This window comes from Macaca thibetana, chromosome 5, assembly GCF_024542745.1.
Source record: "Macaca thibetana thibetana isolate TM-01 chromosome 5, ASM2454274v1, whole genome shotgun sequence".
Taxonomy (NCBI): domain Eukaryota; kingdom Metazoa; phylum Chordata; class Mammalia; order Primates; family Cercopithecidae; genus Macaca; species Macaca thibetana.
The window spans coordinates 51237899-51306008 of NC_065582.1; the positions used below are offsets into that span (position 1 = coordinate 51237899).

The 68110-nt window shown below is 36.1% G+C and overlaps 1 long non-coding RNA gene across 1 annotated transcript; it reads left to right on the forward strand.

Moving 5' to 3' along the window:
* Positions 1–19509: 19509 nt before the first annotated feature.
* On the forward strand, positions 19510–55769 carry LOC126954627 (uncharacterized). Its single transcript, XR_007725665.1, has 5 exons — positions 19510–22756; positions 24502–24613; positions 37574–37688; positions 38265–38349; positions 54641–55769. It is a non-coding gene; the product is annotated as an uncharacterized LOC126954627 (long non-coding RNA).
* Positions 55770–68110: the final 12341 nt, after the last annotated feature.

Consider the following 68110-nt stretch of genomic DNA (forward strand, 5'->3'; position numbering starts at 1 on the left):
ATGTATATCTTCCCTTTTAGCCTCTTCCACTTATCATCTCTTTGTTTTTTTCTATTAGTTTCTTTCATTCTTTTGTCATTTTTCCCCTTTTTATAATTCAAGGCAGTGCTTAAGAGATGTCCCCTCTATGTGTTTATTTCTTGTTTTCAATTTTAAAACACTTGATAATGTTATTTCATATCAGAAATGGGTAGAGACATTCATACCATCCAGGTGTGAAGAAAGTGAGAGAATGTTATATGGATCAGATACAAAGATATTGCTGTGAACCCTGTGATTCAGGTGAAGTAGAAAATATTTGTATTTCAGAAGTTTTACCAAGATTCGAAGGAAGAATACAATTAATAAAAATGAAAACTTTTTATGTCCTGGCCAGATCTTTCATAAGTATTTGTAATATTTATTTGTAAAGTACTTTGAGTATTTGGGGCAATGCTTTGGATTGGGGTCACTGATTTAAATTCTGTCCATTCCCTCTCTTTCCTACCAGTTGCCTTTGTCTCCCCTCTCCCTCTATTTAATTGGAGCTTTTCTCAAACTTGAGCTGATCTGAATGGAGTTACAAAGTGAAATTAACTAATTCCCTTGAAAGAAGTAGGGGTAGCAATACTTCAGAAAGCTTATTAATTCCTCTTTTCACTCTGCCTCCCTGCTCTGCTCTCAGACCTCACTTGGAACCCTTGGAGAAGGAAAATTAACAAGCCTCCTGAAGCTGAACCACTACAGCCTTTCAAGGGAATTGGCTAATTTCACTTTGCTGCTCCATTTGGAGCAGCTGGGGGTACTGATCTTGAGGGAAATAATAGGACCTAGTGCTTGACATCCTTTATATTTTTAAATAAAATTCTACTAAGTTTTCTCATCAAACTAAAAAATGGTGTTCACCATATGCCTACATCACTGGTTTATATACTGACCCAAGCTATTCATACATCTTCCTCTATTTTCATTTCTTAAGCCCGTTCGAACCTTCCAAATTCTTTTTGATCCCTGATACTGAATAACTTCTTTTCTAAATGTCCAATAATTTTGTTTATCAGTAAGCAACAAATAGTTAAGACATTTCTTTTTCTAGTGGAGTTCTGACTACAATGCCCTCTGCCCCTACTTCCTTTTCAGAATCCAAGATACTTTCTTTGGTCCTTGTTTAGGATATTCGGTCTTGGTCTCTTAAAGCAGAAGTATTCTACATCATGCCTATTTCTATGCTTTACTTAGAGAGCATCACAGAAAGAAATCAGATGGCCCTTGGTGAGGGCTCTCACAATGCTCTCATTCCTGAATTCTCTCAACGCTTCTGTAACATGACCACACTTTCAGATTCACAACCCATTCTTTTTCTAGGTTAACAAATTCATAGGACATTAACAGTTTCACACTGTACTCTGGGGGCATTTTAGCATTAACCTCTTTACATTCTGAGCCTTACCCATGTGAGTCTTTTCAGTTCCTCTCAAAGATATTTTAATGATGGAGCTTCATCTTTTGCCTTATGGTGACTACATTTCTTCAGTTCCCACTTGTGTGGAAGTTTCATAAAAATCCTGCTTAGAGTCTGAAATGAATTGCTTTTTGTAGAATGGCCCTTCAAGTAGTTCCAGACTAATGAGAGCAAACAAGATGGACTTGCAAAAGTTAACATTCAAAAATATATAATGTTTAAAGTAACTATCATATCACCCACACACACTCTGGACAATCAGAGGTAGATGCTTCTTTTTGATATTAACCACATATATTTCTGTGTATCATCAATTGCTGTTGCATGCTTTCGTGTTGTGAATGTATTAAAAAGTATTCTTTTTGAAAATAATGGAAGACTCCAGTTTTGACATCAGAGCCTCTGACAAGTGAATCTGTTCTCATTATCTCAACATCTATCTTGGCTTGTAAAAATCCTGCAGGTTTATGATGCATCACGGTATCCTTCACTGCCTCCTCTTGTTCTTAAACATAAAGTTGCCACTTGTGCTAGGACAAGCTTGATAAGATTGTCTTATAGATCCAATTCATTTAAAGGGAACATTGCTGCCGACACTAACATCCCTTTGCCACAGCTCTTCTCTGCCTGAGTTAGAATATTATGCTCGAGAGTTAGAAGGATGAAGTGCAGATATACTATATGCACAAAATTACCACTCACTCCTAAAGGGTTAGAGCCTTAAATATCAAGATATTCATTCTAATATGAACAGAGGAAAAGTGCTGTTTTTGCACTTTCTTAAATGAGGCCATAGGCTTCAACCATCTACTATACTATCCTTAGTAAGTGGACAATAAGAAGAATAATAAACCGTGGTTCATTTTAGATGTTAACCCACATCCAAATACCTGAATGACCTTCTCTCAAAGCTGTTTTAAATAAATGGTGTATAAAATACACACCAAGAGAGTCATAAACGGCCAAGGTGATATTTGAGGCCTTATGGGAGGTACTCATTTCAAAAATTCCATGCTCTGTCACCTCTAATGATCTTTGGCTCTTCATTCAGCTGAGAGTTGGCTTTTTAATGAACAAATGCCCTAAGCAGTCTAGATGGCATTCTTATTATGGTCATATATTTTGGAAGTGTGATGGGGAAGAAACTGATATAAGAAGAAGGTGTAAGAGAAGGAAAAGAATACCCGAGAAATGGAGGGCATACATGTCCCCGTCAAAGTGATAATAAATGTGGTGGGGTGGCAATGCCTGTGGTTGTGAATGCCAGTTGATGAATGAAGCCTCATATTTTGCACCCCCAGACTTTAAGGATTCTGGATGTATCCAAGTGTCTGTTGTATATAAGTCTGATAGGCACACAGTCTAGCCCATAATCAGTGTACATGTATTTTTTTCATATTATAGAAATGTGGATGTTCCCTGGGGTTATAAAAGAATCCTGGGGTCCTCTGAGGTATTCCAGGAAGTGTGGGACCAAGTAAACTGCTCCTAAACCTCTTGGAATGTCTTGAATTCTTGTAGTTAAGAAAGGAAGAGGAAAAACTCTATAAATAATTTGCCAGGTTTCCACTAGTTATCTTGGCCTGAGAATTGTCCTCTTGGAGGTAGTCCTAATGGAGTTTAGAGCACTCTTTTTTTTTTTTTCCCAACTTCAACAGTCTCAGAAGCTTCTGGACCACACTGGAATCCTGTTAAGAGTTAAATATAAATATCTCAGCAGCATCATGGGCTTCTAAATCAGGCAACAAGGCTCAGGCTAACATGACTCAGTTAGCCCAGGTCATGAAGCTCAGGGACATTTGATTATCTTCAGTGATTGATTGTGGCTCCTAAATGGCTCTATTCCATATGGAAGCATCTTTTCCTTACATTTGAAACAAAATATTGGAAACTAAGGTTTATGTTAGCTCCTTTAAGCACACTTTCAAAATTATATTTGGTTTATGTTAGCTCCTGTAAGCACACTTGCAAAATTATATTTGATAAACTTTTGGGTTTTGAAGGAAGCCAGATACCATTTTAAAGCATATTGTGTCAAATGACATGTTTCCAGTTATACCTGGAGGAATTATTCGCTTTTTATCATCAAACAAAGACATTTGCTTTTGTACTATATAGGGACTCTGGACTAATCAAGAAGCACAAATGACATGTAATAATTGCTTTAATATAATTCTATGTGACTTACTTGTCACCCATGTATAGAGTAGACCTGCATGTATATTTTCAGCATATTAAACTTGCTTCCGGTATCTTTTCGATTTTTTTTTTAACTGCAAAATGTTTTCATTAATTTAGATGACTGGGAGCTAAAGAAAGGTAGCTTCTGAAAATTCCTTTCCACGTGTAAGTCTCCAGATTCAAATAGTATTTATCAAGTTAATGTTATGTATCAACTTCAGAACCCTGCCATTTCATTTATTTATAGTGAGACATGAGTAGATAGAAATAGCCATATACTTTGTTTTTTATTCTGATATGTTAAAACGAGGTGAAATCAGTATCTGACAAGGGCATTGACCAGGGTATCTGTAATTCACAAGTGATGAGAAGGGAAGAGTTAATGGGATTTTTAATACGCTGAATAGGGCTTTTCTGCTGAACAGCACTACATTGTCTGAGAGCAACAGCTCTTGAATATTAAAAGAGAACTGTTTGTCTTGTCCTGTTGCCATGGAAGGAGAGAAAGTGATTTTAGAAAAACAAACAGGAGAAGTCTTGAAGAAATTAGATAGATTTGAAAACAATTTGCCTGGTGGTATTCCTCTTGCCCAAACTGTATATATGTATAGGAGGAGAGCAGGGCAAATAATCCATCCTTCCATTGTTTTGAAGACAGATTAAAGCTCTATTGCTGTCCTTGAGACAACGCAGGATGGGAGTGCTAAGGCACGATGAAACTAGAATGTAGCTAGTATACACATTGGGACTGTCCTTTCATTAGGCATTCGTGGGTGCACTTACTGCACCACCTTAGAGGCAGCACAAGCTACTTTTTGCTTTTATGTGGCCATATATTTGTCATAGGAAAGAAAATTTTAAAAACTATTTTATCTCCATGGATTGGAAATCTTTCTTTATGTTATGCTCCATTAAAAAAGAAAAACAAGTTCAAGGTCTCAGTGCTTTACAACAATAACAGTTTATTTCCTACTCTGTCAATGTAGGTTCTAGGAGAGCTGTGGGTCTGCCTCACATATCTTCCTTATTTGGTGACTGAGACTAAAGGAAAGAGCCTTATCTTGGTCTTGTGGCAAAGGGAAAGAACAGTGACAGAGCCATGGGATGGCTCTTGAAGCATCTACCCAGAGGTGGCAGATAGCACTTTTACTTACACTGCATTGGCCATAGTAAGTTACATGGCCAAGTGTGATATAAATGACCTCCTCAGACCATGGAGTATTCACAAAGACAAGTATTTCAAGTCACATGCTAACAGATAGATGCATATAATTTTCTTTTAGGAAGGAGAATGAAAATACATAATTGAGATAAATAATGCCATCTTCATCACCCTTGATCAGTTTTGAAGGCTTATGGAAATAAAATGTGATACATCGGAGGCTATAGATCTTGCTCCTTAGGTGTATACGGAGTTAGGCTAGCAGTGATTCCCACGGTTTAGAGTTCCTGAGGATCACCTAAATAAGTTGTTAAAAATGTAAGTTCTTTCAGCCCAATGCCCATCATTCAAAGAGTAAATAAAGAAGTTATGATATATATATATATATATACACACACACTCCATGACATACTATTCAGCCATAAAAATAAATTAAATAATGGCATTTGAAGCAACCTGGTTGGAACTGAAAACCATTATTCTAAGTGAAGTAACTCAGGAATGGAAAACCAAACATCATATGTTCTCACTTACAAGTGGGAGCTAAGCTATGGGGGTATGCAAAGGCATAAGAATGATACAATGGACTTTGGGGACTTGGGGGAAAGGGTGGGAGGGGGTGAGAGATAAAAGACTACATATTGGGTACAGTGTACACTGCCTGAGTGATGGTTGTACCATAATCTTACAATTCACCACTAAAGAACCTAGTCATGTAACCAAATACCACGTGTTCCCAAAAACACATTGAAAAAAAAAAAAAAGAAATAAACAAAAGGAGGAACAATTAAAAACAAAACACTCCTGTTCTAGAAAAAGGAGTATGAAGCATAACTAAATTAGTGCTTAGGCATGAACATTTGGGTGATAAAATTACAAAGAAAATAAAGACGTGATTACCATAAAGATCAGGACTGTGATTACTGTTGAAAAGAGGGAAGGGACTGTGGTTAGGATAGATGGATGGAAAAAATATATTTTTTAAACCTAGCTGTGGTTACAAGGGTATTTGGTTTGTTTTATATAGTCTTCTATATCTGTTAGATTTTACAATAAAAAGTTTTTTTAAACACTGAATAAAAAACAGCAGGTTCTCTGATGCAAGACAAGGATGCCCTCTCTCACCACTTCTATTCAACATCGTATGGGAAGTCTTAACTAGAGCAATTAGGTAAGAGAAAGAAATAAAGTGCATCCAAATAAGAGAGGAAGTCAAACTATCCCTGTTAGTAGATGACATGATGCTATATCTAGAAAACTCCATAATCTTCAGCTGATAAACCATTTCACCAAAGTTTCATGACACAAAATCAATGTACTAAAATCACTAGCATTCTTATACACCAACAACAGCCAAGCTGAGAACTAATTCAGGAAGGCAATCTCATTCACAACTGACAACTGCCACAAAAAGAATAAAATACCTAGGACTACAGATAACCATGGAAGTAAAAGATCTCTACAATTAGAATTACAAAACACTGTCAAATAAATCAGAGAAGACACAAACAAATGGAAAAACATCCCGTGCTCATGGATAGGAAGAATCAATATCCTTAAAATGGCCATACTGCCCAAAGCAATTTATAGATTCAATACTATTCTTATCAAACTACCAACAACATTCTTCAGAGAACTAGAAAAAAAATTTTAATTCATATGGAACCAAAAAAGAACCCAAATAACCAATGCAATCCTAAGGAAGAAGAACAAAGCTGGATGCATCACACCACCTGACTTCAAAGTATACTACAGGGCTACAGTAACCAGAACAGCATGATACTGGTACAAAAACAGGCACATAAACCAATGGAACAGAATAGAGAGCCCCAAAACAAAGCCACAGATCTACAGACATCTGATCTTCAACAAAGCTGACAAAAACAAGCAATGGAGAAAAGACTCTATATTCAATAAATGGTGCTGGGATAACTGGCTAGCCATATGCAGAAAATTGAAACTGGATCCCATCCTTAAACCATATGCAAAAATTCACTCAAGATGGATTAAAGACTTAAATGTAAAACCCAAAACTCTAAAAACCCTAGTGTCTTCTAGGGGTTTCTTATAGTTTCTTCTAGATGTTCTTATCTAAGCAATACCAATCAGGACACAAGCATGGGCAAAAATTTCATGACAAAGGCACCAAAAGCAATCCCAACAAAAGCAAAAATTAAAAAATGGGATTTAATTGAATTTAAGAGCTTCTGCACAGGAAGAGAAACTGTTAATAAACAGACAGCCTACAGAATGGGAAGAAAATACTTGCAAACTATGCATCTGACAAAGGTCTAATATCCAGCATCTATAAGGAACTAAGACAAATTTACCAAAGGAAAACAAACAACCCCGTTAAAAAGCGGGCAAAGGGGCTGGGCATAGTGGCTCACGCTTGTAATCCCAGCACTTTGGGAGGCCGAGGCAGGCGGATCATGAGGTCAGGAGATTGAGACCATCCTAGCTAACATGGTGAAACCCCGTCCCTATTAAAAAAAAAAAAAAAAGTTAGCTGGGCTCGGTGGCGGGCACCTGTAGTCCCAGCTACTCAGGAGGCTGAGGCAGGAGAATGGCATGAACCCGGGAAGTGGAGGTTGCAGTGAGCAGAGATCAGGCCACTGCACTCCAGCCTGGGTGACAGAGTGAGACTCCGTCTCCAAAAAAAAAAAAAAAAAAAAGTGGGCAAAGGACATGAACAGACACTTTTTTTTTTTTTTTTTTTTTAAGATATACGTGTGGTCAACAAGCTTTGAAAAAAGGCTCAATATCACTGATCATTAGAGAAATGCAAATCAAAACCACTTCACACAGGTCAAAATGGCTGTTGAGAAAAAGTCAAAGTAACTGTTGCTGACAAGGTTACAGAGAAAAGGAAACACTTTTATACTGCTGGTAGGAATGTAAGTTAGTGTAACCATTGTGGAAAGCAGTATGATGATTCCTCAAAGAGCTAAAATCATTCTACCATAAAGACACATACACACAAATGTTTTTGTTTGCTTTTTTTTTCTTTTTGAGACATAGTCTTGCTTCATCACCAGGCTGGAGTGCAATGGCACGATCTTGGCTCACTGCAACCTCCACTTCCTGGATTCAAGCAATTCACCTGCCTCAGCCTCCCGAGTAGCTGGGACTACAGGCATGCATCACCATGCCAAGCTAACTTTTGTATTTTTAGTAGAGACGGGATTTCACCATGTTGGCCAGGATGGTCTAGATTTCTCGACCTCGTGATCCACCCACCTTGGCCTCCCAAAGTGCTGGAATTACAGGCGTGAGCCACTGCACCTGGCCACGAATGTTTAAGCACGATTCACAATAGCAAAAATATAGAATCAACCTAAATGCTCATCAGTGACAGATTGGATAAAGAAAATGTGGTAGATATACACCATGGAATATGATGCAGTCATAAAAACAAACAAACAAACAAAAAAACGAGATAATGTTTTTCGTGGGAACATGGATAGAGCTGGAGGCTATTTGCCTTAGCAAACTAACAGAGGAACAGAAAACCAAATATACATGTTCTCACTTATAAGTGATAGATAAATGATGAGAACTCATGAACATAAAGAAGGGAACAACAGACACTGAGGTCTGCTTGAGCATGGAGGATAGGAGGAGGGAGAGGAGCAGAAAAAGTAACTATTGGGTACTAGGCTTAATATGTGGGTGATGAAATAATCTATACAACAAAACCCTGTAACATGAGCTTACCCATATAACAAACCCTCACATGTACCCCTGAAACTAAAATAAAAGTTTAAAAAAATGCAGGTTATCAATATCACCTCTCCTCCATCTCACCCCAACTGTCACTTCTAACATGGTAGTTTGCACTGAGGTCCAGGAATCTGCATTTGAAGAAGTAACTTGGCAACATTTTCTGAAACATTGACCCAGATGAGCTCTGTCTTCAGTCATGTAGTTGTGCTGTAAGAAAAATAGTATCCAGAGAAATAGTCTCTATGAATTCCCAATCCTCAGCTTTCAGTATTTCACAGTCCATATATTTTGGAATCCCTTTTATTCTTCTCTCTTCTCACTCATGGTAAAAGGAGAATAGAAAAGTAACACATGTCCAGATATGTTATAAAAGAGGATTAATATTATCAAGAGGGGAGTTTATTTGTCCTCCTCTAAACATTCTACCCTAGAGAATTAGAAACACACTGGGGAGTAGATTCCTTCAAAAGACCAAAAGATCAGTTATTTATGCATTCGTTTGTACCATTTCAGGATGCAAAGTTATCAGAAGAGACAACCTCTCTGGTCTCAAGCCAGCTGGGACACCACCAGGATGCAGCTGGAATTCTTTAAGGAGTCTTTGAGGACACTACATCTATCCTGGGCAAATTTCTCGAGACTTGCAGACTGGCTTACAAGGTGTCACAGGCTTCTGTTGTCCCTTGCTGTCTATCTGTAAGTAGTAAAAAGTCTCTTCATGCAGTTTGTTGTATGCACAGGTGTTTTGTCTCACTGGACTCAGACAAGTTGGTGACCAGTACACAGTGAACTTACTTCACAACAAGAGGAGAAGGAATTCCAGGTAAATTGACCTTTTATTCCTCTGGGTATAACTATGATCCACTATTAGGAATATTATTATATTCTTTTTGGCAGTGGGCCACACTGATACACAATTTGGGATGTGGTTGGGGTTAGGCTTAGAAATTCAGAGTGGAGCATACTATTAAACTTAAGTTAAACATCAGGATGGGTTTTGTCTACTATTTTGATTCTATTAATGCCTGGAACCTGAAGATAACAGGACCTTGCCATGCCAGTTACTATTTCTCCTTGAAGTGTTTCTTCTGAGTAGTAACTCTAAGGAATTGGCCGAGCATCACCTTGTTGCTTGTGCTGGGAGGGAGAGAGCAATGGCATTCCTGCTCTGAGGAAAGGGGCAGAAGCATCAACTCCCTTGCATTGTTGTCTTACAGAGAAAGTATTCTGTTTCCTACTTTTTTCACTTCACATTCTATCTTTTGCATTTTTCCTTCTTGCTACAATGTATTTAAAACTGACAATTACAGTCACTAAATTTATGTAATATTCCACCTAGTTAGTATATTTTTCTGCCATTTCCCTATTATTTAGTATTTAGAATATTTGCAATACTTGATATTAAAAAATAAATCTAAACATTTTCATGAAAGCTTTTGTCTCCCAAAACCTCGTTCTCTATCATAAATTCTTATTTAATTCCTGTGTTTAATGGGAAAATCCTTTTAAAATATGTGATTATTTTATTTTTGACATTTTAATTTACATGGGGCTATATTTCTGTTCTTTCTCACTCACATTGTCTCCCCTTATGTTTATTCTTAATTTTGTTTCTTGAGATGGAAAGAGGGAAAAGGGGTGCCGTGAGATCTAGGGGCACAGCCTGAAAAGTCAAAGGTAATTTAAATTTCTCTCAGAGCCATTTCTTTACAATGAAATGAGCAAATGGAAATGAAATAAGCAAAAACAAAATAAGAAGAAATAACTAAAAGCAAAGACACAAAAATTCTAAATTAAGAACTTTCTTAATAATTTTTTTTTTTAAGTAGAAAAATTCAAAGCTAGAGTGACTAAACTTTCAATTATGTGGAGCTTTAGAGCAGTGGTTCTCAGCCTGGGTGTGTGCCACACTGATATGTTTGGAATGGTGTGGGAAGGAGGATCACGTAGAGAGTGGGGTTAGGAACTAAGCCTACTTCTGAACCTCTTACTCAAATGGCAGCTTAGCCATCAAAATCTTGGGATCCTCATCACAATGGTGTGCATAAAAACATAAGTCTTGCTGATTAAAAAGAAATTAAGAACATTTAAAGGATGAAATTTAAAATACTGGCAGCTCTCGATTTGCTAATTCATATGTATCAATTTCAGTTACCATGGTTTAGTTAAATAACACCAGTCCCTCAATAACATGGTTCACGTTTCATTAACCATGGTATATTAACTGCAATTTCATGAAGTTCTAACCTCACTGATAGCACTTCAGTTCAGAAATCACTACATAAATAGCAGATGCACACCATGATCAGTGACGGATCACCTCAGTATGGCTACTGCACATCTGTTACTCAGTTACCACCCAGCAAAGCATGTAATTGTGTTGCCTCCATATCTTCCAATCATAAACTCACGTGACATTTTACAAAACAGATGATTAAAAGAAGAAATTGTGCAAGAGACCAAAGTGCAGTAAAGAAATGAAAAGCAATAATGCTGGATGTGAAATTAGATCCTATAAGAAGACAGCTGACAATGGAATATTGACATTGCTGTCATTTGAGTTTCTGGGTATGAGGCCACGAAAATTTACTGAAAGAGAACTTAACATAAATGAGAAAGGTAGTTGTGATGAACAGAATGAAGATGTCCTAGAGGAAGTAATGCTGGCAGAACATTTTCACATTAGAAAAAACTCTTAGAGGTGTTTCAAGACACTGAAAGAACAAAGAATACAATGCCGGAAGGCATTCTGAACTTGGAAAAGCGTACGACAGTTCACCAGTGCGTAAAGAAAGATGGTGCTCCACATTGCCAGTTACATGACAAGGGGGCAAACATGGTTTAAACTACTTTTGATAAGTTTTTATGAAAAGTAAAACACGTTAGTTTTAAACATTTCTCATGTTTTAAGTTATATTGTACTAGGTATTAGTTTTATTATTTTTATTTACTTGTACCTTTGTCAATGACAGCAAGAAAGATTTTGATGTTTTGGCAAAACTTTTTAAAGGCCAAGGCCCAATCATTAGTTTTCTCATTGATTATTAAGATTGCTTTGCACAGTCATCTTGGCAGTCCCACATTATTGTGCTTGTACTGAGGATTATCTGTATCTTATTTTCTGTTACATAGTAATTTCAAATACTGTCTCCTTTAGTCCTCACAATAACTTGCTGAATGAAGCATGCATTATTATTTGCATTTAACAGAAAAGAGAGACTTTAGAGAGATCAAGAAATTTACACTTACTCTTGGCTGAGCTGTGGTTCTACAGTCGTCCTGTATCCTCTCTTCACTACAACGCTGCAGAGACTCATTCCCCTAAACTGCCCTGTCTGTCAGATGAGCACACCATGCATGTTACATTCCCAGAGTTTCAACTATATCCTCTCCCACCCAGGGGCTCCTCTATTTTGCAGGTTCGCTGTGGTCTCAATCTGAGTCTTGCCTTTGTAGATCAATCGCTCTTCTGTTTCTCTACTATTCAGGGCATATTGTTGTTGTTGTTTTAAAAACATCTGACTCTCTCTTTTCTAATGAAACTGACTGTGTGTTTTTCCACAAAGCCAGACTCTCCTTTCTTATGATCAAATAATTAAAAGTAATGAGTTAATGGAAGAAACTTGCCGACCCCTCCTAGTGACTATTAGAATCCCAAGACTTAATCCCAGTCCTTTTTCTTCCTCAATCATTAAGCCCATCACTTTTTTCTTCTTACATCTTGTGGATTTGTCTCTGCTCTCAATCCCTGTTTCTAGATATAAATGTAAACATTCATCTCTGCTGTAGTATATTCATTTATTTTATGAACACTGATAACACTATGTTCCAGACATTCTTTTAAGTGCTTTATAGCTTTACAAATATTAGTTTATTTAAAACCTCTTAACAGCTACCTGAGGCAGATACTATAATTATCATTCTCATTTATAATTGAGAAACTGAGAGGCTTAAAGTAACTTTCCTAAATTCACACATCTGGTAAGTGATAGAGAAAGGATTTGAAACCAGGCAGTCTAACTGCAGAATCCATGCTTTAAGCACTGTTTTAGAATGTATCTCATTCATACATTCATGCATTTATCCATTTAGCAAACATTTATTAAGTGCTTATTGTATCAAACACTGTAATAGAGAAGAAAGAAATGTGTAAAAAATAAGTGGAGAAATGTTTTATAGATTACATCACAGGTCAGGGTTAAAGTAAAGACACTAAGGAGTGAGTGGTCAAGTCTAAACAAGAAAGGCAGAGAAGAAATTTAAAATAGATGAGTCTTGAAATATGTGTGGGCAGTTACCTGGGGAACAGAACACTGCATTTTAAGGGCAAAAGCATTTTAAGATAGAGGGAGGGCTGATAACAGAGGCATAGAGGCATGAATAAACTGCTATGTTTGAGCCACTTCCACGTGGTTGAAGCAAGGATTGAGGTAGGGTTTAAAGTGAGACGAAAGGTTGAAAACACAGGAAAGATACAACGTGAGGGGCAAGAACTTGGTTCTGGCAATGAAACTTGAGTGTATATCTGACTCATGTGCTTCTGCCTGGGGCAACACAATTAGATTGTAGGAAGCTAAAAGAAGGAAACTTGTATTCTAAACAAATCACCAAGTTTATTTTGTGGTAAAATAGTTTAAGAGCCACTGCTACAAGTCCGTCAGGCCTCCGTGATCTGGCTTCTGGTTTGAGTACTCCGCAGAGCACTTCACAGAGAGCTTCATTTTGCACCAAGGAAGACTGAGCTTTCCTCTTAGCAGAACGAGTCCATTCTTATTCAGTTCTCCAATGGAAAAACCAGTACTTGTGGAGTGACTCCACGTTAAACTCCTTTTGCCTAGAGAAGCATATCTTGGTTCAATTTTACATAAATTCACCATGCTAGGCACTGTGAATTATTGCAAAGATGAGAAAGAAAGAGATTTGGTTTTTAGCAACTCAACATCTAGTCATCCCCAATCTGTTTTTCATATCTCATTATAAGAGTGTCATCATTTGAAAAATTTGCATAAGAGATCTTAAATAATATATGAACACTAAAGCTGCCTCGCATTCTGAGCGTTACACAGTGCATCCTGCATTCATGGATGGGAAAGGGGCATCGCTACTTAACGGCTACAGAAGGTCTTCTGACTCTGGACTCATGCAGTTTTTCCACCACGTCGTGTTCCTTCTCACCCCGGGTTAATTCCTTCTTTGATGCATATTTTTTCTTGAACATTCACGTATACTTTTATATTTTCCAGAGCACTCTTTCCTCCCCTTTTTACCTGTGAAATCCTACTAACCATTATAGTCTAAGCTTAGAAACACTTCTTCTGCCAAGCCCTTCCTGACCATCAAAGTTGTGGCTAAGTGCTCATTTTAGTAACTGCTATACCAGTACACTTTTACACTGCTATAAAGAACTATCTGAGACTGGGTAATTTATGAAGAAAAGAGGCTTAATCAACTCACAGTTCCACAGGCTTAACAGGAAGCATGACTAAGAGACCTCAGGAAACTTAAAATCATGGTAGAAGGCAAAGAGGAAGTAAGTCCGTCTTACCACGGCAGGGCAGGAGAGAGAGAGAGAAAGCAAAGGGGGAAGTGCCACACACTTTCAAACAACCATATCTCACGAGAACTCACTTACTAACATGAGAACAGCAAGGGGGAAGTCTGCCTTCATGAGCCAATCACCTCCTACCAGGTCCTTCCTCCAACACATGGGGATTACAATTTGAGATGAGACTTGGGTGGGGACACAGCCAAACCGTATCACCTGCAGTAACACTGTCATAAACCAATGTCTACCTGGATGTTTTCTCCACTAAACTGAAAGCTCCTGCAAGATGGCACTTTCCCTGATGTATACCCTGCTGTGTGCCCTGAGACTGCTAAGCATTTGTATTCCCAAAGCCTAGCAGTCTCAGGACACACAACAGGACACACAATTCCTTGATGACTTAGGAATTAATGAATGAATGGATGATGGATCCTCTATATTTCCTTTTATGAGGAAGAGATTAATTTGTACTTATTCCAATAAACCCACAGCAGACTTGTATTTAGGAGCATTCATTCAGTTTCAAGGAGCTGCAACAGTTGAATATTCAGTGCTGCATTTTGTGATAATATTTGACATTGAAGATTACATTAAAATTGATGTTGGTGTTTGTACAGGCATTTTTAAACATTAATCAAACAATGACAGGGGAAATATTGCTACAAGTTATGAAATTAAGTAGTTGAGGAATGATACAACCAAAGTAAGCAATAGAAACTCTTGTTTTGTCTAGTGGGGGTGGGGGTTTGAGGAAGATATAAAACCTAGGCTACTCAATCTACTTTCAGCTTCTCCTAGAACCATAAAATATTAATGTATAAGTCACTTTTAAAAATCCTTTATTTGACCTCCAAACAATATAAGAATTGCTGTAATATCGTGAAAAGTGGCCCTCTACCCAGTATTTTAATTCTTCGAAATAGTCTCTTTACTTTAGAATAATTAGAAAACTCAAAATAGTAATAGTAATATTATTAATCATCTTCTCTAAGGTTGTACTCTGGGCTGAACACAGTGCTAGATGTCAAATATACATAATCTCATATAGCTTTCACAGCAATCATATGAAATAGGTGTCATTACCCCTGTTTTACTAAGAGGGAATAGCTAAGACTGAGAGAAGGCAAAAATGTAAGTCCTCATCCGCTAGCAATTATTGGTGATGTGATTTTGTATCATTGTCTCAATGACTGCAAAATCCAAAGCCTTTCTTATGAAATACACGAGTTCTCAAATAATGTATTGTTTATGTTTAATGACAATTTTTACTTCCCTGGTTTTATATATTCATTTTAGTTTTGTCTTTCAGAGCAGCCCAGAAAAATCTTATCCCTCTTTTTCAGCACAGTCTTCCGAAATTTGAAAATAGTTATTATATACCCTCTAAAACATTTGTACATGAATGGAATTAGTGCCTTTATAAAAGAGACCCCAGAGAAGTCTCTTGTTTCTTCTGCCATGTGAGGACACAGTGAAAAGACAGCCATCTATGAAGAGGACCCTCGCCAGACACCAGATCTAGTGGCACTTTGGTCTTGGTCTTCTAAGACTCCAGGGGTGTGAGGAATAAAGCGCCCAGTCTGTGATATTTTGTTATGTTAGACTGAATGGAATAAGACAATGTTATGGACTGAATTGTTTCCCCTAAACATTTGTGTGTTGAAGACTTCACACCCGAGTACCTTAGAATGTGACCTTACTTGGTGATAGGGTGTTTACAGAGGTAATCAAGCTCAAGTAAGGTTAAAAGGTGGAACTTAATCCTGCATCACAAATTTCCTTATAAAAAGGGGGAATTTGGACACAGAAACATGCATAGAGGGAAGGTGATACGAAATTGCAGGAAGACACCGTCTACAAGCCTAAGAGACAGGCCTGGAACAGACAAAGGGCCCTCCCTCACAGCCTTCGGAAGGAACTAATCTTGTCAGCATCTTGATTTCAGATAGCTAGCCTCCAGAACTGTGAGACAAAACAGGTCTGTTAAGTGAGCCGGTTCGTGATGGAACTTAGTTATGGCAGCCCTAGCAAACGAATACATCTACAGATTCTTCAGCTATCTTTTACAACACTTTGTTTCCTGTCGAGTTTTGACCACAGGCATTTTAATATGTCAATACCCCATTTGAAATTTGAGGTCAAGGCTAAACAGATGTAGTCTGACAAGTGAAAAGAAGAGAGAAATGGTTAACTTAATTTCTCTTTCTTTCTGGTTACTGTTCCTCAATACACTATGAGTTGCACTGAGTTCAAACAGCTGAAACTTTGGACTCAGAGTGAGCTTCTGCTTTTCGGATTCACAAGCAATGTTTTGAAACCCTTGTGGAGAGGGGAATCCTTCTCCACAAAGTCAGCAGCTCAATCACAGACACAAAATTTGGAGGAAAAAAAATGAACTTTGTATCTTTCTCCATTTTCTCTTTGATGACACAGAAATGGAAATACGTTTTTGTAATACATCTTATCTCAGATCACTAAACTGGAAGCAATCTACATAGCCATAAAATTTGGAAATAACAAGTACAAAACATTTTAGAGTGATGAAAAATTGTTTTTACAAAAGAAGAATTCACTGGCGAGTAAAAGTATCTGTCACAACTGTAACAGGACTCTTAGCAAACATATTAAAAGTAGCGTTTCTAATCAAATTCATATTCACAAATATCAGAATAAAAGTAGAATGAGTATTCTCAGATAACCACTTTCTGTGCAAACAAATGATGACTGTTGAGGAGGAATATATAAATCATGATGTTGACCCTCTTTTTGGAGGTAATGTAACTTGAGTTGTTTTCATAAGGGTGGTGATAAATTCTCCCCATCTATCCACAACCTTTATATGCCCAAAAATATACATGTTACACAAATATGTACATGTTTAGGTATATATACATATGTGTCTGTGTGTGTGTATATATGTGTGTGTGTATATAAGTATTTAAAACCAACCTAGAGGAGGATAAGACTTTTAGCAACAATGTTTTCTATTGCAAAACTAGAAAACTTACCTGAATATCAAGCATATGACTTTGAATTAACACCATGGTCCAAATGAGCTAATGGATTAAATTTCAAAAACATTTCACACAGTGACATATATGGAATACAAGCCTTATTTTTTTAAGCATTCACATAGTCACTATTTACATAGTCACAGAGACATAGAATGTGGTCATATTTTGCATAAACTTGAAATAATGTAACATAGCACATTAGTAAAAATCTCACTTTATGGGCATGAACTAATGCTTTAAAAGAAATCTAAGCTTTCTTCCCCCAATTTTTAAGAATTGCATTACGTGAGAACCATTGAATCGGTCTGAAGGAATTATAAAACAAGTTGTTGCTCTTATCACAGGGTAATGCTTCCTTATCCTTTACCCAGACCTCCTAGACTGTTAGTGACACATCCCTGAATGATTTGCTTAACTGTTGGGAACAAGTCCCCCAAAATCTGGCCAAAAACTCCCTCCAAAACTGGCCATAAACAAAATCTCTGCAGCACTGTGACATGTTCGTGATCGCCATAACACCCACGGTGGAAGGTTTACCGGAATGAGGGCAAGGAACACCCGGCCCGCCCAGGGCAGAAAACCGCTTAAAGGCATTCTTAATCATGAGCAATCTGTGCCTTAAGGACATGCTCCTGCTGCAGTTAACTAACCCAACCTATTCCTTTAATTTGGCCCATCCCTTCATTTTCCATAAGGGATACTTTTAGTTAATCTAATATCTATAGAAACAATGCTAATGACTGACTTGCTGTTAATAAATAAGGGGGTAAATCTCTGTTTGGGGCTCTCAGTTCTGAAGGCTGTGAGACCCCTGATTTCCCACTTCACACCTCTATATTTCTGTGTGTGTGTGTTTTTAATTCCTCTAGTGCCGCTGGGTTAGGGTCTCCCCGACTGAGCTGGTCTCGGCACTTAACTATTGTCCTGTTTTTTTTTTTTTTTTTTCTAAAACATATACTGTTATCTGTAAGAGTTTTTAAATATCTTATAGCAATGTCATACAAGTATTTACTGGGAAGTAAAGCTTATGCTAATACTAAAAAAACACTCTTGACTCTCAGGAATGTTGGAAAGGAAGTTAGGTGTAGTACACAGTATGCGGAAGTCAGCCGTAGGTAGTCTTTTAAGATGGCCTCCAATGATCACCTCTGCCTTCTGGTATTTATAGCCTTGTGTAATCTCCTTCCCTTGAGTGTGAGCTGGAGCTAGCAACTCACTTCTATCAATAGACTATGGCAAAAGGGATGGGATGTCACGTCTGATATTAAGTTACAAAAGACTGACTTCAGCCTTGTTGGCATATTCCATCTCTCTCTCTCTCTCTCTCTCCCCCTCTCTCTCTCTCTCCAGCACTCTTTGCTTGTGTGTTTTGATATGATGAGTTGCTATGTTATGAGCTGCCCTATGGAAAGACCCATGTGGCAAGGAGCTGAGAGAGGCCTCAGGCCAATAGCTGGCGAGGAACTGAGGCCTTCGGTCCAACAGCCTATGAAGAAGTATATCCTGCCAGCAACCAAGTTCCAAGTGAGCAGGGAAGCTGACCCCCAGTTGAGGCTTGAGATGATTGCAACTTCTTTAACACCTTGATTGCATCATGACTGTGTAAGACGCTGAGCCAGAGGACCTAATTATGCCATGCCCAGATTCCTGACCAACAGATACTGTGAGACAGTAAATATTCTTGTTTTAAGCCACTAAGTTCTGGGGTAGTTTGTTACACAGAATAGATACTAATTCAAAAACAAATACTGACGATGTTCTATTTTATTGTTAATTTAGGACAGATTGGGGTTTTTTTGTTGCCCTGGCTGTAGTGCAGTGGCGTGATCTCAGCTCACTGGAACCTCCGCCTCCTGGGTTCAGGCAATTCTCCTGCCTCAGCCTCCCAAGTAGCTGGGACTACAGGCGCACACCACCACGCCCAGCTAATTTTTTTGTATTTTAGTAGAGACGGGATTTCACCATGTTGCCCATGTTGCCAGGCTGGTCTCAAATTCCTGACTCAGGCAATCTGCCCACCTTGGCCTCCCAAAGTGCTAGGATTACAGGCGTATGCCACCACACCCAGCTGACTCTATGTTTTATGAGAGAGAGATAATGCTAAGAAAAGAAAATGCAGCAGGAATGTAAGGATATATTCTGTTGGTTTTGGAGTCAACCTTTTCAAGGATGCATTTTTCCTTTCACATTTTTTTCCTTCAGAAATATTAATCTTAATCTGCATGAATTTGGAATTATATATGATGTTCTAGAACACCTTCCTCACTTACTCTAAAAGTAACTTTATTCTATGTATATTTAATTGTATTGCTAAAATAACAGAATCTTACTTTGCTCTCTCTCTCTCTCTCTCTCTCTATATATATATATATATATTTTTTTTTTTTTTGAAACAGAGTCTTGCTTTCAACCCAGGCTGGAGTGCCATGGTGCGATCATGGCTCACTGTGGCCTCCCCAGGCTTAAGATATCCTCCCACTTCAGCCTCCTGAGTAGCTGGTATTATAGGTGCATGTCACCATACCTGGCTAATTTTTTTTTTTTTTTTTTTTTTTAGAGACACAGTCTCATTATGTTGCCCAGGCTGGTCTCGAATTCCTGGGCTCAAGTCATCTGCCCACCTAGGCCTTTCAAAGTGCTAGGAATACATGCACACACAACAACCATGCCTAGGTAATTTTTGTATAAAATATTACTTTTGATAGAACTTCCAGGTGTCAAAAAGTCTTGTCCTTGAACTGTTGGTGATCATAGTTTGAATCTTTCTCCAACTAAATGTATCTTCAAACTATTGAAATAAACAACAGAAATATACTGATAAGTCTTACCTTGGGAGAGCAGTGCTCAGGAAAGCTAACTACTGTCCCAATGCTCAGGAAGGCCAAACTCAAAAGCGTCTTGTTACAGCAAAAGAACCAACCAAGCATGGTGGTTTGGGGTAAAATCAATATTTTGTTAATGTTTTGTTTTCAGCCTCAAGTTTTTTCATTTATGAGGGTGATTTCCTTTTGAGGCTGCATCAACAATTTCAGGCTGGTGAGATACCAGAATCAGCCACCTTTTGTTTCTTTAGCAGAAATAGTTCTTGTTAAATTGAGTTGAAAGAGTTATTATATCTGCAAGAACGAGATGTTTCATTTGCCTGTCGTTAAGATCAAGCCTTGCAGATATTTAATTCATATGCTAGCCTTCTGAGGTCAGGATTATTATCCCTATTTAGGGGATCTGGAAACCAAGGCAAAAAGGTTGAGTAATTTATCCTAGGTCACAGGAGGGATCAGTGTCTGAGCTAGGATTACAGTTCAGAAAGCCCCAAATTCCAAGACCTATGATCAGACTGCACTTATTTCAAGCTGAGCTGGCCTACTTAAAATAATTCCTCCTTCCCTTACTCCTGCCCCCGGGGCACTCTGTTGAGTATTTGAACTGCTGTCAGCAAATGTGAAAGAGGTCTGGAGACACAGCCTAGAAAATATATCCGACATTGGCTAGTTACAGTTGGGCTTCATTATAGCTTGACAGAGAGTTTCTCCTCCAAAACTGGTTTTCATATAGGAATTTTCAAAAGGTTTTTTTCAAATGTAGGAATATTAAAGCAATTTATTCAGCCTTCATTAGTCTTTATCTTGTTCATAGGAACGTAAACTATTTAGGAGTAGGAAATAATAGCAAAGGAAGCTGCCTAATCATGGTAAATACTACTACAGAAGTTTGCATAACTTTGGGAATATATGCTGGTACCTGGTTTTCCATTCAGAATTTTCTCTAATAAGGGTCTCTGCATTTACCAACTACATTTTTTTTGTTTCCAGAGTTTTATGAGACATGTATTTGAAAAGAAGATACAAAGAAAAATATATGCGTATGTATGTGTGTATTTGTATATTAGTAAAAGTAAGAAAATTCTTAAGCCAGTGTGGAAGAGAAAGAGATGTTCAGAAGAAATAGTTTTAGAGTACTGGATTTGGAGGCAAAATACCTGGGTTTGCCTGCATGCCTTTTTTTTGCCAGTTTTACGGTCTTAAGCAAATTATTTAATCTCTTTGAAGGTACAAATGGCTCTTGGTCATTAAAGAAAGGGTTCAGTGTGACAGGAAACATAGATAGATCACCAGCCAGGATGCAATGTAATCTGTGCCAAATTAGCGTTATGATCAAAATGCTCAGGGAACGTAGAGGCAGCAACATTTAAGCCTAACCTCGATTTTCACTGCATACAAAACAGAAAACATTTTAACTAGAATGACCAGGACAGACTTGTGGTGTAAGACTACAAGGCTTAAGTGAGAAAGAGTAAGTCCTGGATGACTGGACTACTTGAATAACCAGGCAACTTGAGAAAAGTTACAGGAGATGAAGATGAAAAGGAAGGGGGCAAATCTGGTGACCAGGCTAAGGAGCCTAGACTGTGAGACAAAGGGAGATAGCTATTCATGAATACGGCTATTCATTCATGCCTTCCTTCAAATTTTCATTCATTCATTCATTCATTCATTCATTCATTCATTCAAAGTTATATTATCAGGCACCCTGATGCTTTGTAGCAGAGACACAGATGTTAAAGGCATCTCTAAGTACACACTTAGAGAGAACTCTCAATGTGGGTGACAGAATGCTTTGAAAGATAGACAAGTAAACAGGCAATTACCGAGGTAGTGAGTACCATGATGGATGCACAGGACACAGAGGCAGAGAGACAGAAGAGCAAGACTAGCCTGGGAGGTCAGCAAAGACTTTCTGCTAAAGAAGGTGTCTCAGGGAAGTCTTAACAGAGAAACAGGAGGAAGCAAAGGAGCAAGAAGGGACGTGATTGGGGGCACAGAAAACAACATGCATAGAATCAAGAGACACGGATGTGATACTCCCCCTTTTGATTATTCATAAAGCTTTGTGGAAATGTCATTGACTTTTGCAACTTAATTTACTGTTGTGGAAAACATAATGCACCACAGGCCTAGGAGGCACTGGAAGGGGTGCCAGTACAGAACAGATTCAACTAGAGCAACAAGAAGCAGTGATGACTGTGAGTCACAGAGAGACACCATCAGAATTCACACAGCATGTTATTATGCCCAGGACTCTTCGCTGCTTAGGGTCAACACAGTTGAACACTAATTTGTTAAATTAAGCTCTAATGATGTTTGCCTCATTCAGTTGCTTTACTGGTCAGGAAATAATTTATTATTCTCATCAAATTAATTGTAAATTGAGAAACTAAGAGATAAAGAGTTGAAGGAGGCCGTAAGAGAGCTGATGCTGAAGGGTAGAGGAGACTCTTACAAAGGAAAGGGGATTGGGCTGGCAACCGAAGAGCATGCCTGTTATAACACAGTTTCTCTCTCTCTCTCCCTCTCTCTCCCTCTCTCTCTCTCTCTCTCCCCCACACCCCTTCTCCAAGTCACTGAGTCCCAGCCTCTCAGGAGGCTGAAGTGAGAAGATCACTTGAGCCCAAGAGGTCAAGCCTGCAGTGACCTATGATCTTGACACTGTACTCCAGCCTGGGTGACAGAGTGAGACCTTGTCTCTAAGAAAAAGAAAATAAATAAATAAATAAATAAACAAACCCAAAGAAGCCTTCAAGTCATATTTTGTACAGTTAATTATGAAATATATATTTGTTTTCAACATTTATTCTTTTTAATATTATCTTCTTCAAAATTCTCTGTTTCTTCTCCAAGTTTTTAAAGGTAATTTTACAATCTCTTCTTTTAGAGTTACAATGGCTTTGATGAAAGCATATATTATTTACAAAGCAAGTACCTTACAATGGAGAGAAGTTCATAAATCTACAAATCACTGATACGGATAGTAAGAGAACTCATTTTTAAAACCAATAAAGCAATTGAAAGAACTGTTTGTTTATAATCAGATCTTAATTTAACAAATTAAAAGTTCAGTAGTCTCCATTAAGCACCTGATAATTACATATACACCCCCACACATACATCATCCAAAATTTCTTATTGAAAATCCTAAACTATCAAATAGTGATATTTCTATGCCAGATGGTGGTAAAAGTGTAAAATACATCCCAATAAAATTCATATCCACTAACATTTATAAACACTCTATTTTTTCTTCCTTTGCTTTAAAAATGAATATTACATATTTTTGACTATTGTACTTTTTAGAGACCTCTTTAAGATAAGACAAACATAACAAAACATTTAGTTATCTCAATTTTAATAATTTTAAGTGGTTTAAAATGGTCTATGCTTTTCTCCATATGCACACACTTAATTCAACCCGAAAAACACATTTTCTGTAATAATATATGTCTTGGAGATATATTATATTGGAGAAATAAAATGTGTGATAGGTGATTCACGCCTGTAATCCCAGTACTTTGGGAAGCTGAGGCAGGCAAATCACATGAGGTCAGGAGTTCAAGACCAGCTTTGACAACATGGTGATACCCTGTCTCTAATAAAAATACAAAAATTAGCCCGGTGTGGTGGCAAGTGCCTGCAATCCAGGCTACTCTGGAGGCTGAGGCAGGAGAATCGCTTGAACCTGGGGGGCAGATGTTGCAGTGAGCCAGGATTGCGCCACTGCACTCCAACCTGGACAACAGAGCGAGACTCTTCTCAAAAAAAAAAAAATTGTGGTAGAAAACACTGAAGAATAGTGTGAGGCAATGATGTTTAAGAACATGCTAGCATCATTGAAATCATGACTGTGGGAGGGGAAAGCACTACACACAGGTGTATCACAGAGCCTTCCTGGAAGAAGCTGGATTTAAGGATGGATTTTAATGAAATGTTGCTTTTGGATTGATCAAGAAGAAAGGAAAGAGCATTTGCATATGAGGTTCAGAAATATAAATCAGAACATAAAGTAAAAGGAAATAAAACACTCTAAGAGAATAACAAATAATGAAACATGCTCCAAGTGGAACACACAATGACATCAGATGATTATTTAATATTCACCCAGTAGTTAGTTGATGGGCATTTATTGAGTATAATACATGTGCCTAGCTCATTGCTAGTTGCAGTGAGGAAATATAGGAAGGAGACATTTCTGCATTCAAAAGGCTCAGCTTCTTGGGCAAGAGATGAGAATGACCCATGAAATTATCTGCCTTACAATGTAAAATAAGTTTGTGTTACATGTTTATTTCTGTGGTACAATCCTATATAGAAAATAGCTCAAAATGGAGAAAGGAACAGAGTAAGAACCAATGGCTTCAGGAGGAAAATGCAATGATACAAGCTTTGAAAGACGACTAGAATTCAGATAAGTACCAAAGAGCAGGGAGGCCATTTCCTGAAATTAGCTGACTGTGATATTTTGCAGCTGTTATTATGAGAGACTACATATATGGGGGATCCTAATTTAATTCTGTTTGGATAGATGAATTCTTTTTGACAAGTTTATACCAAGTTCATATTTCCCATGGCAATTTTGTTTCTCTTTCATTTTCCTTTAGGTCATAGTGGATGAGGCTACCTGCCTGTCTGACCTTTGAGGAAGGGGAATTTCTGAAACCTTAAGGCTTCTTTGTATTGTTCAATTCAGTGAGAAAGAAATCACTAATGATAGTAAGCATTCTGTCATTTTTCTAACACTTATTAATTGTTAAAACTTGTTAAGTAAGAAACTATTTTATGACAGCAGTTGCTCTATTTTTATCATAATTATTATCATCATTACCTTAAAGGTGTGTTTTTTAGTCAGATTTGGTTGTAAAATTTAAAGAATGTCAATAGAATTGAGGAGTATTTTGAACAGAATCTGAAATACAAACATAAACTCAGGCATTCAATTTTAAAAGTATGGAACAACTAACTGTTCACAGCATGCTGGAAAACACTTGGTAGAGAAAGTAAGATTGGGGTCACTGGGAGCATAGATGGTTAAAGTGTGGCTTCATCATGACTAAACAAACATTCCATTCCTAAGAAAATCTCGTATCCTTATAAGCAGTTGGTCTTCTAGTAGAAGAGAATTGAAAAACAAAAAACAAAAACCAAAACAACCCCGTGCAGTTGGGAACTCTAAAACATACCGAGTTACCTCTCTGGTTTTGTTTAGCCTAAAGTGAACATATTTCATGATGAAGGCTAGAATTGCTCATGCTAGGCTGAAAGTGATAGAAAGAAATTAGAACTCTCTCTTTCAGCCTCTCAGGAGAGCTGAGTGGTTAGTGCAGTGGGGAAGGCTGGTGATGTGGCCAAGTTTATGAACTGATGATGGTGAAAGCCTGATTCTTTCCTTTCATCACAGATTTGACTGGCCACTAATGCAGGGCAATGACTGGATTTTCTTTCAAATCAGTGACTTGGGAAATGCTATTATCCCTTGGTTTCCCGCCTGTTGACAAACTGCTAAATAATATAGGTGATTGATTGAAGTGTTATATAAACAAACACATCATTGCTTTGATATGATCATTTGCAAAGCAACAAGAAGACTTTCATATCTTATTTAAAGATATATTTAGGAACAGAATTGAAAAACTATAAGCTTAACGATCAGAAAGGTCAGTAATGAAATTGTCAATCTACTACTTGTAATCTTGGGGAAAGTGATTTTGCCTCTCTTAGCCTCAAATTTCTGGTCTAAAATTGAGGTTAATAAGCTTAATTACATGGGCTTGTTTAGATAATTACATGAGATAACCAATGCAAAATTAATCTATTTTGGTGAATACTCAATAAATATTAGTTATCTTCCCTTACTCACAAACTATAGGTTATCAAAAATTGGGATAGTGAGTAGAAACTGAAGTTACTGCCAGCAAATTCCATTCTGAGACTCCCATGTCATAAAAATGAGAGATGAAAGAGGCTGTGTTTCAGCTACATTTGCCACTTGTTTTTATTAATTACACACATACACCCAAACATTTTTATATTTAATTGAAAGACGAAAAGTTGTAATTATGTGGGAGGAGTTGTACTTTTAGAATCAAGTATGGGTAAAGTTTGTAAGAGCGCAGAAAGATGAGTGTTAAGAATCCTATTTACTAAGTGGCTTCACTTCTTGAGCTTTGGGGAAATGGCTCTTTCATAATTTTAACAGTTTGTGAATTCTCCTTCAAGTCAGGATTGTCAAGGGGAACTGAATATAACCTCTGTCTAATTTCACTCGGTATTTCATTTCTTTTTTTGTTTGCAAGGTATTAATTATTAAATGTGCTTCGTATTGATAATTATACTGCATCTTATTTATTAATGACTCACTATTAAGCTTAAACTTAATATCTCCAGAGGTTCTCAGGTCTCTACCTTTGCAGGTTATTGCTCTTTTTCTCTTTGCCGGACTGAGAGCCGAGAGGGTTTCAAGCTTTGGGGTTTAAGGTAGATAGGTCTTAATGGCGTGATTACCCATGACACAGTTCATTACCACTAATGGAGTTACTCATGCAACCAAAGGGAGAAAAGTGATCCTGCACAATAGTGAACTAATAGGCAATAAATTATTACACCTGAGAAAAGCAATCATATGTAAGAGCAGTAAATGGCCAGTGCCCAAAAGAAAGGTACATATTTTTATTTTGCCTGAAGTGTGTGTCTCTTTTTCAGAAGGACAAATTTCATTTTGGAAGCAAAAAGAAAAAAAAAATTCCACTTCTTTTGATCAGTGTAGACATGACAAGAGACACAAAATAATCAAGGCAAAAATTGAATTTACTCTTTATAATACTGCTTTGTATAACCCATTTCTATGTTTGGGCTTCTCTCAAATTGAGAATTATATCTGAATCTTTACATTCAAGTTTTCAGGAACATAGACTGCAAATTTATATTATGAGGTGATAAAAGTTCACTGGTTTGTTCCATAAAGGGAAAAACATAATCTAACTAGCAAACATTCTTCATACGTTTTTTGATGTTTAATTGCAACAGCAAAATCCCTTAAACCTGAGGCCTACAATGTTCCTATGGCACTTTGGAGACCAGAGCCTTTGGTGCCTTGGTCTCCACAGTCAGGAATCAGTCCCTGAGATGACTCAATCACATTCCACTGAGCAGATAAGCTTTTCTGCCCCTGCACCCTAAAGGCATCTCTGGCAATTGTTTTCCTGTGGTTTACTGCTCCCATAGCTGGCCTATTTTGTAGACTACTCCCAATATCTCCAAAGTAACCCCTTCTGATTTTCACCTCCAGTAACAGAAATTCTTAATGAGCCTTTTCTCATGCACAAGAAAGCTTCCCTGACGTTCTAATGTTAAGCTGAGATTTTGAAGCTCCCATCCATCCTGACATTAGAAAAACCAAAATCTTTCATCCAGGTAATTATACTCTACAGTCTCTCTCTTATGCTTAGCCAGTAAAGCCATCCTCACTCATCCAACGTGAAACACTGTCCTCCATGGTGGTTCCAGTTTGAATATCTTGGGGTCCATTTTGACTCATTTTTTTTGTTAGGAGAGTAGTAAATGTCCTTGGTCAGAAATGGGAGCATGTCTCTTTGCATGTTTGTTTAAGAGGCTGAACGTGTGTGTGTGTGTGTGTGTGTGAAGTATATATTTTTAAAAAGAATTTATTTTTAAATAGTTTTAGAATCGCAGAGAAGTTGCTAGATAGTACAGAGAGTTCCTGTCCACTCCTTTCCCAGTTTCTCCTAGTGTTAATATTTCATATTACTATGGTGCATTTTTATAACTAAACATACATTATTATTAACTCAACTTTATACTTTATTTAGACTTTCCTAATTATTCCCCAATGCCATTTTTTCTGTTTAAGGATCCGATCCAGCATTCCACAGGACATTTAGCTGTCAAATCTCCTTTGTTTCCTGTGTGACAGTTTCTCTGGCTTTCCTTGTTTTTGGTGACCTTGACAGTGTTGAGTACCGGACAGGTATTTTGTACACTATCCTTCGATTTGGACTTACCTGAAGCTTTTCTCATAATTAGACCAGGGTTATGTATTTTGAGGAGGAAGATCACAAAGGTGAGATGCCATTCTCATCTCACCATGTCAAGCGCACTTGTTATTGGCATGACATCACTAATAATGTTGACCTTGATCACCTAGCTGAGTTAGTGTTGCCAGGTTTCTCCACTGTAAAGTTACTCTTTCTCCTCTCTTCACTTTCCACACTCTAGTCCTTAGAAGCAAATCAATAAGCCAATACACTTAGTCTACAATCAATAAATAAGAGTTAAGATTCAAATCCTTAGAGGGAATATTTACATAGATAATTCAGAATTTTTCTGTAAAGGATATTTGGCACTTCTCCACCCATTTGTTTATTTATTCAATCACTTATTTGTATCAGGATCATTATCTGTTTTATTCATTGCTAAGTCCCTAAGCAATGTCTGCATGTAATGGTCTCTCAATTAATAAACCTTAAATGAATTAATGTAACCACAAGGTCAGAAGGAACCCAAATGCCCTCTGATAACATCAATATTAATTCAGCACAAAAATTCTAGTAGCTCTCTTTTTTTTAATCTATAAAAATGGGAAAGTAATACCTACTTTGTAGAATTGTTTTGGGACAGTGGCCAGTGCAAGCACAGCTCCTGGAACATACAGAGTGTTCTGGTAATCGTGATTATTCTTATCTCATAGTAATGTTTATTATCCAATTCAGAAGTTCAAGTCTGTGAGAAGCAAAAATTCTCAATGATTACTGTGGGCTACATATATAATATAGGTGATCTGCCTTTAAATTATGGAGTCTCAAACTATAAATTGGTGCATAATTTTCACTTGTAAAATAATTTCTTCGCTAATATAAAAATAAATTTAATATTTATAGCGTTCTATTGATTTACCTATTTACTTTCTCCACCTTGGTAAAATTTTGGTCATAGAGTTTTTTGTTCTCTTATAGTTTGCATTCTTTGGGGAATAAAATTGTTAATGGCTTTCCTTTGGTACTATAACAACCCTTTTTTCTTTATATAGAATGATACAGTTATATAGATTCCATAACAGGATTGTGAAGAAATCATGTTTACTGTATTTAAACACAAGAATTTTTTGGTACTAATTCTGGTTATGGTTGTGATTTTGCCATTAAGTAATGCTGAAGCTATCAGAGAACATTCGAGTTCCTTCTGACCCTATTAAGATTCATTAACTGAGCTATCACTACATGTGGGCATCACTTTAGTTGCTTAAGATTTAGTGGCGAATAAAACAGCTCATAATCCTGCATTTATGACAATGGAATTTTAAAAAGCATATATATATATATAATTTTATATATATATAAAATTTAAAAAAGCATATATATATGTCTGTATGTATAAAATACTAAAAGTATATATGTGTGTGTGAGTGTGTGTATGTTGGTAGTAAGTGCTGTGGAGAAATGATAAGAGAGATATGAAATGTGGATGGAGGAAGCAAGCGTCATTTGCTCTTTCACATTGGAAGGACCTACTAACAGTGTGATACTTAAGAAAAGGCATAGGGGAAGTGAGGGAAGAAACCATCCTGATGTCTGAGAGAACATTCCAGACAGAGAAAATCGTAGATGCAAGCGCCCTGAGATGGGAGAATAATCCAAGTATTTAAGGAACAGCAAAGAAATGAATATATATTAGAGCAGACTTTCAGATATGCATATTTACTATTCATGACCAAACTAAAATTGAGTTAAATATATTCATCGTTTAAAAGTAATTCATAGTTAAAAGGAAAACTGAAATAGAGATATATTATCCACAGTTACTTTTACCTTCAGTGCCGTCATTTATTTCTATAAATAAATAACAAAATAAGTGTATTGAAATATATTTGAGTTCCTGGGGGGCAAGCATTCTCATTGCTTATGCTTTAGCAAAACAATTTTGCTTAAAGGTGCTACTAATATTTGATTCAAGAGTCTTAAACTTGGCTGGGCACGGTGGCTCACGCCTGTAATCCCAGCACTTTGGGAGGCTAAGTCGGGCGACTCACGAGGTCAGGAGTTTGAGATCAGCCTGGCCAACATAGTGAAATCCCGTTTCTACTAAAAATACAAAAAAAAAAAAAAAAAAAAAAAAATAGCTGAGTATGGTGGCGGTCACTGGTTATCCCAGCTACAGGAGGCTGAGGCAGGAGAATCGTTTGAACCCAGGAGGCGGAGGTCGCAGTGAGCCGAGAGCACACCACTGCACTCCAACCCAGGTGACAGTACAAGACTCCGTCTCAAAAAAAGAGTGTTAAGCTTTAAAAAGGCTTTTCCCCCCTATAGAACATACACTAAGTGTATATTCCATTTATCTTGTATTGTTGGCTATAGTCTTCTTCTCCTGATACAGTGCATAGATTGACTTGCCATACCAGATTAACTGAGATCAAGTTAATTATTAATATGAGAAATGATTGCATGAAGATCATTATGTTCCCAAGATATGTATTCTTTAATATTTATAAAAATTATAAAAGTAAACTGTGATATTCATGACCTATTTATTTCTATATTTGGACTCAATTCAATGCTTTAAAATATTTTTGTTTTAAAAAATCTTTGTAATTTTGTCTCAAGACATCTACATATAAAAAGTATAATAAACTTAAACATTTTGTCCTTTATCCTCAATTCAGTGTTCACAGAGGCCTGTGTTTTCACTGCAGCAGGCAGTCAGATTTCAACAGTGAGGCAATATTGTTTTGTACCTGTGGTATTTGTAGGAAGACATCTTCAGATGGGTTATGCCTGCTGGGAGCTCAGCTGTCTTCCCTGTAAATTTCAGACACCCCAAGGGGTGTCTTCTTTGTGGATAATAATCACTGTATTTGGATTGGAACAATGTGGCCTTCTTCAGTGTCTTCATGCACACCTGTGTGTGTGTGTGTGTGGTGTGTGTGTGTGTGTGTAATTTAATTTTAAATTTAGGTCAGTAGTTTGGTTTAGGGAAAGAACACCCTATGTGTCCCTAGAAATACTGAAAAGCAAATATTTTCAAATGACATTGGGTGGACTGGGCTAGGTTAAAATTAGGTCAATTTATTTTTTAATCCAAAATGTTACTTTAAAGATAATTAATACTTTCTCATTAATAAAGTTGCTTGTGTTTTCTAGATCATTTCTAAAAATGAAGACACAGGTTTATGAATTTTGAAAAAGAGAAACAGTTGCCTAAAAGTAAACGTTTTTTTTTTTTTTTTTTTTTTTTTTTTTTTTTTTTTTTTTTTTTTTTTTTTTTTTTTTTTAGTAGTAGAGACGGGGTTTCACCGTGTTAGCCAGGATGGTCTCGATCTCCTGACCTCGTGATCCGCCCGTCTCGGCCTCCCAAAGTGCTGGGATTACAGGCTTGAGCCACCGCGCCCGGCCTACGTTTTTCAATAGAATAGTTATTTTTACATCTTTTTAAAATGTAAACATTCTACTATAATATATTTTTGCATGTGCTGGGTAAATAAATAGGCCCTCAGGGGGAACAAAAGGCCCTGATTTGTAGCATTCCCTGCTTTCTGTTGTGTGCATACTCCCACTATGGCCAATTACAAATGACCGACAATGTAATGCCTGGCTCACAAAATTCCTGAACATTTATTAATCAGCTCTAGTGAGTCCACAAGAGCAGGCTCTAGCACCCTTTGAAAGTACTTATCCTCTTTCTCTGGGAAAATGGGAATACAGGGCCTATTTTGGTAACTTTTAGAACTGTCTGAATTATCTTCTTTCAACTTAATACTTTTCTGATCTTAGTGGTTTTCATTATCTAGCAAGGACAGGGCAGTATTCTTTTGACTGTGTGGGAACTGCAAGAAGTAATGGAAGAGCTGTGACCTTCGGATTGTCTAATAACTTGCTAAATTAATGGCACCTGGTGTAAGTGCACAGCAGACATAATCTCGATCTCGCTCTTTCCCCTAGTTCTTTTCTTGACTTCCACAGAACTTCCTTTCTCTCTAGAGCTAGGCTTACAGCATAAACTAAAACTCGGGGGCATAAATGCAATATGTTCTCAAGTTTGATATGCCATCAGTTGCAAAATATACCTTTGATTTTATAGTAGTTTTCATGGAAAGCAAACTACAGTTATGAAAAACGTTCTTTTTCCAGAACCAGAAGTGTGTGTGTGTGTGTATGAAAACTAAGAGTGTACAACTTATAAGGAAACAAGATGATGATATATGAATAATTTTGAAAGCTTTGGGGTAGTGTCAGCACAGCTATCCTAGGATTGTGCTCTTTCAATGGGAGAAGGGGGAGGGATGGATTTTTTCTCCCCCTTGATAGTTTCAAATCATTGGCACCCTTACGTCACAACATTTGTAGGTAGCGAGTGGACTCCAAACTTCTGTGCTACGTCCTATAAGAAAAGGAGCTTTGCAATAATTTTTATGTCTTCTTTACTGTCTTTGGAAGTGTACTGTTACCAATCAACAAGACGAAAACAGATAACTCTGTTAAAAAGTGGGCAAAGGACATGAACAAACACTTCTCAAAAGAAGGCATACAGGTTGCCAACAAAATGGAAAACAGCTCAGCATCACTAATCATCAGGGAAATGCAAGTTAAAACCACAGTGAAATACCATTTCACACCAGTCAGAATGGCTATTATTAAAAAGTCAAAAAAATAACAGACGTTGGCAACAATGACTAGAAAAGGGAACGCTTATATACTGTTGGTGGGAATGCAAAATGGTTCAACTCTTTTGGAAAACAGTATGGTGATTTCTCAAAGAACTAAAAACAGAACTACCATTTGACCCAGCAATCTGACTACTAGACATCCACCTAAAAGAAAATATTTTTTTTGTTATCTAGAAGACTCTTAAACTCATATGTTTATCACAGCACTATTCACAATAGCAAAGTTATGGAGTCAACCTATGCACCCATCAATGGTGGATTGGATAAAGAAAATGTGGTACATACACACCATGGAGTACTTAAAAAAGAATGAAATCATGTCCTTTGCAATAACATGAGTGGACTGGAGACCATTATCCTAAGTGAAATAACTCAGAAAATCAAATACCACATGTTCTCACTTGTAAGTGGCTGCTAAATAATGGGTACACATGATCATAAAGATGGAAATAATAGTCAATGGGAACTCCAAAAGGGGGAATGAATTGAAGGAGGGGGATGATAGTTGAAAAACTACCTATTGTGTACTAGGCTCATTATTTGAGTGATGGGCTCACTAGAAGCCCAAACTCTACCCATGTAACAAATCTGCACATGTACCCCCTGAATCTATAATACGGTTTTAAAAAGGTACTGTTACACTCTCAGTTTGAACTGCTTAATACATCTGATACCTGAAATTAGAACAGATGAATGACAATACTGAAACCAACTTCATTGTATAATCACATGACAGTGTGACAGAAATTGACATTATTATTTTTAAGGTAAAACAGCAAATAAAAACTTTACATTGAAAGAAATCTTTATTTCCCTTTCTCTTTTGTACTTTTGTGTGGCATTTCTTAAATTTCAAGATTTCTTACGTTTAAAAAAATCTCCAACTTTATCTCTAGCCATCTCTCTATGTTTATATATCCATCTATTATCAAACTATTATCTATCTCTTCTCATCTATGAATCCGTGTGTCTGTCTATCTATCTATCTATCTATCTATCTATCTATCTATCTATCTATCTATCTATCTATCTATCTGTCTATCCATCCATCCATCTATCATACTATTCAAAGTAAGTGCAAGAACATGACTGTAGATTGGAAATACGAAGCACGAAAATAATATTTTCTGTTATATGTGCTTTCAATATCATCTTGGTCATTGATAACATAATAAAAACGTGTTTATTCAGTACTCTTTTGTCTTTTTCTTTTTCTTTTTTTGCTATGTATTTTTCCTAGCCAACAGCCTTATTTTAGCCATTCTCTAAGTTTCTACTTATCAAGCAGAATGAGAAGTGTATTCAATATATATAATACTGGTATTATGAGAATTCATTTAAAGCAAAACAACGTGAGAAATAGGTTGCATTAAAGTATTTTTATTGACAAATTTCTAATTTATGAAGGCAAGAGAGCAATTTTGCATGGTGAACACATTGTTAATTAATTCAGTAAACATGCCAGACCTCAAGTTAAAAAGACCAAGAGGAGTAGGAAATTTCCTCTAGAATTTTAATGGGTTGTGGGAAATACAATAAAAATATAGATTTTAGTCTTTCACCCAGACCAAGGATATCAGAATCCCACAAGGTTGAACATGAGCATATGCTTTTAATAAACTGAAAAAAATCTGTTTTTAGTGTTTTTTATTGTATTGCTATATTCAGAAATTTCTGGCCCATATTGTGTGTGATCCTCAGAATAAATCAAGTTTACATTAGGGACACCTTTTTCTCTTTACCTAACAGGTAAATATATTCCCCTTCTTAAAAACCTTTGTTTTCCTAGCTTGAGGTTTTGCTACAGAAAAGTCCTGTCTAACTTTTCCTCTCCAACATTCACACTTCCCAAACTTCTCCAGTCTTAACTCTAGAGACACTATTTTAGTTGGGGACACCCAACTAGACAAAAGTAGTTTATTTAGCCCTCAGTCAATTCTATATTGCTTCTACGGTGAAGCTAAGATCATCTCTTCTTTCTGATTTTGAAATTCTTTTTCTGCTTAATTTAATGAGCCCCTACTCTATAATGCACCAAGCTTGGTACAGGAGGAATGTAAAGATAAATGTGACTTCTGCTTGCATCCCACTGAAGGAGGTTGATGTGATGTAAATAAGCATAACATAAAACAAAAATCAGGTTTATAATAGTAAGCTGAAAGTTTCCAAGTCTCCAAGTCTTCTTTTGTGTCCAATAAAATAACTCAAGGCTCCATCCCACACAATCTGAGGAGTCCAGTGCCATTTCTGTTGTTTATGGTGATTCCTGCCTGGTGGTGCTGACAATCACCTAGCAAGTGCATTTTTCACTCCAGGGTCAGTCCTGGATCACTTATCACCACTCCTGCCTGTCTCTTCCTGGTTCTCAGGGCTTTATCCCCAGTGTGGACATGTCTCCCTTTCCAAAAGAAGCACAAATATGAGGCTATTGTGTTGGGTAACAGGCTTTAGAGACAATGGAGGGTCATTATAGTATAGACACCAACTACACTTGGGTACCAAGTTATTTTGAAATTCCTCACTTAGGTCAGGATGCGTATGGAAATTACTCACTCATGATGTATTTCTTTTGGTTCCAGACCCCCAACACACTGCCAGGGTTCATCCTCACACTAACCAAAATCCACCTCCATCTCCATTCCCAAGTTTTAGAAATAACTTCCCAAGTCACCAGTTAGAATCAAAAGTTAAATACACTTAGTTATGCAGAATAAATTTGCTCCTTTCAATCTCAACCTCTTTTTCCCACACCATCCTGGGAGCAATTCTGGGTACAAGCAAAAGGCTCTGATAAATACTTTTACAAACCAAACCACATTTTCTCAGTATCAATTGTAACAGCAGCTATTTTTATTTATTCGTCCATTTCATTATAGAGGCATAAACTAATTGCCCTAGGAATGTGTACTTTTTGGAATGAGTCCTGTAACATATAACAAATTGGTGGCGGAGGGAGTGGGGGAGAGACATTCTTTTTGAGGTCAAGTACCATCTTTCTTTACTATATTCCTAAATACTAATATAGTTCTCAATGCAAAATTGTCATTTATTATGTTTGTAGAATGAATAGATAATTGAATGTTAAAAACATGTGTCTGGCTTTTTAAGCCATGACATATGAATGCCAAATCATTTGAGAAGTCCAGGAGACATGGAACACCTGTGTGGGCTGAGAGAGGATATGTGGTGGGGTGTGGTTGTCCACTCCAGCAGGCAATTAATTTTTCACATAATCAGTTATTGAATTGGCCATTCATATAATGTTAATGCATTCAAATTTGTAATTAATCTCTATTTTGTTTAGAGCATTTTATATCTATCTTCCAATTCTAATGTAACAGTATGTGGCCTTGACTTTCTAAGTGGATTTACCACTAAGCACATGTGTGCACACACACACACATTCACACAAAGGACTGGGGAAATTAGAGAAGTCAAGTCAGACACTTTGACTTTTCAGAAGATATTTTCTAATGATTAGATAGATCTAATTTCACAGAATTTTGTTTAAAAATGTGGAATATTTACATTTTGAACTTTCTTTTCTAGATCGAGGGTTGCCAAACTTTTTCTGTAGGGGGTCAGATAGTACATATTATAGGCTTTGTGGGTCATATATTCTCTGTCTCAACTGCTCAGTGTACAAATTTGTGGACATGGTTGTGTTCCAAAAAGCTTTATTTAAAAAAATAGGCAATGGGATAAATTTGCTTCATTGGCTATAGTTTGCCAACCTCTAGACCTCTTAATGTGATTTAGATTAATCTCTTGACAAATCATGGGGGCTCTTGCTTTGAACTTTGTTTTTCTCCATGAACTAGTTCTTTTATTTTCTGTCCTTATATATAGCCTTTCAATCTTAAAAAAAGTTTTGTGGTTAAGGAAATGCGATTCTAACTTAAGTATCATCTTGCATACCTTCTTTCCTCTGTACTCTTTCTCTTCTTCCACTACTTGTTATTTCCTACTTGTTTCAGATCTTATTTTCCCATAATCCTCTCAAGCCCGCAACCCTGGTTTTATACTTCTCTCATACCTAGCACAATGAAAGTTCTTTTTAATGCGTATCTAAGTAGATTATATTAGAACAAATCTGGAAAATGTAGAAAAGTAGCAGAAAATATTCAAGATTGATAAATATTTTTCAAATATTTCCTAGGTGCTGGGTTATGAAGTAATGAAAAAATTGCACCAAAACCCATTATTATCAATATATTATCACTTCTTTTTTCTATGTACAGGTTTTAAAAAGGAATTGTGTTCATACCACACATGATCACTTTTTCTTGCCTTTTAAATTCAATTGTATAAAGAAAGCATCATCCCTGTTATTTCATACCTTTTATAAACATGCTTTTAATGATGGCTATTACACTGTAGATGTGTTATACTTACTTACTATTTAATTATTAACACTATCATAATTATATGACAGCAAACAACTATTTGTGTAAAGCTAACAAATTATTTGAAGTTATTTAGGATAGATTCTGGAAATAAGATTACTGAGTCAAAATGCCATAAATGGTTTCAAGGCAAATGAAACATATTGCCAAATCAGTGTTGCAAAAGATTTACTTAATTCATGTTTTTTCAAGGAGTACACACAATCAGAGGTGTGCTGGAGTCTACCCAGATTGGCTCAGGAAAGCCTATCATAAATAGCTTCCCAATTGAGTGTTTAGTGACGTGTATTTGGTAGCTTGCAATCAGCCATGGTGAGAGTATTTATAAAACAGAAATCAGCAAATACTACAAAGAGGTGGTGTTGTTTTACTTCCCTCCAGAGAGCAAGTCCTTAAGCATTTATCAGTACAGCTCTGCAGCATAGCTTTGTATCATACCATTGGACGACATAATTTAAATTTTTTTGGCCAATTAAAAAATAGTATATTTAAACATATTTTCCATTTGGTTGATTGCAAGTGGGGTTAAAATTTTTTATATTAACCAGCTGCTTTAATTAAATTAATTAATTAATTAATTTATTAATTTTTGAGGCAGGGTTTGCTCTGTTGCCCAGGCTGGAGTACAGTAGCACAGGGTACATTGCTGTCTATCTTCTGGACTCAAGTGATCTTCCCTCCTCAGCCTTCTGAGTAGCTGGGACTACAGGTATGTACCACTATACCTAGATAATTTTTAAAAATTGTTTTGTAGAGACAAGGTCTCCCTTTGTTGCCCAGGTATTGGTCTTGAACTTCTGGGCTCAAGGTATCATCCCGCCTTGGCCTTCCAAAGTGCTAGAATTACAAGTATGAGCCACTGCACTCAGCCATTTTTATTTATTTTTAAATAGGCTATATATGTTCATGCCTGTTTGTCATCAAGGAAGTCTTTGTGTTTTATAAGTAACTGTCCTCTTATCTCTTTATTGGACTACCTTTACTATAGTTATTTCTATAAATTTATAATCTACTCTACCAAACATCTGTAACTATACACATTAGGAGGATTCAAATATACACATGCCCCCATAATGCCTAGCATCATGCTAAATATATAACAAATACTCAATAAATACTCTAAAATTAGGTGAGAATATGTATTAAATCTTGACTCACTCTTGCTCTTGTTTGCATTAATATTTCTCTTATTATAATATGTTTTTAAGAAAATAGGAGCTGAATATCAAATAATTACATTTTGTTTCACAGTTTAATAGTCTGAAAAATTGGATTATTTTCACAGATGCAGATAGAAATATTAGTTTTATGAGAAATTATTTCTTAAAGGATGAAACATTCCACAAAATATATTTTGTCAAAGACTATGGGTGAGTACTAAAGTTTTTTGACATTTGATTTATTAAAATCTAGTGACATTTATTCATATAAGAGTAAAAGAATAAGTATATACCTACAGCAAACAAAACACCACTACTTTTTAAAATCAAGACAAAGCATACAGTAAATGCAATTATGTATATGCATGTTATGAGTAGGATTGGCACAGAGCTGATGGAGAAAAGAATGTGGGTTAGGAAGAAATTACCCCAAAGACAGATGATTGGGCATGTGTAGAATGAGAATTTCCAATCTCACTTGACCATGGTACTTTTAGACTCAATGCATTTTTTTAGCATCAGCTTGTGCAGCCAAAACCTCACTTGGAGCTTTAACCAGGGATTGTAAGTGGAAGAACAGATTAAATTAGAGTCTACCTAGACCTACAGGATAAGTCAAATGCTCGATGCACATACTTGGAAATGGATCCTAAGAAAAGATATCCTTATGTGAGTCCAACTTTAGGTGGAAAACCAGAACACTAATACTTGAAAGTAAAATAGCAGAGGAATCTGTGGATGTTGGGACAACTACAGATTGAGGAGGTGAGGATGAAAGGGGTTTAGGGCAGAAATAAGCCACTGAGCTTTCAATGGAATATCTAAAAGGGAATTCCTTTAAGGTCTAGGAGCACCTCCTAAGGTTCCATAACCATCACTCAGCAGTAGTAACTCAACATACCTTTCCTAGATTATGCCTTGACTAAGGAAATTTTCCCTTGGTTTATTACTCTCATGAATTCTGATGACATTTCACTCTAAACTCATAATTACTCAGTCATTTTTCCCTCTCTGGTTCCCACTTCTGTAGACAGGCCACTTACACATACCTTGAAGTCCTGTTCCTCCGCTACTCCCTGTCGTGGTTTCTTTCCTGTTTAGTCAATACCACATTTACCGAACACTACAGACAGATCCTCCTTTTTAATTCCACGTTAGTTTTTATATTTTCTTAAAATATAAAAATGTTTTTCATAGAAACTATATAATGTTTAACCTGTCTGGTAATAGTCTATGCCTGAATGTAGTAAAGATTTGTTTCTGTTCCTGTCCCAAGAGCCTTATCTATTGCCATTCTACATCTCTTCAATCTTCATTTTAAGTAAAAACACATCCAGCAGATATTGCCTCAACCTTGGGGCATTCTAGGAATAAGACTACTTTTTAAGGCTCAGTTTCATTCAATAGTTGTTACTGAGCACCATATTGTATAAGGTCCTGGGGATTTAAATAAGATATTGCTCCTATGTATGGAGTGCTTACATGCACTAGAAGAACAAAGAAATAAACAATTTTAAGATGATGTGATAAACCCATTGACAGAGGTTCAACTGTCTCTCTAAGCACTTGCTCATTCATTGATTTATTTATATGAAAAAACTTATAGTGATATACATTTAAATTTCATTTTCTTGCAAGTTACCCTTCTTTAAAAGAATAAGATTACATAAAAGGTACATTTTTGGTGTATTTATCCATCATTATTTTAAAACAGATATTTTCAAATTGTCAAAACAAATATGATAATTTAATTACCAAGCATGAAAAAGAAATTTCTGTGACTCAAAGAACTATGGAGGCTAATCAAAAATGCCAAGGATATAAGGAAAACACTATTATTCTATGAAACCAATCACAAATAAATTTGATTTTTCAAAAATAATTTGGTACATGTATAACCAGAGAAATGGTACAGAGAATAGAAACTATCCCTCCAATTCTCCCAGTAAAATGTGTAGAGAAACAATAGCATGTGGATAAACTCTTGTTTTAAACAAAGGAGCGACCTCTATAAGTCTCTTGTTATTGTGGGTGATATCCTACCCATGACTGATTTATAAAGCGGAATTTATTTGTTTTTCCTAATTCTTTTGAGGATCGATTTGCTTCTGAAAAGTAAATTTTTAAAGAATGCAGAGATATACAGATTAATTCTTATAACTTTTCTCTTGGCATTTTCACCATTTATTATTGAGGATGATAGGTATTATTTTTCATATACTTGATTGAATAAATGCTTTTTCAGACCTCCCTCGGCAAGTGTCAGAGTAATTCATGTCTTATATAATCAACAGTTATTTACAGTTTCAATTATAAGTGATTAAGTGTCCTGTTCCCAAGAGTTTGTTAAACAGTGAAATGACCCCTTGATTTTAGCCTTCACACCCAATAATGTGAAGATAATTTCGTGCATTTACTTATATTTGGCATACCGATATTTTCTTGTGAAAATTATCAAATAGTTTCAACTGTTTTTTTCTGTATATACTTTCTTCAAGCATCATTCAAATATGACTTAAGGTCACAGATATCATCAGAAAGATTATTATACAACAAGGATACTATATCAAGCAAACAATCAGGATTCGACTTAATCAGATAATTTAACATGAACACCTCTTGTTACTTGCTGCCTTATATCCAAACTAGAGTAAATATTTTGGCTAGAAGTTTTTTTCTTGCATGTATTACCATTTAAAAGAGGGTCATGATTCTGAAAAAGTGAAGACATTCACATGTAGCTTTTATTATTCACAAATTCTATCTGACTATTTTGGAAATCAGAAAAAATGGAAAGTAGAAGAGAAACTGTATATGCACCATCATAGTTTCTTTTTTCTAAAGTAAGGTGTTTTAGACCATTTTATAAAATCTTGAAAGTCCTAAATTATAGAAATTATAGAAAGAATAGAAAATTGGAAAAATCCATAGCCTTATTAATAATTAAATATTTATTTATTTTATGTTTTTGAGACAGAGTTTTGCTCTTGTTTCCCAGGCTGGAGTGCGACGGTGTGATCTTGGCGCACTGCAACCTCCACCTCCCAGGTTCAAGCAATTCTCCTGCCTCGGTCTCCCAAGTAGCTGGGATTACAGGCATGTGCCACCACGCCTGGCTAATTTTGTATTTTTAATAGAGACGGGGTTTCACCATGTTAGCCAGGCTGGTTTCGAACTCCTGACCTCAGGTGATCCACCTGCCTCGGCCTCCCAAAGTGCTGGGATTACAGGTGTGAGCCGCCATGCCCAGCCAATAATCAAATATTTAAAATATGAATCTTAAAATGTAATTCTTGATTTAAGAATGAAAAAATACAGGCCGGGCGCGGTGGCTCAAGCCTGTAATCCCAGCACTTTGGGAGGCCGAGACAGGCGGATCACGAGGTCAGGAGATCGAGACCATCCTGGCTAACATGGTGAAACCCCGTCTCTACTAAAAAATACAAAAAAATATCTAGCCGGGCGAGGTGGCGGGCGCCTGTAGTCCCAGCTACTCGGGAGGCTGAGGCAGGAGAATGGCGGGAACCCTGGAGGTGGAGCTTGCAGTGAGCTGAGATCCGGCCACTGCACTCCAGCCTGGGCGACAGAGCTAGACTCCGTCTCAAAAAAAAAGAAAAAAGAATGAAAAAATATTTTTTATTTCTTGAATTAATAATTTTTCTCCCACTAACACATAATAATTATTCTTATTTTGTTTTAAACTTTTATGTAAAATGTAACATATATACAATAAAGTAAACAAAAAATATGTGAATTATTACGAAGTAAATATGCCTGGGTATTCAGTGCTGAGACCAAGAAATAGATGATTGTCAACACTCGGAAGACTGCCTCATGATCCACCAAATCAGTATTCTTTCCCTCTGTCCAAGATATAACCACTGTTCTGACTTCTCAAATTGCAATATAATTTTGTCTGTGTTTGCATTTTATGTTAACATAATCATATAGTACTCTTTGTGTTTGACTTCCTTGCCTCAATATTACATGTCGATTAACCCATGTTGTTCTGACGTACCTGGAGGCCATTCATTTTCACTGTTTTATAGTATCCCAATATATGACTAAAACAATCAGTGAAAGTTCTAGGCCATTGTCTCTTCAAGTATTACTTATGCCCTATTATCTCTCTTTTCTCCAATTACGCATATAATAGACCCTTTTACCTCTTTACTATATCCTGTATGTCTTCTATACTTTTTTCGATATGTTCTATTCATTTGTCCCTCCATGCTTTAGGTTGCTTATTTTCTTCTCACTTATCTTCTAGTTTACCAATTCGTTCTTTAGTCATGTCTAATTTCCTGTTGAATCTACACATTAAGTTTTCTTTTTTGACTAGTGTACCTTTTAGTTAGAGTTCCTAAATTTTTTTACAGTGTCCAGTTTTCTGACAAAATTCTTAATCCTGTCGTTTATGTTTTTTTGAGCTTAGGCAGCATATTTCTTTTGAATTATCTTTTTCTTACCTGGATTCTCTGAGGATCTGTTTCTACTATTTATTGCTTATTTTGTTCTTGATCAAGTTAATTTATCACTTCATGTGTTTATTTCTTTATAATTGAGTGTTGTATATTAGCTTTTAAGATTAGTAGAAATAGTTTGAGGCTTAAGATAAAATTATCTTTATTCAGAGAAGATTTGCCTTGGCATCTGGCAGGTAGATAAAAATTCCAGCAATCTTAGATTGTTTAAATACATTTATTTCATTTTTAGGTGGATTCCACTAGGAGAAAAGAGGATCTAAATGCCAGGCTCACCCCTCACATTCTATTCAACTGCACAGGATAGAATGATGTAATAGTGCTTCAGAATGATGTGATTGAAATGAACCCAAAATCTCTCATATAACGTTGGTCAAATTTATAACTGTCTTAGCCACCCTAGGTTTTCTCCTTATCCTCTAGACCTTTGCCCTAAAATTTGTGACTGCTTTGCTAGCTCTTTGAGATCTACAATAGATTAAAAGAAAAATTGTTAACTCCAAATTTTCTAGCTGTTCTTAAGATTACCTGATATGCTTTTACTGAAATCAGAACCTGTGTTTTTGTAACAATAATATCTATAAATGAGGCAGAATTTTATATTATAAATGTATAACACACAGATGTTTTAATAACAAGGAAACACTAATAGATTGATATTAAAAGCTATTAAAGTAAACATTGACAATGTTTTGGAAAAGGCTGTTTTTCCATTTATCTGTATACTTTGAGGTACTATAGAATAACAATTAAGATGGGCTCTGGATCAAATTTTCTGGATTCAAGCCTCACACCTGCAACTCACTAGTTTTTGTGAAGTCAAGCATGTAATTTAACCTATTTAGACTTCACTTTCTTCATCTGTGAAATGGGGATAATAAATGTTTTTACTTCAAGGTTTGCTTGGGTGATAAATTAAATAATTAAAAGCACTTACAATGATTCCTGCATTTATCCAACATGATAAAGTGTTGAATATTATTATTACATTCTATAATGTATTATTATTATACATAAAAAATTAGTAGATAATTTTGTAATGTATTGTTATATTGACTTCTTTCTATAATTATTATTTAATTAGTAAACAGATTGTGGTTACTGAACAGAGAAAATGATCATTCAGTGATAATATACAATTAAATGGGATGGGAACGTGTAATAGTTTTTGGAATTGTGGCATATTCATATCTCTTATATAATGCCATTCAAATTTGTAAATTACTCTCTAAGCCACTTGATTCAAGTCAGTGTACTTGGCAACTGGGTGGTTTCTATGTCTTCCATATAGCCAAACTAATATGTGATAATTCTGAGGAACTTCCTGTCAATTTACTTGTAAATCTTACTTATTTCTAATAGCGAGGGTTTACTTGTGAGGTTTATCTTCTATACATAGAATATAATACAATTTACATTAACTTTAATTTTACACATGTTAAATTGCAGATGATATTATCCTTGCCTGCTAATTTACTTGGGTCCTAGACTAGTAACCTATCTCTGTATGTATTCATTTGTTTGCAGGCAAAATAATACATGGACCTACATACATTTATTTATTTACTTATTAATTTATCTGTAATTAATTTATTTCCTCTTTTTTCAGGTGAAAAATTTTATATTGATAATGACAGAATACTCTGAACATTGTAAGAAAGGATTAACCAGTAAGACCACTATAACATCAGTAAATATTAACTATAAACGATCAAATATAAATATATTGGCCAGGCGCGGTTGCTCATGACTATAATCCCAGCACTTTGGGGAGGCCGAGGCAGGCTGATCACTTGAGGCCAGGAGTTTGAGACCAGCCTGGCCAGCATGGGGAAACCCCATCTCTACTAAAAAATACAAAAATTAGCTGGGTGTAGTGGTGCATATCTGTAATCCTAGCTACTCGAGAGACTGAGGCATGAGAATTACTTGAACCTGGGAGGTGGAAATGGCAGTTAGCCAAGATTGCACCACTGCATTCCAGCCTGGGCAACACAGCAAGATTCTGTCTCAAAAGAAAAGGAAAGAAAAGGAGAGGAGAGGAGAGGGGAAGAGAGGAGAGGAGGGAAGAAAAAAGAAAAGAAAAGAACAGCAAGAACAAATATATATATATACCTTCTCAAAATTCAAATTTTACAGAAGCATGCAATTTAAAAAATGATTTGAGAATATTTTAAGCAGAAGTACTGTATTTTGAAAAGAATTTTCATTGAGCTATAATGTAAGAAAATTTGGTATTTAAACAAGCAAGTTTTAGAACACTTTTAGTATTGAATTTAGTGAAGTAAAAATGAATAGAATGCTAGCAGGATCAATTCAGTGCTTAATAAGTATTTTTCTATTAATAAAAAATGGTACTTCAGAAGTAAAAAATGAGTATATAAAATTGACAAATTTGAGTCTACAAAAACTGAAATTTTCTTCATGGCAAAAGATACCATAAAACATTAAAATATAGAAGATCATTTGTGAGACAATATTTGCAAGTCATATGGTAGAATAAATGTAATCAACTCTAAAAACAAAAAGCTCTTGTAAGTTAAGAAGACAATAAAAGGAAAAGTTATTTAGTACAAGATTGAACAAAAGACAAAGCAAGCCACCAATAAAAACAGAAATGCAAACAGAAAATAAATGTACAAAAAATATTAATCTGAAATAACTACATATTGAAAGATCAATGATTATTTCATTTCCACCCATAAGATAGTCAAAACTTAGAAGACTGAAAACATTCAGTTTTTTAGAGGGTGCAAGAATGAATATTTTCATGCATATTTCTTAGAAGTTAAATTGCCACAGTTTTTGGAATGCAATACAACAATATCTACTAAAATTAAGAGTATTTGTTCCCTTTGACATAGCAGTATATTTTGGGAAATCTATCTTAAGGACATAAACCATAAATATGTGAGAGTGTATATGAAGTGATATGTGAATCAGCATTGTATTCTGTGACAAAACTTGCAAACAAACTAAAATATTTATCTAAGGAATATCATGCATCTGGTAATCATATTGATATGCACAAGATATTAGTAAGAGGAAAATAAAAGCAAGACAAAGACTAATTTGTATAGTAAAAAAAACAAAACAAAACACAATTTTGTGAAAACAACACCACCACATTCTAATTCTCAGGAATTTATTTTTTTCTGCTTGTGTTAAAATAGGAAAAAGTTAGGAAGAACATGTGTGAAGCTATAAATATTGGGTACTTTAAAGGTAATAAAGGAAGGCTAGGATAAGATAAGATAAGATTTGTTATTTTTTTCTTTACATGACTTACGTCATTCTATATTAAAATGATCATGTATTGCTTTTGTAATTTGAAAGTAAGTTCTAATACAGCATAAAAAATAAACACAACAAATGTGAAAGCAAAAATTTCCTATTAATAAAAGATTTTGTAATAGTAGTTTTCTCTTATAAGGATAAGATTGTTCAAATTGTCAGCTATATTTGTTCATTAATTATAGTTGACATTCATTATTACGTAATATAATTCAAATTATTTTTCTAAAAAACAAGCATTTATATTTTTATCACGCATCTAAAAGAATTATCATTTTATTTCTGGCTTTTGAAGGCTTGCAAATATATCAGAACAATCTTAATCCTATTCCTTAGAATCTTGAGTAAAAACATCATTTTATTAACCTTTTCATGAAAATTTATTAGAATCCTCTCAAATCACTCCATCTGGTTTGTTGTACAACTTTTATTTTTATTGTACCACTCTTTTATGTTTAAAAATAAAATATTAGTTTCTAAACTTATACTGTAAGTACTATGAGAACAGCTGGGCAGAGAGAACTCAAGAAATATTGAGTGAATAGTTAGGATACCTAAGTAAAATGTGACAGTTTTCTTCTTAAATGTGTAATAGATGACTAGAGGTATAAAAGAAATAATTGTTCCAAAGAATAGAGGATGTGGTAAAGGTAAAATAACATTAAACAAGTTGCGTGTTCTGTGGATACCGTGTCACTTTTCTCATACTGTTTTAGAAGCTGAATTTGTTGATTTACTTTTGGGATGTGTGGCATGAAATTTCTAAGAAGTTAATTCCCAAATTCAATTACTTTTTCCCAATTCCAATTTATTTAACATTGTTTGCAAACTTGGATGATTTTATGTCTGGTGTGTGAGTTATCTATGGTTCCTGTAACAAATTCTAGCACTTGGTAGCTTAACACAACATAATTTGATCATTTTACAGTTCTAGTGGTCGGAAGTCCAAAACAGTCTCACTGGGCTAAAGTCAAAATGTTGGCAGGGCTATATTCTTTTCTGGAGGCTCTAGGAGAGAATGCATTTTCTTTCCCTTTCCAGATTCTAAAGGCTGCCCATGCTCCTTAGCTCTTGGCTTCCTTCCATCTTCAAAGACAGCAATGGCCATTCAAGTCTGTTTCACGTTGTATCATTCTGACACCGAGTTTTGCCTTCATTTTCCACATTTAAGGACCCTTGTGCTTAATTGGGCCTACTTAGGTAATCCAGGAAAATCTCCGTATTTTAAAGTTAGCTAATTATCTGACTGGCAACCTTTAATTCCATGTATATACTTGATTCCCCTTTGCCAAGTAATCTAACATATTCACAAGTTCTAAGGATTAAGCTGCAGAATCTGTTTGGGGTCGTTACTCCGTCTACCACATTGTTTTGTTGCGTAACAATTAAATAGATTAGGAAGAATCAGAAATAATAAACCTTTTAAGAAAAATTTTATATATTACTGTTTTTAATTTCACCTTCTAGGAAGAAAAATGTGTAGGTATACTTTGAGATACAGTATTTCAAAATTTTTTCTTTGAAATTTGGATATCCTAAAATTCACATGGTCCCAAACTCTGGAATTATTCATTTTACTAATTATTCCTGAATTACTGCACCTTCTAAAATAATTTGTATTGTAAAAATAGATAAATTTCTTTTACGGTTTATACTTTAAAAGTATATATATTTGTCATTTAAGTAAAAGAATGATTTAATTCAAAATTAATAATTACTTTTGCTGAAATACATTTTGCTGGCAAAAAAAAAAAATTGTTAGAGACTCATGTCTCTGAGACCGGAGTATTGCTTATCTTCTCATCTGATTACTGATTACTTTTGCAGCAAGATTATTGAGTTAGCTAAGGCATGGCTCCTTAGGCAACAAGCATGATTTAGAGGTCATCGTTTCTAAAAAGGACTGTGTACTCTCAAAGGAGGAAATGTCAAGTCCCCCGAATTTTCTCTTGTGAGAAATAAATAGATAAAAACCTTCATTCCATTCTATTTACTTAATTTAGTAATGAAAAACTTGTGCTTGTATACCATTTGCACTCTCCTGAGTTCTTAGGAATCTTGTTTATGCTAACTTTGGGGACAAAAGAGGAACAATGGGAAGTGTGCACTAAACTAGTCAATATTGAATGCGTTATTGCTATTCTTAAATTAATGCATTTTTGTTTCACTTGCCTAATTTGCAAAATAGAGAGAGTAATGACGTTTGCTTCAAGTTATTTTCTAGCTGCAAACTTTAATAATTTAAAAACCTCTTTTCTTGAAGACTAAATTCTACTTAGCATCAAGAAATTGACAGTTATGGTTATTTAGATAGTTCTTCTCACTGTTAACTATGTCATATTTAATAATTGTCAATGAGAATAACCACTATTTTCTCAAAAATGAGTTTTTACAAGCTATTCTTTGCTAAGTAAGAAAATTGTAAGTACACAGGATATCGCTTAACACCTGTCTCGAGAGATGATCTTGCAATTTCATGGAAAGCAACTGGAGCTTTTCTTTGCACTGGCACTTTTCAAACGTGGGGTCATGCATGAGGAATCTCTGCTCCATCAGTTTTCTTGGCACATCAGGAGAAGTGTGTCTGTCTTACCATTTGTTACTTCCTGGGCCTTTAGACCACGGAGCTCCATGTCCACTGACATACATGTTGTTTTCCCCAAAGATTTCAAATGCTGTTCTTTCTGTAGGTCTTAGAAATTCATTGTGTTTTGCTTCCTCTATAAAATTGCCATGACTCACTGTGTACCTAAATAATCCTTCCTTCACAAATCTGTCTAATAAGTGGAATGCAATCATTCTTCATAGTAATCATTTATTTATTCACTCATTTATTTTCCTGTTCAACTTACAACTTACCTCTTTAAATTCTTTGGAGTGACTTGCTCTCTCATTATGCTCTAGTTAAACCGACTTCTGTTCAGTACCTCAGACATGCCAAGATTTTTTTCACCTTGAAACGATTGCATGCACTGTCCTGTCAGTCTGGACTGCTCTTCTTTTCTGCCTTCCACTGTTCAAAGCTAGCCCCTTCTCATCTTAAATGTTGCATTCTTAGAGGGGGCTTCTCTAAGCATCTTATGCTGACCAGTTTATCGCTTTGCCTGGCACAAGTTAGGCTTTCTGTATTATTTTTAACTTTTTGGTAGAATCCTATCAGTTTATGAGCAGAAGACCTACCAAGTTGGTATTGAATACTTAAGCACTCATTCAAGGAAACAGGGTCAGTCTGTCTGATTTACTCCCAAGTCTCTGAAGTCATCACATGGACAATGTTCCAGGAAGTCGTCATCTGTTCCCTTAAAGCACTGACAGGGATGTTCATGATTGTACATAGTTTGGTCTTTTCTCTCTTTCTCTCTTCAGTGACTTTGACCTCTCTATCCTTCTTTTCCAAAATTAATTTCATTAGCTTTAGGAGAATTGTAGATGTCTTAGTCAGCTTGTGCTTCCATAACAAAATACCATAGACAGGGTGGCTTAAACAACAGACATTTATTTCTCATAGTTCTGTAGGCTAGAAAGTCCAAGATCAAGGTGCTGGCAGATTTGGTCCTTGTATAGGGCCCTCTTCCTGGCTTACAGATGGCTGCCTTCTTACTATGTCCTCATGCAATTAAAACAGGAAACTTTGGTGTCTCTTTCTCTTCTTATGAGGATACTAATATCACAGGGCTTCAGCCTCATGACCTCATCTAATTCTGATTACCTCCCAAAGGCCTCATCTTCTAATACCATTACACTGGGCATTAAGACTTCAATATATAAATTTTGGGGAGACACAAACTATATTAGTCCATTTTGTGCTGCTATAACAGAATACCACAGACTGGGTAATTTATAATGAACAGAAATTTATTAGCTTACAGTTCCAAAGGTTGAGAGGTCCCAGATCAAGGGACTGGCATATGGAAAAGGCCTTCTTGCTGCATCATCTCACGGTGGATTGTGAGAAGGTAAGAAAGGATGAGAGAGAATGAGAGAGAAAGAAAAGAGAGAGAGAGAGAGAGAGAGAAAGAGAAGGGTACTGAACTCCCCTTTTTATAACACATCCACTCTTGCAATAACAACATTAATTCATTCATAAGGACACCACCCTCAAGGCCTAATTACCTCTGAGTAGGCCTCACCTCATTGTTGCATTGGGGATTAAGTTTCCAACACACTTTTGGAAGATATATTCAAACCATAGCACAGACATTTGGTCTATAACAGTAGGCTTCCTTTGTTATTCCTGCAGTTTATACCTGACTTCAAAGATGTTAACTATGGCCACACCAACAACTTTTGTCAATTGAACCTGATTACCATTTCTGCTATCTTTAATCACTTTTTGGACATCGTTTTGGAGCAAAGTTTATAACCATGACATATATGTGGAGAATTTATTTTCCTTTCCTTCTGATGTATCTTTAAACATTTCATTCCTACAGCTCTCTCATGATATTTCTTACATCTTTTCGCGTAGAGGCATTTTTGGCACATGGCAGTCCCTAGGACAGAGAGGAAAAGATGTTTTCTTTTTCATATCAGCTATCAGTCTTCTAAGCATCTCAATGATCTATTCTAATCAAGGCTGAAAAGTGTCTCCCTGGGACAGGTCTAGAATTCCCTGCATTTTTGTGCCTTCTGAGTTTCCCCAAGTAGCTGGATAGCATACATTGCTGTGCCCATTCTACTAGATGAGCCTGCTTCTTTTATGGCATGCCCAAACCCTTTAGGAAGGGATGTCAGAATGTAAGACTTCGGCCACTTTTATACATTTTTTTCTCCTTATTTCTATAGGAAGAGGCTCAATTTTTAAAAGACAAATCAGTATCTGAGTTTGTGTTTAAATGTTACTTTCTAGACATCCCTCTTTCACAAGAGCTCCCTGGAAACTGCACAGGAATCACCATCTTCAGCAAGCTTTATCAAGAATGCATTCATGAGATTCCCACTTTAAACATCCAGCCAAGCACTTTTATGTCTGCCCAGGGGCTTTAAAGGAGAGGCTGGAGAGTTCTCATTTTCAGCACCATCTCGGCTGTCGGTATTTCCCAAACCTGCACTGATGTCTGAGAATCCACATCAGAACTTTTGCATTTGTCCTCAAAGGATGTCACAACTTTTATTCTAAAATGCCCGTTGCATCTATTTCTAGGGATGGTAATGATTACTCTGTATGGACTAAGATAGGATTAATAACGATGCAGAATTGAACTCAATTATCAAGCTCTAGATATTTAACTGTCTTATTGAGAAAATCTGAAATTGAAGGGGCATAAAAACATGAAACTGTTTTACTTTTTTTCTCCTTGTCACCCTTTAATGAGATTTATGGGAGACTTAAAACTTGCCTGTCACTTTTATATTGAAAAAAGTCCAATCTGGCCTAGATTAGTTTAGAATTTCAGTTTCTTTTTTTCTTTTCTTTTTTTTTTTAAGATGGGGTCTTGCTCTGTCACCTCAGCTGCAGTGCAGTGGTGCAGTCATGGCTCACTGCAGCCTCAACCTCCTGGGCTCAAGCAATCTTCCTGCTTCAGCCTCCCAAGTAGCTGGAACTACAGGCATTTGCCACCATAACCAGCTAATTTGTTTTTTTTGTAGAGGTGGTGTCTTGCTATATTCCCCATGCTGATCTCAAACTCCTGGTCTTAAGCAATTGTCCCACCTCAGCCTCCCAAAGTACTGGGACTACAGGCATGAGCCACTACGCCTAGCCTCTTGTCTAAAACTCTTATCCTTCCCTCACTGATCAGCCTTGAATTGTATGTGGAGGTAAGGATGTTCTTAGATTTATCAAAATAATAAAACAAAAACAAAAATAAAAATTGCCCAGTTAAATTTGAATTTCAGATAAACATTTTCTTTTGGTATAAGTATACTTCAAATAGTGCCTGTAGCATACTTTAAATTTTTTGTTTGTGTATCTGAAATTCAAATTTAATGGGTCATCTGGAATTTCCTTTGGTAACCTATTCTATTATCATAGACTCTGGGTCCTCCGGGGTCTTTGGTGGGTGGTGGTGAAAAGAAATGAGTATCTTTTGTGTAACTGAGCACATGATTATAAGCAATTCCTTCTTGATTGTTTCTCAGGGTTCTGCTGTGTTGCCCTGAGTCACCGATTTGCTACAAATATTTGAGCCCCAGGCTTCTGTTGGCCTGGAAACTTAAATACTTGATGAATCAGAGGAAACTTCAGGATAACTGGGACCAGGATTTCTGGGACAGTCTGTTTTCTTACGTAAAAACCTTCAGAGATGTTCTTTAAAATAATATTGGCCAATATTGTTGAGAAAACTACACATTCACACGTTAATACTAATTTTATTTTTAATCATGTGATGAATAATTAAATATTGAAATCACTTTTGGACTACTGACAATTTTATTATCAAAACACTTGAATGAGCTGTTGATGCTTGTAATTTTAAATGAAGCCAGCACCTGAAGGCCTCAGATAAAAATCTGTATTTCTCCACTCTGTCAAATGATGGGTAGTATACCAAAGTCACAAAGACATTTTTCTGAGTCCAGAAATAAAATATTCTTCATCATATTGATTTCCGGTGCTACTTATTTTGCACTTTTGAACTTGTAATTTAAATAGTTATCACATGTACAGATATATACAGAGGTATGTTATACATATAAAATGCATATAAAGTATTCTTATTTTTTGAGGAATTTTGACAAACACAAACAAAGACAAAGACAATACCATGTCTCTACCAACAGTGAATGGCCTTTCCCTGTAACTGGGCATACTGGTGTTCAGATATTTAATATAGCGATTAACGTTAGATTGTGAATACTTCAACTGGGATTTGAAATACAGATGCATATGAGATGGATTCTTTATAACCTACCTACCAGGTTGAGCTCAGATGGTTTTTTTGTTATCATTGTTGTTGCCATGGGAAGGGTACAAAAGACAATGGTAGGATGAAATCACAGAGATAAATTGATATACAGATGAAGTTTAGGCCGTGTAATAATAACTAAGTACCTATGATGTAGAGTTGTTTCAACTAAATAAGGTTGAATATATTAAAACACTTTGGAGAATGTAAACTATTATAGCCAAACATAATTATTTCATGTTTTACAATTCTGTTTCTCTCTATTTTAATATAAATATTGACCTAATAATCTGTGCATGGCAGGAATTCTTATTTTAAAAATTTGCAAAGATTTAAGGGGACTTTCTAAAAAGTTCTTGGAAGTCTTATGGTTCTAATTATGCCCACTGAATAGAATGCAATTTTCTGAAAATAATTTTCTTTGGAGCAATGCAGATTTTAGTGAATCATATGTTTGAAGACATCTTTAATTGAGAAAAATATTGCAAAGGTAAATAAAAGCATATTCCTAGGCACCCTTAAATAAATATAGTGCAATAAAGTATAAGATAAAAATCTACTTAAACACATAATTAGCTTGGCTAATCTTTCTTCTCCCTATTCTTTCTTCTCCCTATTCTTTCCTTCCTAATTGTTATAATATTGACAATGTTATTTTTTTCACAAATTTCTATTAAAGATTCTTTTTCCCCCATATCATAGAGATAATGGTCACAGATGTTGTTAGTAGTTCCAGATTCCTTATCTCTCCAAACTTTATCTTGATACTGTGAATAAATTTCAAAGAATTAATTTCAGAATTAAAAGGGAAAAACCATAATTTCTGGCACATTTATGCCTGTTTGTGGTTTGTAACCCCAGAAGTTGTCAAACTTTGTGTTCAGTTTACAGATTTTGAATACAAATAAAAGATGACACGTACTGTGTGATTTTTAGTTCTGTGACTTATAACTGATACACATTCAAGTGTTGGTGGATATATATAAGTATATAATAACTAAATACATATGTGTGTGTATATGTACATTTTTAAAACATAGAAATATAAAAGACTAGATTTCTATTTTACTATTTCATGATCCTATCTCAGTGGTAACAGTAAGATGTAGTTTATAGACAAGGTATTTTATATATAAGATTATTTGAATTGTGAAGAAATAATCCCTTTGTTGAAAAAAATTGCGGTCTCACACCTGTGAATACTTTGTAAACCATAAAAAACAAAACGTCCAAAGTTGATCTGACAGCTGAAGATCAAGGGCACATATCAAACTAAAAAACAGACATAACATCTGATTTTTCATTCTAGCAAGACATAGCTCATATTTCAGTTTATGTCTTTTCTAATTGATTCAGCAGGCCTGACATTGAACTGCACATAATATAACCAGTTTGATGAGGTGCAACCTATCCTAAGGTTACCAGGTAACTTAAAAAAATTACACATATGTTCCTAAGTCTAGAGCTTCAAAATTGGACACAGTTACTTGCAAATATATTTGAAAATAAAGTTTTCAATTGCTCTGCAATTTTAAGAGTTACTGTGCTGAAAAGGATGTTCTTTGGAATAAACAGCATGGTAGAGACAGAATCAAAGTATGTTCATATTAGGAAATATTGTATTATAGTACAGCAATGATTTTTGCATTTCATTAATGAAACAAAAATTTATTTACTTTAAAATAGGGAGGTAAGCTAGATAATTGTGTCATTTCCTTTCTAGCTTTAAAAGTCTGTAAGTAAATAGTAAAGGTCACTATCATAAAAAAATAAAACAGTGAAGCCAAATGGAGATTTTCTTCTTATACTCTACTACTTGGATCTTTGCTCTGCCTTTTCCTTTCAAATGATGTTTTCCTTAATATATCCTAACAGGAATAATCGAGCTTTTGTGAAGCAAAGAACTGAGTGATGAGATAAATAAGGACAAATCCAGAAAGGTAGCTGATGTATTTAAAGTCCAGGACCAGATGGATTCACAGCTGAATTCTACCAGAGGTACAAGGAGGAGTTGGTACCATTCCTTCTGAAACTATTCCAATCAATAGAAAAAGAGGGAATCCTCCCTAACTCATTTTATGAGGCCAACATTATCCTGATACCAAAGCCTGGCAGAGACACAACAAAAAAAGAGAATTTTAGACCAATATCCCTGATGAACATCGATGCAAAAATCCTCAATAAAATACTGGCAAACCGGATTCAGCAACACATCCAAAAGCTTATCCACCATGATCAAGTGGGCTTCATCCCTGGGATGCAAGGCTGGTTCAACATTCGCAAATCAATAAACATAATCCAGCATATAAACAGAACCAAAGACAAGAACCACATGATTATCTCAATAGATGCAGAAAAGGCTTTTGACAAAATTCAACAGCCCTTCATGCTAAAAACGCTCAATAAATTCGGTATTGATGGAACGTACCTCAAAATAATAAGAGCTATTTATGACAAACCCACAGCCAATTTCATACTGAATGGGCAAAAAACTGGAAAAATTCCCTTTGAAAACTGGCACAAGACAGGGATGCCCTCTCTCACCACTCCTATTCAACATAGTGTTGGAAGTTCTGGCTAGGGCAATCAGGCAAGAGAAAGAAATCAAGGGTATTCAGTTAGGAAAAGAAGAAGTCAAATTGTCCCTGTTTGCAGATGACATGATTGTATATTTAGAAAACCCCATTGTCTCAGCCCAAAATCTCCTTAAGCTGATAAGCAACTTCAGCAAAGTCTCAGGATACAAAATTAATGTGCAAAAATCACAAGCATTCTTATACACCAGTAACAGACAAACAGAGAGCCAAATCAGGAATGAACTTCCATTCACAATTGCTTCAAAGAGAATCAAATACCTAGGAATCCAACTTACAAGGGATGTAAAGGACCTCTTCAAGGAGAACTACAAACCACTGCTCAGTGAAATCAAAGAGGACACAAACAAATGGAAGAACATACCATGCTCATGGATAGGAAGAATCAATATCGTGAAAATGGCCATACTGCCCAAGGTAATTTATAGACTCAATGCCATCCCCATCAAGCTACCAATGAGTTTCTTCACAGAATTGGAAAAAACTGCTTTAAAGTTCATATGGAACCAAAAAAGAGCCCGCATCTCCAAGACAATCCTAAGTCAAAAGAAGAAAGCTGGAGGCATCACGCTACCTGACTTCAAACTATACTACAAGGCTACAGTAACCAAAACAGCATGGTACTGGTACCAAAACAGAGATATAGACCAATGGAACAGAACAGAGTCCTCAGAAATAATACCACACATCTACAGCCATCTGATCTTTGACAAACCTGAGAGAAACAAGAAATGGGGAAAGGATTCCCTATTTAATAAATGGTGCTGGGAAAATTGGCTAGCCATAAGTAGAAAGCTGAAACTGGATCCTTTCCTTACTCCTTATCTGAAAATTAATTCCAGATGGATTAGAGACTTAAATGTTAGACCTAATACCATAAAAATCCTAGAGGAAAACCTAGGTAGTACCATTCAGGACATAGGCATGGGCAAAGACTTCATGTCTAAAACACCAAAAGCAACGGCAGCAAAAGCCAAAATTGACAAATGGGATCTCATTAAACTAAAGAGCTTCTGCACAGCAAAAGACACTACCATCAGAGTGAACAGGCAACCTACAGAATGGGAGAAAATTTTTGCAATCTACTCATCTGACAAAGGGCTAATATCCAGAACCTACAAAGAACTCAAACAAATTTACAAGAAAAAAACAAACAACCCCGTCAAAAAGTGGGCAAAGGATATGAACAGACATTTCTCAAAAGAAGACATTCATACAGCCAACAGACACATGAAAAAATGCTCATCATCACTGGCCATCAGAGAAATGCAAATCAAAACCACAATGAGATACCATCTCACACCAGTTAGAATGGCAATCATTAAAAAGTCAGGAAACAACAGGTGCTGGAGAGGATGTGGAGAAATAGGAACACTTTTACACTGTTGGTGGGATTGTAAACTAGTTCAACCATTATGGAAAACAGTATGGCGATTCCTCAAGGATCTAGAACTAGATGTACCATATGACCCAGCCATCCCATTACTGGGTATATACCCAAAGGATTATAAATTATGCTGCTATAAAGACACATGCACACGTATGTTTATTGCAGCACTATTCACAATAGCAAAGACTTGGAATCAACCCAAATGTCCATCAGTGACAGATTGGATTAAGAAAATGTGGCACATATACACCATGGAATACTCTGCAGCCATAAAAAAGGATGAGTTTGAGTCCTTTGTAGGGACTTGGATGCAGCTGGAATCCATCATTCTTAGCAAACTATCACAAGAACAGAAAACCAAACACCGCATGTTCTCACTCATAGGTGGGAACTGAACAATGAGATCACTGGGACTCAGGAAGGGGAACATCACACACCGGGGCCTATCATGGGGAGGGGGGAGGGGGGGATTGCATTGGGAGTTATACCTGATGTAAATGACGAGTTGATGGGTGCAGCACAGCAACATGGCACAAGTATACATATGTAACAAACCTGCACGTTATGCACATGTACCCTACAACTTAAAGTATAATAATAATAAATAAATTAAAAAAAAAAGAAAATTTATGTGCAATATTTGTATTTTATCAGTTTTTCTCTGAAAGCTGTCTTAATAGAGAAATTATTTTCCTATAATGATCAAGACAATATTCATTACAGAAACATTCTAAGTAGAATAAATTATAAAACTGCTCAGAGTAGCACAGCTTATAATATAATTCCATCAGCAGTGTAGCACCATAGGATGGATTTTCAATAGTGAAGTATGAATGCAATAGATATTTAATATAGAATATGATGACTAAATGAATTATTTTTATGAATAATAATTTCTAATCATTAAAAAAATTGTATGAAATATTTAGAAATTTTTGGTAGAATTTAGAAACAAGTCAGGATTGTGTCAATCCATCCATTTTGCAGATTAGAAAATTGAGACCTAGATAAGATAAATCATTTGTTTATTGTCTCATTAACACCTGGTACAGAATAGACATGGAGGACCATTCTTAATTTATCAGACTCACTCCCAAGTGTAAGAATGCTTTTAGAATACAAGACTGTCATATTAATATGTATCGGGTAAATCTCGTATCAGAAAAATTTTACATAACTTCATACTGAAAAACCTGTGTAATATTTCATAGTCACTCTGATGTAACGTAAGTAAGATATCTTATGATTCTAATAAAGGTTTTGATTCATGGCACAATACTTTCTAAATACCAAGGTGATTTATTATTTGAACATTGTGGGTTCTTTGTGTAATTGTATACTTCAGTTCTTAGACATACAGCATATGATTTATTAATGGATAGAAGGTTTTGCTTTTGAACTTCAGACCTGTTAAATGGAGGAAAAGAAGTAGTTTGGATCTTTGGAATATACATCATAATAGTACAATATTTAGTATATTAAAAATTTGAATTTCATAATCAAATTTTTCTTATAGTTTTGTTTGATCATTGATGACGTATTATTCTTTGGGACATGTTGGCAAAGATGCAGTCTTCTTCATGTAGATGTCCTTAGAAGGTTACAATTTATAATACATTGGAACTTTGTATGGAACAACAACAGAGGCTTCAGATAAAGTTGCTACTTCCTAAGAATCCAGAATTCAAAAGAGACAATAACAGATGTGTTCCTAAGCATACTTCTCTATACAAAGAAAAGAAATGAAGAATATTAAGAGGTCAGGGTATATATAGATAAGTTAGAAGTTGAAAAGAGATGGAGTCAACCTGAAAAAGCTTCAGAAAATAGATATACCTGAAACAAACATTTAGACATAAGATACAATATGCTTTCCTGGAAATTGTTCCAGAAGTAAGAAGTAGCTCTGGGATTTAAAGGTCGCTCTGAAGCAAGAAAAGCATATTGCTAGAGAAAGTATAAAGCAGAGGCTAGTGAGAAATGAGATTGACAGTGTAGAACTGTAAAGGAAGAGAATTAGACATTAAAGAGATGTGTATGCACGTGACTTCTAACTGCGTACAGTCCACACTGTATGAAACACAGAATTGTGGACAAGAGCATGGCCCTAGAAGCTCAGCTCTATAATTTAAAAGTTCTCTCTAACTGTAAAATGTGGAAAATAATTCTACTTGACAAATGTTTAGCACTTATTAAATTTATATTTTGTGCCAGGAACAAAGCACTTTGCATATATAAATTCATTAGCCATCAGGATAACCCATTGGAGTAAGTTTTAACGCTTTTGTTATGAGGATTAACTGGACAAATAAGTGCCAAGAACTTAAGTGAACTTCAAAAGTTAGCAATTAGGATGATCATAACGAAATGCTCTTCAAATGAAAAAAAAGTAAGTTTAATCAAGATCTAGTTATACCACTGTTGTTAGTGATATCACCAATGTCAAGAGAGTAAATGAACCATTACAGCTGAAGTTATTTGTGAATTCAAGCTTCATTTTAGTATCTGAAGGTCAGAACAAATCATCTTGTAAGTGTTCTGATGCTTCACATTTGTAAATCAACTATTTTTCTTTGTTCATTGTCTTTCAGGAGGTGCCTATTTTCACTGCACATAGATATGCCTTGAGAATGGGTTTTCAATGAACACATTTTTGGTTTTGGCTGCCTGTTTCTGTTTAAAATAAATGTAATATAACAAAATCCATTGAGTGCAGCAAAATTTCAGATTCTGGTTGAATTTACTTAAATTTCCACCCCTTGTCTACAGCAGTTTTGAATGTTTTTCTCACGTGCCCAGGGTTACCCAAAATTTCAGCCTTCTTAACAGAGCTTTGTAGAAATAGTGGGGCCCAAGTTTCTTCAACATGTTGGAGCAGGCACTGCTCCTAAGAGACTGGAAGTTAATGACTTTAGCTAAAGCTGAAACTTGCTTTCATGTCTCCCTCCCTGATCTGTGACATAGAGCAATTAGAGTTAAATAAGATTGGTATATTGATGCCTATAACATGCAAAACTGGTGCCTGTATCAATTGCAACTAAAGAAAAGAGCAAAAGATTGATGCCTCCTGATTATTCACCCTAGGTAATGAGGAAACAGAACTGTATTTTTTATTAGATTTTGTGGGCTTTGATTTAAATATAATGCAACCTTAAAAGTTTTAGCTTTTCCTAGTTTTCAAGTATTTTATTTGTATATTTTACTTTAGTCATTTAAAATAATTTTTATTCACCAAAGCAATATGAAGTACATGATGCAGCCATATGTCAACTAGGCACATGATCACGATTCTTAAGAACCTATGGTTGGGCAAACATTAAGGATATATTTTCAATATAGTTTTTTTAAAAAATAGAATGACACAAGTCCTCAACTACAAAATATTCTTGAATATGATTAGGAATTATTTATGCAACACATTCACCTCAACATGGTGGTATTTTGTCTGTTATCATTAGGTTGCATTTTTTAGACATAATTGTTAAAGATAATATGCTAAACTGAAGAGCATATTGCAAAAGTGGGGAGTTGAGCTCTGATGCTTTTCAGATAGGCAAAAAATAAAAAAGGTGGGAATAAATTTTGAAAAATATTTGTGAGACTAAAATAATGATTGCAATAAAAATGCAGGAATAAAATATAGACTGTGTTCCTGTAAACTGGTAAACCTCCTTGGCTGAGCTCCAGGTAATGTCCTTTCTGTGTGAGCATTTGTTGTTTAGGAAGATGCAATATGCACATTGAGATGTCAGGAAAACGAGCCCCTCTAGAATCTGTTGACAGCAATTCAACTCTTAACTCTGAGAGCACATATGCGATCTGATATTACTCATCCAGAAGACTTTTTTTTTTTTTTCATACTCAGGATGTTGTTTCCAGTTTTATTTTTAATTTCTTACGACAGAGAATTTGTATTGACTCGTTTTTTCCCTGCATTCTGTTTGTTTTCAATGTTTATTTCTTTTGAGCGTGGCTCTCTGCTCTATTACTCAGTCAACTTCATAAATCAGATTCTTCTCTGATCTGACTTAAATCTCATGTGAATATCCTGATTATTCTTATACCATCCTTTATCAGCAGAAGTGATGACTACCTTCAACAACAACACAGAGGATGTTTTGTTGCAAAACTACATCTAGAATTCACATGTATTTAAGAAACATAAAAAGAAAGCATTTATCTTTATTGGAATTTGTATGGAGTAGACATACATTTATATATATTTCAACTACTAGTTTTTCTCTGGGGATGCCAGAAAATAATGCAGTTTTAGGTTTCAAGACTTCAAAAATGGTGTCGGATTTTCCACAGTTAAAGAAGCGATATCACAGAATGCTGAAAACACAGATTTTGGAGAGAGACATCTTTAAGTCCAAGTCACTTCTCATGGGACTTACTCACCATTTTCAGATTTCCTTAAACTCCTTGAGACTCTGTTCCCTCATCTGTAAAATATGGATTGTAGTATATAGGTCACAGGATTACTATGAACATTAAATGGAATCATGTGTGATTAGCAAAGTAAAACATCAACAGTGGAAGATGACTATTATAAAGAGGGCGGAAGGCCGGGTGCGGTGGCTCAAGCCTGTAATCCCAGCACTTTGGGAGGCCGAGACGGGCGGATCACGAGGTCAGGAGATCGAGACCATTCTGGCTAACACGGTGAAAACCCCTCTCTACTAAAAATACAAAAAACTAGCCGGGCGAGGTGGCGGGCGCCTGTAGTCCCAGCTACTCGGGAGGTTGAGGCAGGAGAATGGCGTAAACCCGGGAGGCGGAGCTTGCAGTGAGCTGAGATCCGGCCACTGCACTCCAGCCCGGGCGACAGAGCAAGACTCCGTCTCAAAAAAAAAAAAAAAAAAAAAAAAGAGGGCGGAAATTTTATCAAATGGCAATAAGGAGTTTGGAGCTGTTCCCATTATATCATATATTCCAGTCATACTTGCTCTTGCCACATGAAACATGAGGGGTAAAGTAAATGAGCCAGGGATGTGTAAAAATTATTAGACAGGAAGCCCCATCAACAACCTGGTCCTGACAATGGAGAACAGTAAAGGGGAGCATACTGTTCAAAGGATGGTAGAAGAGGTTTACAGTGAATGAGGGGCCCTGGTCTGGCTCTCCCTCATTTGAAAGAAAATAAAAGCATCAATTTAAACAAAGGCACCAGAATATCTTATATCTCCCTGGCATCATTCTAGGCAAAGGGGATGCAGTAATGAACAAAGGAGACAAAATTTTCTGATTTCTTAGAGTTTGTAAATGCATGGGAAACGTAGGCAACAGATAAGAAAAACAGGTAATTTATAACATATGACAGAAAAGGAATAAGTGCTCTGGAGAAAAATCAACCAGAAAGTAATTGAGAATGTTGTGAGGAGCAAAGGGTTATTTTATCCCACATGGTCAGGGAAGGCCTCAATGTTCATGATTTGAAAGAGGTAGGAAGCCAGCAGATTTCTGGGACTAAAATATTCCAAACAGAAAGAAGAACAAGTGTAAATGCATTTAGGCAGGAAGAAAGATGGCATTCCCTCAAAAACAGTACGAAAGGCACTGTGGGGAGTGGGGGAGCAGCTGCTATCAAAGAACTGAGGGACCTTGCAGGCATTGTAAGGACTTCTGCTTTCATTTAGCCTGAGTTGGTAAGCCAGGGGAGAGACCTGATAAGACTTACTTTAGAGCAACATTCACTCTGGCTTCTGTGTTGCAAGTTCTCAGTGATCTGTAAAGGAGATTAGGAAGACGGTTTCTTTAAAATCTTAACATGTGAAATGGTAGAATAAATGGTAAGAATAGTAACATATATTTATTCAAATTTTACTATACACCAAGTATAGATCTATCTTGTAGAGATTTAATATTATATAATCTCATTAACTTCCTCCAATAATATGACATATGGTACATATATTATCCTTATCTTATGGGTAGGAAGAAGAGTTTACAGAGTTAAGGAACTTTTCTAAGATCACAGAGCTAGTGAGTCACATTGAGAAGATCTGGTTCTAGAGTTCAGACTCTAATATGTCTTCCCCCACAGGACATTAAATGAGATCTAAATATTTTATACCTATGTGTGTATATAGATTTTTAAAAATTCAGTTCTTTCCACTATGTAGTTTAATTATTAGTGTTTAATCAAATACACTGCCTTTTGTATTAATGACCATGAGTGAACGAAAATATCTTCACAGATCCACATACTGTATTTTGTAGCAGGGACTGATGGTCACCAGTTTTCTGTAAATCATATCAAATACTACTTAGATTAGCAAATGAATTATCAGCTATGGTAGAGTATTTAAAACACTGATTCATAAATGTAGGCTCTGTATATTTTGACAGTATTTAGTTGGTATAGATGAATGGTAAATATGATTTTTAAATGTACACTATATTCCTTTTTTCATTTTGATTTATGATTTGGAATCCTGATTAAGTCTCTCTGGGAAAACAGCAGATTTTAAAGTAGATTAGAGTGAATAGATATTTGCTTTAAATATAAACCTTCTTTGAAATGTCTTCTGCTCAGGTTCCACTGATACGGTTAAAGTTCAAAGTGCAGTGATTGTTTTGAAAACTAAACATTCTTCAAGAGCCCTAAAAAACTAGTTTAAAATGTTAGTGGAGATATGCACTTAGCAACAAACCACAGCTTTAAGTAAGTAGAAGACACATCTCACTCGCATTTCATATAGAGAGGCTCATCTTAGCTTATTATAGACTCAGTAATACCACCCTAAAGATGTCCAAATCCTGATCCCTGAAACCTGTGAGCATGTTACCTTTGCCATACAAATTGCAAAAACAACTTTACAGATGTCGTCAAATTAAGAACATTGAAATTAAGAGATTATCCTGGATTATCTGGGTGGGCTCAATGTAGTCATAAGCATCCTTTTAAGAGAGAGGCAGAAGATCAGAAAGGCAGAGAAATAGGAGATCCACACCTTTTTTTTTTTTTTTTTTTTTTTTGAGGCGGAGTCTCACTCTGTCGCCCAAGCTGGATGGCAGTGGTGTGATCTCGGTTCACTACAAGCTCCGCCTCCCAGGTTCACGCCATCCTCCTGCCTCAGCCTCCTGAGTAGCTGGGACTACAGGCGCCCGCCACCATGCCCAGCTAATTTTTTATATTTTTAGTAGAGACAGAATTTCACCGTGTTAGCCAGGATGATCTTGATCTCTTGACCTCGTGATCCACCCGCCTCCGCCTCCCAAAGTGCTGGAATTACAGGCATGAACCGCCGCGCCTGGCCTAGGCTTCTGTTGTCTCTTTTTGCAAAAATAGTCAAAGCTATTTTACTCAGCTTTTACAGTCAGGCACTGGGCTGAGTAATTTAGGTTCTTTATGTTATGTATTTCTCAGAGCCTTATAAAGATGTGTTAGCTCTATGTTACAGATAAGAAGACCTGGGCTGAGTGTGCGTGAGTGACTCGAGGTGGTAGAGCAGAATGTTTATGGGACCCTGGTTCCTGAGGGTGATGAAGGGTCCAGGTCTCACAAAAGAGATGCAGTGATGGTAGGGCTCTAGCCCCAGAAGAGAATGTGGAGAGAAACTGAGACAGAAACTTATTAGCATAGACTAGGCTAGCATGTGGTGGGCTTGGAACAGTAGTAACAGGCTGGGCATGTGGGTGAGCAGGGGTATCTGAGGATCTGACCACTGGAGAAAGGGTAAGAAAGCTTTCTAATCAGAGCTGCTCACTGAATGAGGTTGATCATTCACTACCTGCTCTCATCATCACCCTGGTGTAGGACTTGAGAGAAATAAACCCTCCCATGATAGTGAATCTGGAAATAAGGGGAGGAGTCAAGAAGATGCCACAAGGCTACAAACAAAAGGATAAGTTGTCAGTTTTTAACCAAAGGTCCCCAACTTACTAGAAAGTCTACTGAATAGTTATATAATTATTCTAAAAACACATGAAATAAAAGGCTACTCTATCAGAATGAGCAAGGTATACTTTGAAGGCTTCCATGCCAAAACAAACAATTAGCAAACCCAAACAAACAAAAAACCATCCTACATATACCTCTAATTGATTTTAATTAGAAAGTATTTCTTTGAGGTTAAGGCTTATAGCAACCATTCACACTTTGCATGAAGTTCTCCAACAAAAATTGCTTTTTTAAAATTTTTATAAGTAAAGAAAAATAAGTTATCAGTGAAGAAGGAATTATTTTGTGTTATGGGGCACTTTAATGAAAATTGGATACAATTGGGGAAGTGGAACAGTGCAAGAAAGAACAAAAATATTCAGCTAAAAAGGAGGAGGGAAGGATGATCAAATGATACTAACAACAAATTTTTCCTAATTTTCCATTTTAAGTGTGCCACTGAAAATTTTTTCTTTGTAAGACTTTGCATGACACAGATTGCCTGTATGTTATCTTTTAAAACAGGAAAAATGTTTTGGTTTTGTCAAATCCATAAAATGGTTGGCTCCAATTTCTTTCTCTCTCATATTTGAAAATGTGTCATAGAAACATGAGTTATTGTAATTGGATGTTTTTCTCATGGCACTCTATCTTAGTCCATTTGGGCTGCTACAACAAAATATCATAGACTGAGTAGCTTATAAACAGCAGAAATTTATTTTTCACAGTTCCAGAGGCTGAAAAGTCCAAGATCAAGTTGCAGGCATTTTTGGTGTCTGGCGAGAGCACATTTCCTCCTTCATAGATGGCACCTTCTTGCTGTGTCGTCACATGGTGGAAAGGGCAAGGCAGCTCCCTCGGGCCTCTTTTATAAGAACACAAATCTCATTGAGCCCTCATGATTTATTCACCTCTCTAAGCCCCACCTCTTAATACCATCACATAGTGATTAGTCTTTCAATGTATGGATTTTAGGAGGATATATACTTCAGACCATAGCATACTCTCAGTTAAAATGACCATAAAACACTCAGTCATGCACATCTATTTTTTTAATGGCTCCTTTCTATTGCTCCTTCCCTACCTATATATCTTATTTCTCCTCCCTTCCTTCCTTCTCTGTCTCCTTACCTTCTGATCTGGTTAGGCTTTGTGTCCCCATGCAAATCTCATCTTGCATTGTAATCCCTAGGTGTTGAGGGAGAGACCTGGTGGGGGGAGGGCGGATCATGGGGCAGGTTGCCCCATGCCGTTCTGATGGTTTTATGAGTGTTCGGCAGCTCCTTTCTTGTTTGCTTCTTCTTCTCCCACCACCCTGTGAAGAGATACCTTCTGCCGTGATTGTAAGTCTCCTGAGGCCTCCCCAGTCATGTGGAACTGTGAGTCAATTAAATCTCTTTTCTTTATAAATTACTCCCTCTCAGGCAGTTCTTTATAGTAGTGTGAACACTGGCTAATACACCTTCCTTCTTTCCTTTTCTTAACTGGAGGCCATTACCTCAAGTGAAACAACTCAGAAACAGAAAGTCAAATACTGCATGTTCTTACATATAGGTGGGGGCTAAATAATGTGTACACAGGGACATAGAGTGTGGAATAATAGATATTGGAGACTTGGAAAGGCAGGGAAGGGAAAGGGGGTGAGGGATAAGAAATTAGGGATGCAATGTACACTATTCAGGTGACAGTCAACACTAAAAGCCCAGACTTCACCATATATAATATATCCATATAACAAAACTGTACTTGTACCCCTTACATTTATATTAGTTTTTAAAATGCAAACCAGTGTTGTCTCAGTTTTCTAGGAAAAGATATGTGATACTAATAGGTACAAGATGAACCCTTATTCCACTGTTGAATATGAAGACTTCAAAGCAAAAACTTGTCCAATTTACTACTATTCTTATCAAGAAATATAAGTCACAAAAATGTGGCCAAATAACTAGCTATGATAAATGCACTGAATGTTGTAGCTGGGCATTCAACTGAAATGGCTGCACTCTGACTTGACACTAGTGGAAGGAAAAGGCCTCATTGCCAGATTCAAAACTTGCTTTTAACATGGAGGTTTGAAAAATTAAGTTCTTGCCTGTCGTGCTGTATTTGAGGGTGTAATCACCAAGCATTGCATAACTACCTGCTGTACTTCAAAACTGTACCATGTGCTCTCTGAGTCAGCTTTACTTATCATCTTCCCCCTCCTTCTCAGCCTTCTCATGAACAACTGTCAAGTCTTTTTTTTCTTTTCATTTCTTTTTCAAAAAAAAAAAATGTTGGTTCCATATTCATTGACACTTTCCTACCACATGATATATGTTGTTGGCTAGCTCCAGCCTGGCTTTCCTTTTTGGTTCTTTCACAAGCTGTCGTGCATTTAGTTATTGTAGGGCTGGATGGGACAGACGGCTAAGTTTCAGTTTGTTCATTTATTTGGCAGAATGATCAGTTCAAAGTTTTAGAAAAAGACAGAACAAATGTACCATATTGATGTACTTTGTCATTTGAGTGGCTGCTTTAGAGTTTCTCATTTTCACCAATCACATTCATTTTCCCCATTTCATTCAACTCAGCCCCACTCCTCCTCACCCTGACTCCCCACACAGACATGCACAATTGATTTGACTTTCAGGGGTCATAATTATGCTTGCATTTTTGAGGTTTCTGCTAATGGATTTTACCACTTAGCCAAAGTCTTAACATTCTTTTTCTTTCATCCTCACATTGCATTACACCATATACTTAGATTTTTTACTACAATTCTGGAAACTGATGGATACACACACATACATGCACATACAAACTGAATGAAAGTTGCACTGTGCTATTTGCTGGAGAGAATTCCATTATGACGGTTTCAACAAAGCACTGTTACTGGAAGTCACTAGTCAGGACTTTTAAACCATTTATTCTAGCATATTTTACCTTTCAGTACTCTTCCTTGTAGACTTTGTTCTGTTTGCTTGTGCTTTTTTTTAAATGTTTACTTTTCTTTTACAACTCTGCTTTCAAATTGTAAGAAAGAAGAAAAAAATAACCTGTTAATTTAAGAACTGAGAAGGAATTCCTCTTAGGTGAAATGAATATGTTTCTTGAGACCAGCACCATGGTAGACCATCCGTTTGGTTGAACAATGAATGTCTTTCAGCATAGGAATAGGCTGGGTAAGAAGTGAGGCAAAGGGAAACATATTACTGTGAATGGTCACGTGAGAAGCATTTTGAGCTTCTCTAGGCAGCCTGAGAACAAGAAAGAAGATGAAAGTAGGTGGGGAACTACAGATCTAGAAACTTAGGCAATGGTTGACATTCTATATTAAAGAAGAGTGAAGTCTCCAATGTCAGAAATGGCTAAGAAGCTTCAAAATCAGACATAACTAATTCTTAATTCCAAGTTGTTGCCTATGTTACTATAATATGGGAACAACCCTTCTCCAATCACTTTGCACCAAAACTTCACACTAGTCTGCTAGTCAT